Consider the following 72,089-nt stretch of genomic DNA (forward strand, 5'->3'; position numbering starts at 1 on the left):
ACTTTGGTTTAGGAATCGTTTGACCAACCAATGCCTTTCAATGACATGAATGCAGCAGCAGTTGAGGTAGTTGGTTCCTATTAATTGCTATTGAGTTGTATATAAAACTAAAACCTGTGCATTGAAACTTCATCCGTAAAAGAAAGAAACTCAAACTAAAATGGGCTTGGAGAGCTTCCTTAGGCATCATAGTAGTAGGGGGTGACTTTCGCAGTGCTTCATTGATCTGAGGTAAGCATTGCCATGGTTTTTATTTTCATATAATCGATTATGACTGAAAATAGAGGGTCTGAATAATCGATTATGGTGTAAAACATAACAGATAATCAATTATTTTCGTTACATAATCAATTATGTGGTATTGTTTTTGGAGCATAATCGATTATGCCATATGTGTTAAAATGAGGCTAATTGATTATGTAATACATAGTAGTCAATTATGTGGTTTTTTAAGGTGTATACATAATCGATTATGTTTCTTTGAAATTGGTTGGATAATTGATTATCCTCTTTTTATAAGTTACTGCTTAATTGGTTAAGCTTTTTCAGAATTTGATTTTTTTTTGGTTACTTGAATAAGTTTAGGGTTTAGGGTTTAGGGTTTAGGGTTTAGGGTTTGCAGCTTTGCAGTTCTTCTTGTGGTGGTGTTCTTCCTTAGCTGAATTTGATCTTCGTCTCCTCTGCTAGTGTTCAGGTTTTTCTTTTATTTTTTATTTGTATTTTTTGTTTGTGGTTTAATTATGTGGTAAACATTTATATTATTTTTTTATGGTTATGATTTTGTAATTAAATTTGTTTAGGGTTTATAGTAGTGATTTATGCTAATAAGTTAGTAAATTAATTTTGTCTGTTAAGTTGTTTATGTATTTATTATCGTATTTTTGAACATTTTATTTTATGGAGAATTTTTTAATTTGAAATAATATGTGTAGATAGTATTATTTTTATAAGATTTAATTGTTTAGGGTTTTAATTTTTTTAGATTTAACATTATTTATTATTGTTATAATTAAAAACATTATAAAAATTGTTGTAGTAATTAAAATAAGCTGTAAAAATTTAAAGAAGAAATATGATTTTTTAATAATAAATGTAGAAATCTATTATTTTATGAAAATTGAATTGTTTATAAAAAATAGAATTATTTATTGAAAAAAAAATTGTGACATAATGGAAATAAAAAATTATAATGTTTAGGGTTTTAATAATTTTAGAGAAGAAAGTTGATTTTTTAATAATAAATGTAGAAAGTTATTATTTTCTGAAAATTGAATTGTTTATAAAAATATAATTATTTATTTAAAAATTAAATTGTGACAGAATGGAAATAAAAAATTATAATGTTTAGGGTTTTAATTTTTTTAGATTTAACATTATTTATTAATGTTATAATTAAAAACATTATAAAAAATGTTGTAGTAATTAAAATAAGCTGTAAAAATTTAGAGAAGAAAGTTGATTTTTTAATAATAAATGTAGAAAGTTATTATTTTCTGAAAATTGAATTTTTTATAAAAATAGAATTATTTATTTAAAAATTAAATTGTGACAGAATGGAAATAAAAAATTATAATGTTTAGGGTTTTAATTTTTTTAGATTTAACATTATTTATTAGTATTATAATTAAAAACATTATAAAAAAATGTTGTAGTAATTAAAATAAGCTGTAAAAATTTAGAGAAGAAAATTGATTTTTTAATAATAAATGTAGAAAGTTATTATTTTCTGAAAATTGAATTTTTTATAAAAATAGAATTATTTATTTAAAAATTAAATTGTGACAGAATGGAAATAAAAAATTATAATGTTTAGGGTTTTAATCATAAATGTAGATAGTGATTATTTTTTTTTATATTTATATGTTGTTTGATTAAATTATAATATTGAAAAATAAAATTTTTGTATATATTTATATAATTCATGTTATATTACAGAAATGAAATGATAAGTAATTTATAATAAAATTTTGATTAAAATTAATTAAAAATATGGTCACTGTATTGGTGTAGATTTACACCGAAACGGTAACCGCGTTCGATATGAATTCGGAAAGAAATTATGACGAGGCAGAGATGGTACATTTTGAGGAAACGGTTACAATTTATGACGATCTTGTTGTGGCGAACATGAATTTAATTTCACAAATCCAATAACAAATAAAAAAATAATACTGAAGGTGCATCAGTGATCATCCTTTGTATGATTGCTTTTGGATTGAGTTTGTTATGCACGGTGCCTAGTAGAAGCAACTCTATGAGAGAGTTTACACCACAAAAAGAGCGCCACAGACAAGAATTAATGGAATACTTGGTTCACACTGAACAATCTCGAGATATTATTCGCATGGGACCGGAAGCTTTCATTCAATTATGTCAACGAATACGTGCAACTGGACTTGTTAAAGATGCATATCGATCAACCGTGGAAGAACAAGTAGCGAAATTTCTGCACATTATTGGACATAATGTGAAGAATCGAAGTGTGTCATTCTTTTTCCATCGGTCTGGAGAAACATTTCCCGTCACTTTCATAATGTTTTGACTGCAATTTTAAGGTTGGAGGGGGAATTCTTAATTCAACCAAATGGAATGCTTGTAGAACCACACATCCTTAACAACAATCGATTTGTCCCCTACTTTAAGGTTTGTTGATGATAACATTACTTGAAATTATGTGTAATGTGTTATTTATTTTTTGTTTAATTAAAGTTATGAAATTTGGTTTACATTAGGATTGTTTAGGGGCCATAGATGAGACTCATGTACGTGTTAAGGTTGCACGTGCTGATCCACCTCGTTTTCGAGGGAGAAAAGATTGGCCAACCCAAAACATATTTGCAGGTTGTGACTTTGACATGAAGTTCACATATGTCCTGGCCGGTTGGGAAGGAACTACCTCCGATTCAAGGATATTGAAAGATGCTTTGGTACGAGACGATCCTTTGGTTATTCCAGAAGGTTAGTTTTAGGGGATTGGGTGTGCAGAAGAATTAAAAGGTTGTAGTAGTATATACTAACCCAGCTTTCGACAATCTTTATAGGAAAATACTATCTTGGTGATGCAGGTTTTATGTTAAAACGAAATATAATAACACCTTATCGTGGAGTGAGATACCATTTGAAAGAATATTCGCGAAGAGAGCCACAAAATGCAAAAGAGCTGTTTAATCATCGATATATTCATCACTTAGAAATGTAATTGAGAGAACTTTTGGGGTGCTAAAAAAACGTTTTCCAATTATAGCCAGTGGGACTGATCCACATTATGATGTGGATACTATGACAAAAAATGTTTTAGCTTGTTGTATTCTGCATAACTTTCTACGCGGGGTCGACAATGATGAGTCTCTGCTTGAAGAAGTAAATAATGAATTGTTACAAGAAGATGTCCAACCAAGCACTACCCATGCTCGTGAACATGATTATAGGCTAGAGTGTGATATTAGGGACACTATAACAAACGAAATGTGGCAAGATTATGTAAACAATTAATTTCATGAAATAATATTTTTTCTCCTATTTTTCAATGTTTGTCTTCGTACCTTTCAACAATCCCTGCTTGGGAAGAATTTGCAAGGATTTCTCTCTAGCATGTCCGAACCTCATATGCTACAACTTCGTTGCCTCGACATCCTTTTTAGAGCTAGAAGTTGTTGTCGCTACTGTCCCCACCACTGTACTACCTTGATAGTAATACAAATTGTTCTTCCTCACGCCTTTCAACCTCACCAGTGCTCCTGAAGTTGCTTTAAGAATTCCATCTCGCATCGTCACAACTAGGCCTTTAGATTCTAAAGCCCCTAATGAGATGAGATTCTTCTTCAACTTTGGCACGTACCGTCCATCCCGCAAAATTCTGGTGGATCCATCATGATTTCGCAACTTGATTGAACCTATCCTAGTTGTCTTACATGGATTATCATTACCCATGTAAACAACCCCACCATCAAGTTCTTGAAATTCAAAGAACCATTCCCGAATGGGACACATATGATTGGTACAACCTGAATCCAATATCCACTCATATGGATACAATGATGCTGAAAGCGAGACAATTAAAGAGATATCTGATTCCACATCACTTTTGCATTCTGCAACATTAGCATCTTGCGAAGCCTTCCCTTTCTTCTACAGTTTTGGACAGTCTTTCTTCCAGTGTCCTTTCTCATGATAGAAAGCACACTCATCTTTGGCAACGACTCAACCTTTAGACTTAGACCTCCCTCTTCTCCCCTTTGTTTGGCTTTGCTGACAACCTCTTGCCACCAATGTTTCTTCTGATGTTGTTGATCTGGTTTTCATCTTATTCTGCTTTCTCAATTCATGACTATATAAAGCAGAACAAACAGCATCTAACAACACATTCTCCTTCCCGTGAAGGAGCGTAGTCTCCAGATGTTCAAATTCATCAGGAAGAGATGATAACAACATCAAAGCCAAATCCTCATCCTCAAACTTCACATCTAAATTCAACAAGTCTGCTACTAATTGATTAAACATAGTGATGTGTGCATTCATAGTAGTACCTTGTTGTAGTCAAATCAAAACAACCTTTTCTTCATCATGAGCTTATTCTGACCACTCTTCTTCAAAAACTTGTCCTCCAATGCCTTCTACAGTTTATGTGCAGAAGTCTCATTTTTTACAGCATACTTCTTCTCTCTGGACAGGTAGGATCGAATAGTTTCGCATGCTAACTGGTTGATGATGCTCCAGTCTTTCTCCTCTACCTCCTCTGGTTTCTCTCCTTCAATAGCAATATCAAGACCCTGCTGAAAAAGAGAGTCCAAGACCTCTCCTTGCCACATGCCGAAATGTCCAATTCCATCAAATATTTCCACTGCCAATTTCAAAGTGGACACCGGGAACCTCGACCATGATGATGAGAAGCCTGACACTCTGGATACATCCTGCGCTTCTTCTTCTTGATTTGCCATTACAAACTTGATGTGAATGTAACTACAAGAACACATGATTCTTGACATTCTTAGGAGCAACTTGAGCTGGATTTGCAAGGCACTTTACTTTAGAATTGGATCAATGTTCTAATTCAAGAACTCACCAAAACTTAGCACCAACCAAGACTCATATGGAAGCCCATGTATTGTCAAATGGAATCAAAACACAAGGAATGAAGAACAAGAATTAAAAACTGGACAGAATTGAAAAGCTAGCTACTGAACCGAAAAGAAACAAAGAACAAAGCTGGAAAAGTAAAAGTAAACGGTAGAAAATGAAGGAAAACACTAGGAATTAAAACTACCGAAAGGAAAATTGAAGAAAAGGAAGAAGAACACTTATAGGAAGATGCTTGCTGGATTTTGAGAATTGGAAGAAGCCATTCACGCCACTTGGAACCTTGAACCAAGATAAGTGATGGAGTGCCACCACTTGAAGCTCACCATAGCTCACAAGATAAGGCAAAGAAGAAGAAGACTCAAAACTCACAATTTCTCTCCAAATTTGAGTATAGTCTCTCTACTATAAAATTCCAATCTCAATTGTACAAGCTAAGCACCTTTATTTATAGCCTAGAGGTGCTGAAAAATAGGTGGGAATTTTCAAATAAAACTCATTTGAAATTCCCACCAAAAACAAGTCACATGGGAGGTGTGACCTTTTTCTACTATGACACCTCCTAAAAACTACACCTACACCCCCTACTAAGTCACATGGACAAAGTGACTCTCTCTAATACATTCACACCTATTTATTTAATATCCACACCTCCTACAAGAGTCATTCAAATGATGCTCTTTTATTTAATGCTTGGCCTTGCCCCTCATGGTTTGGACTTGGGCTTGGGTCTTCTTAGGCTTGGGCTTTGGGCTTGAGCCTCATCTTTTGCAAAGACTAATAAGAAGAACTTTAAATGCTTTGGCCCTTGTCCATTTCTTCTATTGATAACATCTTTTTTATTCTCATCAAAACTCAAAATATAGTATTCAATATTACAAACAATTTCAAACAACCCAAGGGCGAATCTTCGGCTCTTGATACCACTTGTTGGGAAAAACGGGTAATTTCCCCACTAAAACAGAACACTAACAGAGCTACCCGAAAAATAATATTTAATACTATAACAAAAGAGAAAACAACCTAATACTAATAAATAGAGCGAAATAATAAAAGAGATAAAGAGAAAAATAACACACCCGAAACTTGTTAACGAAGTTCAACCAATTTAGCCTAATCTCCGAGCACAGCTGAAACAACTCGCTTTTATTATTATGGGAAAAGATATTACAAATTGGGATATATAACAGTGAAGGAGGGGAGGCTAATTTATAACCCTCAAATCTCCTCCCAAACAATGAACCCACCGATGTGAAACTTGGGATTAAGCCAAAATCAACACCTTTTGTGGGGCAGAATCTACTGAGGTGGTCAAAGGACAATTGTGTCAAGGAATATTATTGAATGGCTGATGAGGGATCCAATGACACTTTTTAAAAACAATAACAAAATTTAATTGAATTAATGTAGGGAGTGGAAGAGAGCAAAAGAGGCAAAAGAAGAAAAAAAAGGAAGGAGTTTGGCTGCAAGAGAATGAAACAACGACTACACAGGGAAAGAAAAAAAAATCAAAGAGACTGAAACCGGAGACAAAGGTAGTTAGACTGGAAAATGAAGACGAGGATAATAAAACCACTGTGTTGTTCGTAAGGTTTATAGTAGACAATGATGGATTTTTTTCACGTGCCATAGTTTTTATGCATATTGATTTGTGATTTTTTTTTGTTTATGGTGGTGAACATGGTTGGTGCGATTATTTTTTGTTTTTTTTTAGTTTTTGTTGTGTGTGGTCGTGGGCGTGGTTGATGGAGTTTATATTTTGTTTACTAATTTTGGTTGTGATTTTAGGATGATTTGTTAGCTATTTTGGTTTTTATTGTTTAGAGTTGAAAAGATTAGTGAATTTGTTATTGCTGTTATATTTAATTTACATGGGTTGAGTGGTTAATATATTTTTGTTTCGGACAATTTTGAAATGATTTTTTCTAGTTCTATGAAAAAGTATGATGGTCAAAACTTTGAACTTTGATCATTAAGGAAGGAGTGTTGGTTTTGAAATATATTGAGATAGTTTTGGTTCAAGTATTGGAGAAGGAATATCGTCCAAAATAGATTTTGTTCTTACACTTAACAATTCCTGTAACTCCTTCACCTCTTTGTCCAGTGGTAATGACAACTTCTTTCTCCTTCACTTGGTGAATCAAATCAACGATTTTGGCCTTCATTCTACCAAACTTCTTTTTTTACATGTCCTTTGTAAATCCACGTTTAACTCCGTCAAATGCTTCTTTAAAGAATTTATTGTTTAACTCTTCATTCAACACATATAACTCAACAATAACCTATTCATGCACACAACAAATACCAACATAAATGAACAAATAAATAATTTAATTATTCTACATTCAATACAAATTTCAACGTATAGTACAAACCACATCCTACTGTAGCTTAGAAGCAATTTCGATGTCATCAAATCTAACATCCGTCCAATGTATAATACTAGGATATCTATTTTCACTCCTCGACACCTGACACTTGTAAGAGAACAAATGTTCAAAAGTCCATATCTATACAATTCATGTCATAAATTCATGTTAGTATCCAAAAAATGGATGAGATATCATTACACATACTAACTAAACATTTCAAATTACCTGCACTAAGTATACACAACTACCAACATGGACATATGATGCATTACTTTTCCTCCTCATAGACATCAAAGCAAAACACAAACTATCAAGTACTCATAAACTAAACCCCCCAATTAAACCTACCAAATTGGTTGAGATCATCCACAACACTAAATAACCCACCATGGAAATAAAAACTTCGACATTCCTAACAAAATGTACAACCTATAAAATTCCTCTATGGAAACTTGGTTGTTTGACAATTTCATAATAAATCATTTTTGCAGATACATTAGTTGTTTGGAAAAAAATCCTACTCTGACATTTATTTTTTATTTTAGCTAATTCAATTTTCTCTCCTACAACTTTAAGACCTATACCTAAACAAACATCTAACACAGTGAAAGGTCTATTCTTGTCCCTTTTAGTGCGTTAGATGTTTGTTTAGGTATAGGTCTTAGAGTTGTGGGAGGAAAAATTGAGTTAGCAAAAACATAAAATAAATGTAAGAGTAGGAGATTTTTCCAAACAACTAATCTATTTGTTAAAATGATTTATGAAGAAATTGTCAAACGTCGCAACCAAAGTTCCACAGAGGACTTTTCTAGGTTGTATTTTGTTAGGAATGTCAAAGTTTCTATCTCCAAATAGAATGGTGGGTTGTTTAGTGTTGTGGATGATCTCGACCAATTGGGTAGGTTTAATTGGGGGTTTTAGTTTATGAGTTTCTGCTTGATAGTTTGTGTTCTGCTTTGATGTCTATAAGGAGGAAAAATAATGTGTCATATATCCATGTTGGTGGTTGTATATACTTAATACAAGTAATTTGAAATGTTTAGTTAGTATGTGTAATGCTTTCTCATCCATTTTTTGGATACTAGCATGAATTTATGACATGAACGGTGTAGATATGGCTTTTGAACATTTATTCTTTTACAAATGTCAGGTGTCGAGGAGTGAAAATAGACATCCTTGTATTATACATTGGATGAATGTTAGGCTTGGTGACATTAAAATTGCTTTTAGACTACAGTAGAATGTGGTTTGTACTATACATTGAAGTTTGTATTCAATGTATAATAGTTAATTTATTTATTTGTTCATTTAAGTTGACATTTGTTGTGTGCATGAACAAGTTATTGTTGAGTTATCTGTGTCAAAGGAAGAATTGCACAATAAATTTGTTAAAGAAGCATTTGACGGAGTTGGACGTGGATTTACGAAGCACATGTTAAAAAAAGAGGAGCTTGGTAGAATGAAGGCCAAAGTTGTTGATTTACTTCACCAAGTGAAGGAGCAGGAGGTTGTCATTACCACTTTGGAGATGGAGGTGAAGGAGTTACATGAATTTTTATGTGTAAGGGTAAAGTTTGTTCTCCATGATATTCCTTCTTTAGTACTTGAACCTCTATTAGTGGATGACAAACATCTGCAGAGGCCTAACATTAATGATAAAGACGTACTTGAAGAGCAAGATGGGGGAAAACAAAAAAGTAACATGTTATCTCGAGTGAAGCACGAAGCGAGGAAACGTGTGAAGATGGTTGTGATGAAAACACCATGGACTACATATTCATGAGAAGAAAGTAAAGACACTACACCATTTTTTACCTTAGACAACGCCTAAAAAGCATTGCCTAAAGTAGTAAAGCGTTGCCTTAACTTTAGGTAATGCTTTGACAATGCTTTTTCAGGCGTGGAATATGCAGCCGTGGGCTTAGGTTTAGACAACACTTTTTTGCAGTCATTGCCTTATACTGGTAGAACAAACAACGCTTTTCAGAAAAAAAGTTTAGGCAACGCTTTTTCTCATAATGTTTAGGCAACGTATTTTTAGTGTTGCCTATTGTTTAGGCAACGTTCTTTTAAATGTTGTCAATTGTAAAGGCAACGCTTATTTACATGTTGTCAGTCTTTTTAGGCAACACTTATTTACATGTTGTTTATGCTTTAGGCAACACATTTTCAATGTTGCATATTGATAGAATAGGCCACACATTTTCAATGTTGCATGTTAATAAAATGGGCAACGGTTTTGGGCAACGCTTATTTACTTGTTTGTCTTTTTAGACAATAGTTGTGTAAATGTTGTAAGTATTTTTTGACAACACTTTTTTAACGTGAAAAATTATGAAATACATCTTAATTTATAAAATTACGCAATATGCAACATTTTCAAACTGCTTTAAAATGTAATTCCATTGTATACCAAAATATTTCAAATGTGGAAGTTGCATTTTCCATTGTATACCAAAATAGTAGAAGTTGTAATCATTACAACTAATTATAGTTAGGAAATCTCTCAAAATTTCTACATTTCTTCAATCGATAAAAAATCTTTCTCATGTCTAGTATCAGTATTATCTTGACGTCCATCCTAAAACAATTAAACAAAATGTACAAACTTTTTAAAATATTATAAAGTTTATAAATAAAATAAGATAAATACAAATTGAATGCAAATTATATGTCTATACCTGGTCCAAATAAGGATCATGAGTGGAAGTAGATGAACCTGGAGCAACTACACTATTTTCACTATGCGTTTTGCATAAAACCTTTAAGCATAGACTGGAATATATGTACATATATTGTAGTTAATGATTAAAAAAGAGCATATAGACACGTTTTGTAAATTAAAATAAACTTACAATGACATCTAGTGTTTCTTCACCCACTACCTTTTTTTCTGAGTAGGACGACCTTGACGTGTTTTTATAAACATTTCTGCTCTAGTGACTTCTTCACCATCTTTTTTTGCAGCACTCTTTAAAAATTGAAAGTTAATAGTGAGCATTTGCAATTTTAAGTTGCAAGAAATAATGATATAACTAGAGTCATACGATGAGAGAGAAACAATTAAAATAATACCAATTGAGCTCGAACTCTAACAAAGTTTATTGGTCTCATTCAGTGCATATACTTTTTTGTTTGCCTATTACTTGCATTTTTTTTCACTAATGCTCTATATTTTGGGACAAGAAAAATTATCAGTATACTAAACAAGAGTTCTAAACAGAAACAAAAACAAAATTGAAAAACGAAAATAGAAACAGAAATAGAAACAACAACAACAACAACAAAAAAAGCAACAACAACAACCACAACTACAACAACAACAACAAAGACAACAATAACAACAACAACAAACAACAAATAACAACAAAAACAGAAACAAAAATAGAAATAGCAACAAAAACAAAAATAGAAGCAAACAGAAACAGAAACAAAAAAAACAAAAAATAGAAAACAAAAAACAGTACCAAAAACAGAAACAAAAATTGAATAAAGAAAACAAAAAAGAAAATATTTATGCGATAACAACATTATTAAACCTGAATAACAACATTTTTCCAATATGCAATCAAATTCTTGAAATGATGTTCAGAAAGGGATGGTGGTTGATGTTTCAGTTGTTCCTTCATGGTGGGATATTTTAGAAAATATTGTCTCTTGATATGACATTTGTACCGTCTCAATGCATCATTTATGCGACAAAATATTGCTTTCTCTCCATTCTTAGAAATAATAAATATTGTTATACCCAATTTAGTTTACCATCATTGTTTGCAACATTTAGTTCAACACCATTTGATTGGTCACCCATGTTAAATAAATCTCTTGGAACCTTTTTCAAAGCATAATGCCTATTTGCATCTAAAGGATCTTCAATATAAAAGCATTGATGGACCTGAGAAGCTAACACAAGAATCATTTTGGTAAAGCTTTTTGTTGAAATATACACAAGTAAGTCCATATTTATCTTCTTCGACCTCAAACCAATCACATTTGAACATCACAAACTTGAAATTACCATAATAATCTAACTCAAATATATCTTTGATTGCACCATAATATGTTACGGGTTCAATTTTTGAATTGTCATCCTTTGAGCTTGCAAAACTTGAAGTAAATGAAACCAATGTTACACTAGAATTTTGAGTTTTGTGTTTGGCATCCCGCTTCATAGTATGGAATCTATATCCATTAATGAGGTAACCTGAAAAACACTTTGCGACATTATTTGACCCTCTAGAAAACTCTTTAATTTGAGAAGACATGTCATCTTTCAAGGCTCGAATTTTGAACCATTCACTAAATTCTTGACTTTGGGTTTTGGCCTTCACCCACTTTCCTCTTTTAGTGCTCCTATTAACACTCTCATCAAACACTTTACAAAGGCATCAATATATTATTGGTTAAAAATACATAACAAATTTATATGACAAGATATTAAGGATAGGAAATTATTATCATACCTAATGTATAAGTCAATTGCATCACAATTGAATAAGAGGTATCGACGAGCTTGAGCTTTCGAGGTGAAATCTATAGAAAATGGTTTACCATTACTTTTCCCTCATATAGGGCGACCAAGACTTGAGAAATAATCAATTGCATCTATTTCACATACATCATTGTGATTATAATTGCGACGTTCTTTGTTTAACCTTGTTTCTACACCTCCATGCAAATATCTTCAGCAAAAAGTCAAAGCCTCTTCTGCCAAATACCCTTCAACAATAGAACCTTCTGGGTAAGCTTTATTTCAAACATAACTCTTTAGTCTGCATAAATATCTTTCAATGGGGTACATCCATCGAAATTGAACGGGGCCACCTAATTTGACTTCATTCGGCAAATGAATAGGTAAGTGAACCATTATGCTAAAAAAATTAGGTGGAAAAATCATCTCTAATTGAAAAATTATTTGTTCTACTTTTACTTCCAAGTAATCCATATCTTGCACTTGTATATCCTTTTGACATATAAAGTGAAAGAATGACCCAAATCGAATTAGAGGATCAGCCACTGTATCAGGCATAGTGCTTCTTATTCCCACTGGTAGTAAATAATGCAACATGAAATGTGCATCGTGACTCTTATAACCAGATATTTTATTGTTATTAACATGCACACACTTTAAAATATTTGATGCACTTTCATCTGGTAATTTGACAGCCTTAAAAACACCACAAAAGGTAGATTCCTAATTAGCATTCATTGAAAAACAGGCTACTGAAAATTGTACTCCGCCTTTATCAATCTCCCTTGGATGAAGATCCTTTCTTATTCCCATATTTTGCAAATCATAACGAGCATTAACATGATCTTTCGTCTTCCCTTGAATATCCAAAAATGTTCCCACAATACTATCACATATGTTTTTCTCAATATGCATGACGTCCAAATTGTGACATAATTTATTTGTTGCCCAATAAGGCAACTAAAAAAGATTGATCTCTTTTTCCATGGACCATCACTTGTCTTTTTTGCATTCTTTTCGAATTCATTGATAAAATCTTTTAACATATCTAACATGTGTGGTGTAGATCCAATTTTTTTTTTCCATTAAAAGACGTCTTATTAGATCTCCAAGGATGGCTCATTAGTAAAAAGACACGATGGTTCATATAGCACATTTTATGGCTATGTTTCAAGTAGGACAAATTAGTGTCATAATTACATTACGCACAAGCTAATCTTCCTTTGGTGCACTCGGGGTAGTCACTGATAGTCCATAGAAGAGCGACACGCATTAAAAACGTTTCATTTTCTAAAGCATCATATGTTTCTACTCCAAACTCCCATAAATCTTTTAGCTTCTAAATCAACGGCTGAAGGTACACATCAATATCATTTCCTGATGATTGTGGTCCAGGAATCAACAATGATAACATTGTATATTCAAGTTTCATGCACAACCAAGGTGGAAAGTTGTACACCACCATCATCACATGCCACGTGCTATGTGATATGCTCATGGTCCTTGTTATTGCTGGTTGACCTGGTCGCCAGTTGACTTCAAAGGCAAGCGGTGGCTCCTCCTATTTCTGGTGGACTCTGTGTCTCTTCTTGGATGCTGAAAAGCGGCTCTGTTGAAACAGAGGGGGCCCTACCTGTTGATTGCACTCCGACGATCAAGTAAGTTCAGGGCTTATAGAAACAATAAGAAAGTAAGCAGTTTCAGTCTTAGAAACAATGCACCTTTACCAGGGATCTCAACTCCCTTTCATAGACTTCTTTTAGGTTACCTCATTTTAACAACCCCTCTCACTAGACCCTTATCTCTAGTAAAATTAGGTTTGCTGAAGGACATTCTGCTACGTTGCCACACAATCTTAGCGCAAAAACCGCACAAAATCTTCCTCTTTGGAGTCAAATCTTAACAGCATGGTCGGTAAGGTACCAACTCATGCATCACAGGGCCCATCTGTCCCTGTAGGCACCTTAGTCCTTACATATCATGCATGCAGCTTTCCCCTGAAAACCCTAGCGCTCTTAGGTCTTGGCGTCCTTAGGAGATATTTGCTTGTGCTAGACCCGAATGTACTATACACACCATATGGACGCACTTTCTCACTGACTAGGCCTTTCATATATACGAGTTTCATCACACGCATTTCTGGGGGCCCACTATCGCGACCAGACCACCGAGTCGACCTGCTCGACAGGTGCCGATGTCCGATGCTGATGCTGATGTCCGAAGTCTGATCCGGTACACAAGCCCACTAAGCTCGAGCTGGAACTTGTTCTAGTGAAGAGGCTAACTGCTCGCCCATGGCGACCTACGTGTCCAGAGGGTGACGAGACGTGCACAGTGCATCGAGGTGACATTTTACCATACTCTCTCCCCAGCATACACGTAGCCATATCAACGGTTGAAGCGCGTTGCCGCTTGCACTTCCCCTTACATGTTAACCCTTCGACTTTTACGCTCCCTTCACTGTTTCATTCCCTCTCTGCGTATCTTTTCAAACATCTTTGCTTCGAACGCTCTACTCTTTTCTCCCAAATACCTTGTTTCTTCTCAACAATCATTCAAGGTACGTTCTTTTCCCTGTAACTGCCTTTGCCCTATTATTTCGATGCTCATAATCTGCTCATAACTGCGTTGGGACTGTTTATATTTCTCGCACTTATGATCGTTGCTCTCTATTTTTTTGCTTGTTTGCTTCATATTTTCCAAAACCTGTGCGTTTCTTCTTCTGAGTAGTGCATTTGTTTTCCTTCTCTGTTTTAGCTTTCCTATGTAAGATGGATCAACTAACCCCAAATTACAAAACCCTTTACCCTTGGGCTTCTAGTGACCTGTTAGGAGAAACTTCAGAGTTCACTACCTCCGTGAGCATAATGACGTATAGGAAGAGTGAACACCCCAAAAAGAACTGCCTTTTTGGCAAAGAGCATGACAAGTTTGTCAAAGTCGTGCCTTGCAGGGTGGGTGAGCCAGTTTGATGTGATTCCAATAGCCACATAGAACAAGATTCTTGACACTTTGAGGAATCACCTTGAGCTGGAAAATTTAGAGGCACTTTCTTAGAAGTTGGATCATGGTTCTAAAATCAAGAACTCACCAATAACAAGCACCGAATCCCAAACTCATTTGGATGAACCAAATATTGTCAAATTGAATCAACAAAGGAAGATAAAAAGAAGAGGCCGAACAGAATTGAAACAAACAGAAAAGAGGTGCTGGAAAATTAAAGGAACCGAAACAACAACAACTCAAAAATCAAGGCAACATGAACAAATTGAAGAAGAAGAAAGGAAGGAGAAGAGAATGCTCATGAAGATGGAAGATAGGTTGGATGATCACGCCACTAGAAGTATGGATGCTCCTAGATGAGTGTGGAAGCCGCCACTTGAGGAAACCATGGTCCTTCAAGATAAGACTAGAGTAGAAGCTCAAAAGCTCTCCAAATGCTCACTCCAATTTTGAGTATAGTTTCTTTAGATGAATTCAAATCTGAATTTTACAAGGAAGGCACCTCTATTTATAGCCTAAGGTGCTGAAAAATGAAAGCTAAACATTTCAAAATTCCCTCCCAAAACCATTTAGAACCGGCGCTAAAAATGCCAAGCAAGGAAGGTGTGATCCTTTCCTTCACTTTGGCACCCCCTATTCTACTCCTACACCTATCTACTAATACACCCCCCTAAAGCTCCTAACTAAAAACCTAAAAGATGCTATAACAAAAGAGGTTTCTAAGGTTTCCCTCTAAGCACCTTCAACTAAAGACACTACAAAAAGAGAAAATAAATGTCCTCTAGCTCCCAAGGCTTTGAACATGCTTCTTGTAATCCTTTGAGGTGGACTTTGACCTCCATGGGCGTCCTCCATTTGTGCCTCCACCTCTTCTTGAGCTTGATGAGTGGCCTCCATGTTCTCTTGGGCTTGATCTCCATCATACTCCCCGAGTTGGAGAGAATTCGACCACGAATTCTGGAGACCTACAGAAAAAGGAGTTAGATCGCTGACATTAAAAGTATGACTACCTAAGAATGTATCAGGCATATCTAACTCATAAGCATTGTCATTAATCCTCTTGAGGACTTGGAAAGGTCCATCCCCTCGAGGCATTAGTTTGGACTTCCTTTGAGTAGGAAAACGATCCTTCCTCAAGTGAAGCCAAACCCAATCGCCCTCATCAAACAACAATGCTTTTCTCCTTTTATTGGCAAGTTCAGCATACTTGCCAACCTTCTTCTCAATTCTCTTCTTGATGTCTTTATGCAAAGTTTTCACAAAAGAAGCCTTTTCATCCCCATCTTTGCACAAGACATCTTCAAGAAGGGGAATATGAAGAAGATCAAGAGGTGTTAGGGGATTAAACCCATAGACCACCTCAAAAGGAGAATGGGAGGTGGTAGAATTTACTACTCGGTTATATGCAAACTCAACATGGGGTAGTAAATTCTCCCACACTCTAGGATTCCCCGAAATAAAGCATCTCAATAGTTGTCCTAAAGTTCTATTCACCACCTCGGTTTGACCATCAGTTTGTGGGTGGCAAGTGGTAGAAAATAAAAGCTTAGTTCCAAGCTTGCCCCACAAGGTCTTCCAAAAGTGACTCAAGAATTTAGGATCTCTATCGGACACTATAGACCTAGGAATCCCATGCAAGCGAACCACTTCTTGAAAGAAGAGGTTTGCAATGTGGCATGCATCATCCACTTTGTGGCAAGGAATAAAGTGAGCCATCTTTGAAAAACGATCCACTACCACAAAAATGGAGTCCTTTCCCTTTGATGTCTTGGGTAAGCCTAAGATGAAATCCATAGATATATCTACCCAAGGCATTGAAGGGATAGGAAGAGGAGTATAAAGACCATGGGGATGCATTTTAGATTTAGCTTTGCGGCAAGCTATGCATTTATCACACAAACTATGAACATGCTTATGCATATGAGGCCAAAAGAAATGTTCATGCAACACATCCAAAGTTTTAGCAACCCCAAAATGACCCATTAAGCCCCCCTCATGAGCTTCCCTAACAAGAGATAATCTAATAGAGCATTGGGGAACACAAAGACGTTTTCCCTTAAAAAGAAAGCCATCTTGAATAAAAAAATCTTTGTGTCCTCCCTTAAGACACTCTTGATAGAGGAGAGAAAAATCAAGGTCATCATGATAAAGTTCCTTAATGTGATCAAAACCAAGATATTGAGAGGTTAAAAGATTTAGCAAGGTGTATCTTCTAGAAAGAGCATCCGCCACAATATTTATTTTGCCTTGCTTGTGTTTGATCACATAAGGAAATTGCTCAATGAATTCCACCCACTTAGCATGCCTCTTGTTAAGTTTGTTTTGGCTTTTCAAATATTTAAGAGATTCATGATCACTATGTATCACAAACTCTTTGGGAAAAAGATAGTGTTGCCAAGTTAACAAAGCCCTAACAAGTGCATATAATTCCTTATCATAGGTGGAATAGTTGAGATGACTTCCCTTCAATTTCTCACTAAAATAGGCGATGGGGTGGCCCTCTTGAAGGAGAACAGCCCCAATACCTATGCTTGAAGCATCACACTCAATCTCAAATGTCTTAGTGAAATTAGGAAGGGCCAAGATGGGAGCATTAGTCAATTTTTCTTTCAAAGTATCAAAAGCATTTTGTTGTGCTTCTCCCCAATGAAAGACCACATCCTTTTTCACTATGTCATTGAGTGGTGCGGCAATGGTACCAAAGTTTGGGACAAATCTTCTATAGAAAGAAGCAAGCCCATGAAAACTTCGGACCTCATTCAAAGATTTCGGTGTAGGCCAATTTTGAATGGCCACCACCTTTGTTTTGTCCACATGGACCCCTTTACAACTCACAACAAACCCTAGGAATTCTATATGATCAAGAGCAAACATACATTTAGCAAGGTTAGCATACAAATGTTCCTTCCTAAGGGTTTCCAAAACTTGCCTAACATGCAACCTATGATCATTCAAAGATAAGCTATAAATGAGAATGTCATCAAAGTAAACCACAACAAACTTACCAATGAAAGGTCTAAGAACATGATGCATGAGGCGCATGAAGGTACTTGGTGCATTAGTTAAACCAAAAGGCATAACTAACCACTCATATAAACCAAAGTTGGTCTTAAAAGCCGTCTTCCATTCATCACCCGGTTTGATACGGATTTGATTGTAGCCGCTTTTAAGATCAATCTTTGAAAAGATTTTAGAACCATGTAATTCATCCAACAAATCATCTAGTCTAGGTATGGGATGCCTATACTTAATGGTTATGTTATTTATGGCCCTACAATCCGAACACATTCGCCATGTGCCATCCTTTTTTGGCACTAAGATGATAGGCATAGCACAAGGACTCATGCTATCTTGCACCCACCCTTTCTCAATCAAAGCCTCAACTTGTTGGCGAATTTCCTTGGTTTCACTTGGATTGGTCCTATATGCGGGACGATTTGGTAAAGAAGAGCCCGGTATCAAATCAATTTGGTGCTCAATCCCTCTCAAAGGTGGAAGTCCATTTGGAGGATCTTGAAACACATCTTTGAACTCTTCTACCAAATTTCCCAAGCAATGAGGACTATCAACAAGTGATTCTATGCTAAGAGTTCTAGGGATGGCTAAAAAAAGAGGATGATGAGCCACTATTTCCCTTTCAATGTCACGCCTAGACACAAGGAGTGTAGGCTTAGAACTCTTATCTTTTTTATCTTTTTTATCTTTTTCACTCTCCCTCTTTTTCTTCATGATAACTTGGTCCTCATGGACTTCTCTTGGAGAGAGAGATTTTAAAGTAACCTTGTGACCATGGAATTCAAAAGATAATTTGTTGGTAAAGCCATCATGTAAAACTTTTCTATCAAATTGCCAAGGCCTTCCCAAAAGAACATGAGTGGCTTCCATGGGCACAACATCACATAATACCTCATCTTTGTATTTTCCAATGGAGAAATGGATGAGGACTTGTTTATTAACAATTATTTCTCCTACTTCACTAAGCCATTGTAACTTGTAGGGCTTTGTATGAGAGATAGTAGGCAATCCAAGTTTATCTACTACTCTTGTACTAGCCACATTTGCACAACTACCCCCATCCACTATCAAGGAACAAATGTTGTTTTGAATAAGACATCTTGTATGGAAAATATTTTCCCTTTGACTTTCATCAAAAGGTTGTGAAACTTGTCCAAGAAGTCTTCTCACAACTAACAAGTCCCCTTCAAGTGGACATTCGCTCTCTTCCTCACTAGATGCATGAGAATGCAATGAATGCTTTGAAGAATCCGAATCATGCTCACTAACTACAATGCCCTCATGCATGTACATACTTCGTTTGGAAGGACAATTTGCAGCAATATGACCATAACCCATACATTTAAAGCATTTAGTGTTAGATGTTCTAGTGGGAGACTTAGGTCTAGATGTTGATGGCTTAGATTCCTTGGGTTTGAAAGAAGAATCTTTGGAAGGATGTTTAGAAAAAGAAGTTTTGTTTCTCCAAGACTTGGAGTAGTATCCATTATTGGAAGCATTTTTAAAAGAGTTTTTCTTAGCAAGTTGGGCTTCCACCTTCATTGCAAGATGAACTAAAGAGCCCAATGATGAATACTCTTGTAACTCAACAATGTCTTGGATATCCTTCCTAAGACCACTCACAAACCTAGCAACCATGGCTTCTTCACTTTCTTCTAATTCAATTTTAAGCACAAGCGTCTCAAGCTCCTTATAATATTCATCCACATTTAGCGTGCCTTGTTGAAACCGTTGGAGTCTCAACATGAGGTCTTTCCTAAAATGTGGGGGCACAAACCTAGCGCGCATATGATCCTTTAAAGAGTTCCAAGAGTCCACGGGAGGACCCTTGTGATAGATAATGTCCTTTACAATCCCATGCCACCATTTCATGGCATAATCACTAAACTCTAGGGTGGCTAGCTTGAGCTTATGCTCATCTTGGATCTCATGGATCTCAAAAATTTGTTCACACTTAGCCTCCCAATCTAAATACACATTTGGATCACTAGAACCATTAAAACAAGGTAGTTTGACCGAAGGAAGCTTGGACTTTGCATCATGGTAGAAGCCATTGCCGTAGTGAATTCTTTCCCCTTGGTGATGATGTCTTTGTCCATGGACTTGGGGTGGAGGTCTCCTTCTCCTATGCTCATCTTCACGGCCAACATCATTTGAAGAAGCTCTTGAAGATGGTCTATGAGAATGATGTCCATCATGGATAGAAGGAGATGGTCTAGTTTGTTGGACCTCCATCTTTTGCATTTTCTCTTCCAACCTTCTAATTGTTCTTTGAGCTTCATGTAATTCACCAAGAATTGAAGCTTTGGAAGGAGAATTCTGCTTGTAGGATGCATCACTTGAAAATCCAGCCATTTGTAATTAAAAACAGCAAACACACAAAACAGCAAACAAGTTAAAAAAAATTAGCAAAAACAGTGAGCTATAATGAAACTGCCGAAGTGAACTTAAGGCTGAAAAATATATCACTCTCAAAGAAATAATGTTCTTGCTCCAATCTGATCTTGAGGCCTTGGAATCCTCAAATGAAATATGTCAAAGCAAGCACACCAATCTTAAGAGCAAACCACCACAAAACCAAAGAAACAATAAAGACAAACAAGAAAAGGTATAAGCAAGGAAAAGGTAATTGCAAAAGGAATACTATATGTAAGACAAACTCAAAGAATAAGAAGGAAAGACAATCAAGAAAATAAAGAACTCAATGAGAAAAGTAGGCACACAAAAGAATACCTAAGGAAAAGCACTAGAGTAGATGAAGAAAACAAAAATATTAGCTACTGGAAAATTTTTTTTTTATGCAAACAGTGCTTGATATTCACTGATTTAACTGGAACGTTGTAGAGCGAACTGGATTATGAAATTTAAACCACAGAAACTTCAAGATGTTAACTCAAAAATGACACTGGAATCAATTAAAAAAAGTAAGCCAATTGAGAGAAATAAATTTTTTAAAATCACTGCCAGATTACCGTATTTTTTTCGGCAGGAATGTACACTTTTTTTATTTTATTTATCATTTTTTGTGTACTTCATATTTTTGAATGATTCTTTTTTCTATTCTTTTCTAACACTTTGAATATCTCAAATCCAGAATTTCAGAATTTTACAGTACGTAAATCAGTTGCAATAAGGAAAAACAGTAAGCACTCTTTTCAGAAACAGAGGAATCCTAATAGAAATAAAAAACAGAATGATGAACTAGCAAAGACATAATAGAAAATGATGTATTGGAACTTGTATAGGTCTAGAATACAAGTATGAACTCAATTCTAAAAAGAAAATGCACAAAGGATCAACATCAACTCAGAATATTATATGACACCAAAGCAAGAAACAATCAAAACAATAAAAGTACTACTAGAAGTAATGACATATATGGAATAACATGACTAAGACAAAACTTGACATGATTCAAAAATTAAAAGACACAACACAAATTGTAACAAGTGAAAGGAAGCTTAAGGTAAACTCTAGGAAGGATAATGCCATTCCAAAAGAGCAACCATACTCATAAGAATTATGAGTGCCATAAACCTTTCAACAAACACTTGGAGCAAAAGAAAAACAGCAAGAATACTCAATTAAAATTCTAAAGCAGAAACTTAAATTGCAAGAAATTAAAAAGAGCTCTTGAAATAAAGTGCACACAACTCAACAATTAAACAAGAATGAACCTAAGACTCATGATACCACATGATGTGATTCCAATAGCCACATAGAACAAGATTCTTGACACTTTGAGGAATCACCTTGAGCTGGAAAATTTAGAGGCACTTTCTTAGAAGTTGGATCATGGTTCTAAAATCAAGAACTCACCAATAACAAGCACCGAATCCCAAACTCATTTGGATGAACCAAATATTGTCAAATTGAATCAACAAAGGAAGATAAAAAGAAGAGGCCGAACAGAACTGAAACAAACAGAAAAGAGGTGCTGGAAAATTAAAGGAACCGAAACAACAACAACTCAAAAATCAAGGCAACATGAACAAATTGAAGAAGAAGAAAGGAAGGAGAAGAGAATGCTCATGAAGATGGAAGATAGGTTGGATGATCACGCCACTAGAAGTATGGATGCTCCTAGATGAGTGTGGAAGCCGCCACTTGAGGAAACCATGGTCCTTCAAGATAAGACTAGAGTAGAAGCTCAAAAGCTCTCCAAATGCTCACTCCAATTTTGAGTAAAGTTTCTTTAGATGAATTCAAATCTGAATTTTACAAGGAAGGCACCTCTATTTATAGCCTAAGGTGCTGAAAAATGAAAGCTAAACATTTCAAAATTCCCTCCCAAAACCATCTAGAACCGGCGCTAAAAATGCCAAGCAAGGAAGGTGTGATCCTTTCCTTCACTTTGGCACCCCCTATTCTACTCCTACACCTATCTACTAATACACCCCCCTAAAGCTCCTAACTAAAAACCTAAAAGATGCTATAACAAAAGAGGTTTCTAAGGTTTCCCTCTAAGCACCTTCAACTAAAGACACTACAAAAAGAGAAAATAAATGTCCTCTAGCTCCCAAGGCTTTGAACATGCTTCTTGTAATCCTTTGAGGTGGACTTTGACCTCCATGGGCGTCCTCCATTTGTGCCTCCACCTCTTCTTGAGCTTGATGAGTGGCCTCCATGTTCTCTTGGGCTTGATCTCCATCACAGTTTGTTGTGACGAGTCGTCAGACCCAGAGGGATCGTTTTATTTCATCTATTCCACTATCTTTCAAAAGCTTCTCTTCCGCCTACCCTTTCCCAGTTTCGAGCGGGCTCTTCTCACCGAAATTAATATCGCCCCTGCCCAACTACATCCAAATAGTTGGGCGTTTGTTCGGGCGTTCTCCATCCTGTGTCACCATATTGGCCATTTGCCATCAGTGGATGTATTCCTCTATTTCTTTGAAGCCAAAAGCCCGAACGAAAGCTGTGGGTGAGCTTCAATGGGGTTGCTAGGAGAGTTCTGTTAACCCTCTTCCATCAATCGTACAAGGGCTTCAAGGGTAAGTTCTTCAAAATTCGTTGCAACAAAGATGATCTGACCTTTTTGGATGGGTTTCCCCTATACTAGACACAAAAACCTGAGCTTAAGAAACTCAAATGCCTTGAAGACTTACCCACACAGGAACGAGAGGTGTGCGACTTCCTCTCTAACCTCCAAGTAGTATTTAGATCCACCGAGCTGATTAAACACGAGTACAACCCTAGAACCTTTAAGACTTACATTGTTATCCCCTTCCTCTTACACCTGTTAGCGTTACTTTGCTTGTGTGTGTTTACTTGAATTCCTATATGTTTCTTTTTTCATGCAGGCATGGTGTTGGATGCTCGGAAGAGGAAACACCTGGCTGCTGCGGCCATACAGAAGAAAATTGCTCTAGGCTCTTTTGCTAAGGATAAAAAGATGAAAGCGGTGGTTGAGGTCGCCCCTTTTGAGGACGAGGAGACCTGCTCAGGTCTTGTCTTCCGACTGGGATGGTCGGGCTCCCTCCTACCGGGAATTTCCCCTCCCTGTGACATCGTGGTGCAAGAGGGCAGAGATTTAAGCGCTTCGGAGGGAGATAAATGGGACTCCTCTGCTGACCTGTCTTCTTTCCTCCAGAAGATGCTGAACTCTACAAGGGTCAAAGAGAGGTTGGAGAACTTGGAAGAGGATTCCTTGACGGAGCATATGTTAAGGCAACTAGGGGAGTCCCTAGTTGCGCACAACCTTCTCCTTTCTAGGGTGCGGAGGGCAAAGGAACTGCTTAACCAAGAAGTCCTCCAATCCACTGAGCTCAAACGCCGAGTAACCGGACTTACCCAGAGGTGGAGGAGCTTCAAAAGATTGACCGAGAGACCAAGACCCCTGTTGTTTGAGAAATCCCAAGAGGATTTGAGGTTTTACGCCAGGAACGACGACCTTCATACTAAGGTGGAAGGGCCGAAGAAGGAGCTAGCCAGCAAAGACGAGGAGATGGCTTAGCAGAAGGAGGAGTTGGCTCGCATGGATGAACTCCTCTAACAAACTAAGGACGAGCTCATCACCGATTCCTATGCAGTGGGTTTTGAGGATGTCATGGCTCAGGTTTCCTGCGTGCATCTTGGGGTGGACCTTTCTCAAACAGGATTGAACAAGACTATCTCAAATGGGCACTTGGTGGATGCAGAATAGCGGTGGTGAATCTCCCTACCATTGTCCTCATTTTGTAACTTAATGAACATCTGATTATTTTGTATATACCTATATGTATGAAAGTCTTCCTTTTCCAATCTGACCCCTCTATGTATGAGCGCCTTACTTTCTTTCAAACTTAACATTGTGTCTGACTTCGTCTAACTCGTAAGTTTTGAAACGATTTTGCCAACTAATAGTGCGCCAATGATCGCCCTTCCCTAAGTAGCACGATCCTCTATGACCTTGCTTTTGCACTTGGTGTCCCTTGTCTTTCTCGATCGTGGCATTTTCATCCAAAGGGGGAGGTTTACTAGGCAATTTACTTTTCTCGACCTTGACACATAAAGGAAAGGGAGATTTTTACTCGAAACCTTACTGTTCTCGGCCTTGGTGTATGAAGGCAAGGGAGATGTTTACTTGGAACCCTACTGTTCTCGACCTTGGCGTATAAAGGCAAGGGAGAGGTTCGCTTAAATTTACTGTTCTCGACCTTGGCATATAAAGGCGAGGGAGATGTTTACTTGGAACCCTACTGTTCTCAACCTTGGCGTATAAAGGCAAGGGAGAGGTTCGCTTAAATTTTACTGTTCTCGACCTTGGCGTATAAAGGCAAGGGAGATGTTTACTTAGAACCCTATTGGTCTCGACCTTGGTGTATAAAGGCAAGGGAGAGGTTCGCTTAAATTTTACTATACAATATATCGCAAACATATTTTTCAACTAACTTTTTTTTATTGGGTGACCTCATTAAAAACTCTGATAAGGGAAAAAGAGTGTCCCTCTAACTGAGTACAATGATATGATTAACTGAAATAAAACTTGAGATTGGCCTCATTCCATGTTCGGGAATTGTCCCGCCCTCCAAGGTCTCGAGTTTGTAGGTTCCGTTCCCGAGCACCTCTATTACACGGAATGGACCAGTCCACTTGGGAGACAACATGTTCTCCGACTGGTAGGGATGAGTTTTTTGCATTACCAAGTTGGCGACCTGGAACTGTCGGGGTTTCAACTTGGACTTGTGCTTATACTCCACCCTCCTCTTTGATGGAGATCAAGCTCAAGTGGACATGGAGGCCAATCAACAAGATCAAGAAAAGGTAGAGGCGCAAATGGAGGACGCCCATGGAGGTTAAAGCCCACCTCAAAGGCTTACAAGAAGCATGTTCAAAGCTTTAGGAGCTAGGGGACAATTATTTTCTCTTTTTGTAATTTCTTTGGTTGAAGGTGCTTAGAGGGAAACATTAGAAACCTCTATTGTTATAACATCTTTTAGTCTTTAGTTAGGAGCTTTAGGAGGGTGTGTGTGTTAGTAGTTAGGTGTAGAAGTAAATAAGGAGGTGCCAAAGTGAGAGAAGGGATCACACCTTCCTCATGTCTTGTTTAGGCGCCGGTTGTAGCTTCTTTTAGGAGGGAATTTTGAATTCTCTTAGTTTGTTTTTCAGCACCTTTAAGCTATAAATATAGGTGCTCTCCTTGTACATTTCAGATTTGAATTTTAATGAGAGAAACTACACTCAAATTTTGAGAGAGCATTGGAGAGCTTTGAGCCTTCTTCTCTAGTCTTATCTTGATGGTTCCATGGTTACCTCAAGTGGCGGCTTGCACACTCATCTAGGAGCATCCATCCTTCTAGTGGCGTGATCATCCAACCATACATCCATCTTCATGAGCTTTCTCCTCTCCTTCCTTCCTTCTCTTTCAATTGTTCATGTTTAAGTTTGTTTCCTTGAAATTCTGTTCGGTGTTCTTGTGTTCTTGAGTTTTTGGTTCAACTGTTGTTATTTTCCAGCACTCCTTTTCAGTTTTCTTGCCTTTTAATTCATTTTGTTCGGTTCATAGTTGTTCTTTTTCAATTCTATTCGGTGCTTTTGATTTTTACCTCTTTTTGTTGGTTCAATTTGACAATATGAGGAACTTCCATATGAGTTTGGATTTGGTGCTAGTTTTGGTGAGTTCTTGACTTAGAACATTGATCCAATTCTAAGAAAAAGTGCCTAACTATTGTCCAACTCAAGTTGATTCCTAAGAATGTCAAGAATCATTCTCTTCTTTGCTATTGGAATCACATCACTCTTCAAGGCTTCGGCCTTGATTTGCGCTTCCTGACCTTGTCCAACAGGTCTAAGTTTACCCTTCTTTCCTCGTTAGACTCCTCGACCACGAAGTTCTGGAAACGAGGTGAACTTTCCTGAATCTCAACGGGAATCATGACATCAGAACCATACACCAGGCTAAAAGTGTCTCCTTGGTGGTGGACTGGGGAGTGGTATGGTAAGCCCACACAATTCTGGGGACCTCGTCCGCCCAAGTTCCCTTGGCTTTCTCCAGTGTTCTCGTTAGGCCCCTGAGCAAGACCCGGTTGGCGGATTCGACCTGCCCATTCGTCTGGGGGTGCTCGACCGATGCGAACACCTGCTTGATACCGAGCTCTGTGAATAGTTTGCCTAGCTGCTGACTTGCGAACTGGGTGCCATTGTTAGACACTAAAGGTTTTGGGATTCCAAAACGACAAACTATGTTCTTCCACACGAAGTGTTGGACCTTGTGAGTCGTGATTTGTGCAACAGGCTTGGCCTCTACCCACTTGGTGAAGTACTCGATGGCGACCACAAGGTAATTCATCTGACGAAAACGGTCATAGGATGTCAATCCCCTAGGTGTGAAAATGCCATGGACTATGGATCGACCGCAATTCCTCTAGGGGCGCATGATGCCAATCGGCATGCTGCTGGCATTGCTTGCACACTGTACATACCTCGTGGAATCCTCCCTCATGGTTGGCCAGTAGTACCATACTCGAACAACCTTTGACGAGAGAGCTCATCCGCTGATGTGACTCCCAAAAATACCTTTGTGGAGTTCAGTCATGATACGTGTGCACTACACCCCACTCACACAGGACAAGATAGGGTGAGTGTAGCCATCCCTGAATAAGTTTCCATCAACCAGAGTATGCCGACATGCGTTCTTCCGGACGACACTGGCTTCCGCTGGATCCAGTGGGAGTAGACCATCAGACAGGTAGCGCCTATAGGGTGTCATCCAGGTTTTACCTCCGTCTACCAAGAAAATGTTCAATGGCTCTCCTATTGACGAGCCGTATGTGCTTACCCTGGGTACCTTCAACGTTTCTTGAGTCAACAGCCGGTGACCTCTTCTTCCGCCTTCCAAGCCATTTACCTGCTAGACTTCTTCCACACAGCTTGTGGTAGTTCTGGGCGTCTTTAAGGTTTCTTGAATGACTGTCCTCTGCCTGCCCCCCTGCCTGAGTTGGCGAGCTTTTGCAGTATGTCGGCTCAGGCATTTTGCTCTCTGGGGACATGTACTAACTCGAACGTATCGAAAGCCTCTCTCAAGATTCTAACATACTCTAGGTATGCGGCCATCTGGGGGTCTTTGGCCTGGTATTCGCCCGTAACCTGCCCAATTTGATGGAAACCAAGTAGAGGATGCTCAAGCCCATGAAGCCCAAGCCCAACAAGGGGCCCAAGCCCAATGAATTACTAGGAGCATGGCAAGAGCTTTGGGACAAGAGTATCAAAAGATGGCTCTTCTTATTTCTTTTATAGAGTAGGGGTGCGGATGTAATAAATAGGTGTGTAAGTAGTAAAGGATGCTAGGGGGAGTGTAGATAGGAGTTAGGAGGTGGCAAACTAGGAAGGAAAGTCACACTTCCTTCATGCACTAGTTGGCACCGAATTTGAGTGTCATTAGGGGCACATTTGGCTTTGCATTTCAGCACCTTATAGGCTATAAATAAAGGTACTGCCCTTGTACAAATCAGAATTGGAAATTAGAAGTAGAGAGACTATACTTGTTGGAAATCAGAATTGGAAATTAGTCTTGTTGTCTTCTTCTTCCTTTGTCTTATCTTGTGTGCCAATGGTGAGCTTCAAGTAGCGGCAACCTTTCACTTATCTTGGAACAAGGCTCCAAGTGGCGTGACTGCATTTTCCAAGTCTCAAATCCAGCAAGCTTCACTCCATAAGTGTTCTTTCTTTCATTTCTTTCAAATTCATTCGGTAGTTTCCATTGTTTAGTGTTCTTCCTCCTTTTGCACCGTTTAAGTTTGTGTTTCCTAGCTTTGTTTTCAATTTCTGTTTGGTACAGTAGCTTTATCTTTCAATTCTGTTCGGTTCTCATTTGTTATTCTTCATTCCTTGTTGTTTGATTCCATTTGACAATATATGGACTTCCATATGAGCTTTGGTTTGGTGCAAAGTCTTTGTGAGTTCTTGAATTAGAACATTGATCCAATTCTAAGTAAAGTGCCATTTCATGACCAACTCAAGTTGCTCCTAAGAATGTCAAAGAATCATGTATTCTTGTTATTGCATTCATATCACAGTTATCAGTAGTGAGTCGCTCTTTACCAGCAAGCTTTGAGCACCCATCTCCTTGGCTAGCAACATCCCTGCCACTAAGGCCTCATACTCACCTTGGTTGTTACTAGCTTTGAAGGCGAACCGCAGGGCCTGCTCTATCAATAACCCATTTGGTCCTTCTAAGATGACACCAGCCCCGCTTCCCTGTTGGTTGGAGGATCCATCTACGGAGAGGACCTACTGGAAGTCTCCCTCCGCTCGATGTATGGCCATCGAGGAGAGTTCTGCCATGAAGTCAGCATAAACCTGCCCCTTGATAGGGCCTCTCGGCTCATACTGTACATCAAAATCGGACAGCTCGACCGTCTAGCGCACCATACGCCCTGCCACGTTGGGCTTCTGTAAAACCTTACAAATGGGAAGGTCGGTCATTACCATTACAGCGAAACTTTGGAAATAGTGGCGGAGCCTTCGTGCTGCAAATAATACTACTAAAGCCGCCCTTTCAATGGCCTGGTTACGCACTTCGGGTCCCTGCAATACTTTGTTGACGAAGTAGATAGGTCTATGGACACGTTCTTGCTCCTGGACGATGACTGAGCTGATTGTTCGTTCTGTGACGGTGAAATACAGGTGGAGGAGAGGTACTTGGAAGCGGCTTACATAGGACAGGAGGGCTGGCCAGATACTCTTTTAATTTGAAGAACGATTCCTCAGACTTGTTTGTCCATACAAACCTGTTGTTCCTCTTCAAACACTGGAAATAGGAATGCCCTCTATACTTCCCTGCCGATACAAACTAGGACAAGGTCGTCATTCTTCATGTCAACTGCTGCACCTACTTTATCGATGTCGGGCTCCTCATAGCTATAATCGCTGCACACTTCTTAGGGTTTGCCTCTATTCCCCGCTCTGTGATGAGGAAACCCAAGAACTTCCATGCCTCTACCCCAAATACACACTTTTCGGGGTTTAACTTCAACTTGTGTTTGCTATTGTAGTAAATAACTCCTCTAGGTCGGTGATGTGTTGGTCCTTCTCATGGGAGGTGACGACCATGTCGTCCACATATACCTGCACATTTCGCCCTATCATAGGGGCAAGCACCCTGTCCATCAATCTCTAGTATGTCGCACCAACGTTCATGAGCCCAAAGGACATCACCTTATAACAGTAACTGGAAATCTCTGTCATGAATTTCGTCTTGCATTCGTCTCAGGGATGCATCCGGATCTGATTATACTCGGAGAAGGCATCCAGAAAACTAGAGTCTACAGTCTGACGTGTTATCTACCAAGGCGTCGATGCTCCACAATGGATACGAGTCTTTTGGACAAGCCTTGTTTAAATATGTGAAATTGAAACACATCCTCCAGTTTCCATTGTCCTTCTTAACCAACACCACATTCGCTAACCACTCAGGGTACTGTCTCTCACTTATGAGGCCAACACTCAGCAGTTTCTGGGTCTCCTGCCTGTGACCAGGCGTCTCTCGTCATTAAACTTCCTCCGCCTCTGGCGCACGGGCTGAGCCTTTGGATCCATGGTGAGACAATGGCACAAGAAATCAGGGTCGATGCCAGGCATGTCTAAGGAAGTCCACGCGAAGGCATCCAAATGTTGTGCTTTCACCTCGACGATCTGGTCTTGTGCTTCCTGGCCTAGGGACTTGCCGAGCTTGAACTTCTTGCCCCCGATCTCCCTTTCCAGTACCTCCCCTGCAGGCTCGGGTCTTCTTTCCCGGGCCATCTCAGCTCGAGCGACCCCTTCTCCCTTTTGAGGTTGGCTGGTGACGGAGCACACCCCTTTCTTCATCTTTAGGCTATTCTCATAGCACTTTTTCGCCGCCTTCTGGTCAGATTTGATGGTAATTAATGCTCCCTCAAGGGAGGGCAACTTCATCTTCATATGCCTTGTAGAGGCCACGACTCTTATCCTATTTAGGGCAGGTTTGCCTAAAAGGATGTTGTAAGCTGAAATAGTGTAGACAATGAGGTACCTTATATTAACGGTGCGTGATAACGTGCCGGTTGTGAAAGTCGTCCTTAGTTCTACGTGCCCTCCCACTTCCACCTGGTCCCCCGCAAATTCGTATAGGCAGCCATCATAAGGTCTCAGCTGGTCGGGCGGCAACTGCAATTTGTTGAAGGTCGACTAGAACATTACGTCCGCCGAGCTCCCCTGGTCAACGAATACCCGGTGCACCTTTCTCCCTACTGTCACCACTGAGATTACGACTGGGTCATTATCACCTGGGACCACATCCTGTAGGTCGGCCTTCGTGAAGTAGAGATCGAGCTTAAGGGACTGGTGAGGCTCCCGTGCTTCCACTGCCATTACCCCTCCGGCATACTTCTTTCATTGGGAGATGGTAGATCCTCGTCCCGAAAATCCCCCAGAGATTGTGTTGACCTCCCCGTGGACTGGTAACTCATGTCCCTGATCTTCTGTTGGGGCTACCGACGTCGGGGTTTCTTGATTTTCTTCCAAGTATTCCTTTAGAAAACCATCCCTCACCAACTCATTCAACTGGTGTCCGAGTGCTAGGAAGTTGCGCAGGTTGTGACCAAAGGCTTGGTGGAATTCACACCAAGTGTCCTTGCTTGGCCCCAATCTTCTATTGGTCGTTGGAGGCAACTTCAGCTTGTTGGCCACGTTGGGGATGATGATAAACTCCTTGAGTTCTATTATGAACTTGTGCCTGGTGGGCACACCTTCCCTCGTTCGTGCCTTGGTCTGATGCTTTCTCGGCTGGTATGGCGTCTGCCTAGCTGAGGGTTTCTTCTCTGTGGTGGCTTTATGCACCCCAATGGATTGAGGTCGACCAGTTCCTCGAGGTCTTGTTGGTTCGACGCTTCCACGTTTTTCCGTCACCTCCTCCTCTGTGTCGATGTGGGCCACAACTCGACGGTGGATCTCGCTAACCGTCTTTGGACGACACCTTATTAGAGAATCGCTGAAAGGTCTTGATAGCATTCCCCGCCTGAAGGCGTGCACCATCATGGCTTGGTCCTTGGTATGCAGTTTTACCACCAATGCCCTGAACCGACTTAGGAAGTCTTTCAAGGGCTCTCCCTGATACTGTTTCACATCAAAGAGGTCGAAAGAGATAGAGGGTGGAGCCCGATTGACAATGAACTATTCCCTGAATAATATTGAGAAATGATCAAATGAAGTGATGTGTCCGTTGGGGAGACTGATGAACCAGTCCAATGTTGTGCCCGAGAGTGTTCCCATAAACAGCTTGCAGTGCATAACATCAGTTCCTCCCGAGATCATCATTTGGGTGTGAAAGGTCGTCATGAGGGCCTTCGGGTCTTCGATACCTGTAAAGGTGATTTTTGGAGTCATGAAATTGGTGGGTATCACAGCATTCATGATCGCTTGGGAAAAAGGCATGGGGCGAGCCCTAACTGGAATGGGCGGACTTTGCTCGCCTGTTGTGCGCTCCCCCATGCGTTGCAGTTCCTCATTGGCCATGCATAGTTCTTTGTTGTCTGTTTGTGACGCATCAAAATCGACCTGGAATCGATTTTGACTGGCTGTCTGCTCGGTCTGAACCTCAGCCAGAATCCTGTCCTGATCAGCCTGGAACATCGCCACCGTCTGCTGAAAGGCGCGAATGGTCTCCATGAGTTGTTGCATGGTGACGTTGTCTCCTCCCTTAAGTGCAGATGAGCCTTGTCTTGTGTGTTCTCATGTTGCTAGATGGCTCTAAACACGATTGTGGATGAGACCTAGTTTTATCAGGCCCCACGGTGGGCGCCAAATGTTCTTGCTGATTGACCTTGTCGCCGGTTGACTTCAAAGGCAAGAGGTGGCTTCTCCTATTTCTGGTGGACTCTGTGTCTCTTCTTGGATGCTGGAAAGTGGCTCCGTTGAAACAGAGGGGGCCCTACCTGTTGATTGCACTCCGATGATCAAGTCAGTTCAGGGCTTATAGAAACAATAAGTAAGTAAGCACTTTCAGTCTTAGAAACATTGTACCTTTACCAGGGATCTCAACTTTCTTTTATAGATTGCTTTTAGGTTACCTCCTTGTAACAACCCCTCTCTTCAGAGCCTTATCTCTAGTAAAATTAGGTTTGCTGGAGGACATTCTGTTACGTTGCTACACAATCTTAGTGCAACAACCGCACAAAATCTTCCTCTTTAGAATGCAAATCTTAACAGCATAGACGCTAGGGTACCAACTCATGTACCAGCATCACGTGGCCCATCTGTCCCTGTAGGCGCCTTAGTCCTTACGTATCATGCATGCATCTTTCCCTTGAAAACCCTAGCGTTCTAGACCCGAATGTACTATAAACACCACATGCACACACTTTCTCGTTGACTAGGCCTTTCATATATATGGGTTTCATTACACGCATTTCTGGGACCCATTTATGTGGCCCACTATCGCGACCAGACTACCGAGCCGACCTACTCCACAGATGCCAATGTTCGATGCCGATGCGATGTATGAAGTCTGGTCCGGTACAATCCTAAATGGATTAAAGCCATCACTAGCCAGAACAAGTCTTACATTGCGCGAATCAGTAGAAATATCTTCATGAAGACTATCAAAGTTCTTCCAAGCTTCACTAATGGAAGAGGCCCAAGCACCACCTCAATTAAAAGCCCACAAACATGTCAAATTGGGCCAATCACTAGGGTCATGGCTAAGAAGCTTCAAGAGGATTGGAACACTGCCACTGGTGGCAGAGAGACCTACCTATACATGCTCAAAGACGCCATAGCCTTTAGTGTAGAATAACATTTAAAATTCTTGTCAAAATTAGCATAGAATGTTTCTTTTGTAATTTTGTTAAAAATGACAATTGGTACCTAAAATACCAACCTTAGTTTAATTAGAGTTTCCTAAACTCTTAATTAAACTTAGGCCGGTCCAAGCTAGCTAATTTGAGCGTAAGTTCTAGAACCAATTGCACATGCTAGATTCTAGAACATGCCTCCCATGTGCTCAATTCTAGAAGCCAATTTTTATTTAGAATAGCTTTGAATTTCCCTCTCTTTTTACCTTGTGTAAACCGGCCTCCATTGCTATTTAAGGAGATCCAATTTCACTTCTTGCCCAAAACCTCTTAGGTTAGGCTATTGATCTTCAATTCTCAACTTACAAAAGAGAGATGGCCTCACCACTCTCATCCCCTACCTAACATGCACCTCCAAGGTCACCACACCTCTTAGGAGGACCTTGTTCGCTTCCAATCCATTGTGCTTCCGCCGATCATCAACTAAATTTCCAAATCATGAAGAAACTTCTCCGTCATTCACCATCAGCGGATGTCTCATTTTCCCATCCTTCGATCATTCTTCTTCATGCCATCTCATTGACTCAACAGTCTTTGAAGTCTAGGAATCAATGGAAAGTGTCGCAATACTTAGGCAGGAACTTTATGCTCATATTTTGGCTGCTCAACCTCAATTGACATTTGGAAATTCCTTCCATCGCGAAGATTTACATATACTGCAAACATCTAAACCCTCATTCTCTTGCCAAAATAACATGCAATCTTTTGGACAAGCATGAATTTTTATAATCAAGGCCTAAATCACTAATCATAGTCTTTGTTTTGTTAAAAGAATCAGGAATAACCTCTTTTAGTAATTGTATCAGTGAATGAGGAATTGCTCCAACCATGAAGAAATTTCAATAAATACAGTCGAATGAAGAAAGATAAAGTGGAGAAGTTTTTACACCCATGGTAGAGTTCTTGATTTGCATCATTAATCAAATTGTAGAACTTTCTAGCTTCATCGTTAGGACCCTCTTTGCATCCTTTTCCTTCTGCCACATTTCTATGTGTGTAATACAATAAGCCATAAATATCATCTTGTGAATCTTCATTATCTATCATGTCATCATCACTTTTGGTAGTCAAAGGTATTTCTTCTCAATGGTGAATTCAAACATTATATCCTTTTAGAAAGTCTGTGGCTATTAAATGATCATAGACCACATGTCTTCTTGCCCAAACACAGTTTCTACAATCAGTGCATGGACATAAAATCTCACGTTCTTGAGGTCTTCCTCTAGTGTAAGTAAAATCTAAAAATGACTCAAGACCATCTATATACTCTTTGCTAAACCTTGAAAATTTTGCCCATTCTTTCATCATCACCTTTAATGTAAAATATAAACAAAATTATTTATATCACATCACAATTTATAATGTTAAAAATAATATAAGAAATTGAAACGGTAAAAAAATATAAGAAATATATATATATATATATATATGATAGAATCTTGTAAATATTTTTGTATTTTTTAAACAACTAACTAATTAGAAATAATAATAAATTTGAAATCATGAGAAGAGAGGATTAAATATTTTTTTTTTCAGTGTAAAATTTCAAACTTTAACTAGATTTTGTATCCGCAACAATATAAATATATGTAAAAATTTAAGCAAACCAGGAAATAAATGCAAATATATGTAAAAATTTAAGGAAGATCATAATAATTTTCTTATAAGAAATCAAATTAGAAATAGTAAATAAAGAAAAGAGATATCCTATGACAACGGGTTTTTTACAATATGGAGTAAGAATTTCTTCATCTGTGACCGTGTCATCAGCAGCAAGAAAAAAGCATAAGAAGTGAACTGTAATAATAAATCTGTACTCTCCATGCAATTATAGTCCCATGCAATTATATTTATTTTGTCCCTGTTAATTTTTTTCAAAAGTATCATTTTATTTTATAATAGTTTAATGGTGGGACCTTAAATGCCGTTGTCACATATTATATAATCTCATAAGGCTGGTCTTATTTTTATTGTATTAAAATAAAGTTATTTTTCTAAAGCTGATTTAAAAGAATTATATGATAAAAAAATAAATTTAAGACTGTGAGAGAACAAATCTCTGTATTTATTATAACAATACTCATTGTTTTTATTATTATTAATGGATATCAATTTTTGTGTTGTTTCTACATAATAAACACCATTTCTCACTTTTCTATAATAAAACAAGAGGTGAAAATAGAATGCACTAAACATATTTTTCAAAATAAAAAAAATTACTAAAGTGTATAATCTTTATTAGTTGTTATTTTATGGATGATAGATAACTATAAAAAAAACCTTAGAATTTTTATCTCTCCCGGATGTATTTATTTAATTTTAAAAAAAAATATTAATTACATGTATACCCTCTCAAACTTTAAATACATTATATGCATAAACCCCTCTTATATTAAGCATTTCCCTAAGAAATGTTATTATAATGACGAAAAAAAAACTCGAGTATTATTTTTAATCAATATTAAATTTTTACATCAATGATGTGAATAAGAAGTTTAAAGTAAAGGACTGTCTAAGTTATTCGAATTGATTTTGTAGTAATAAGAGAAATGTTTTATATAAAAATTAATTCCATTACATATATACCCTGTATTATTAAAATTAAACTTTAAATATAATTAAAAATGATGCCAACAACTTTTTTACAAGTAAAATTTGAGTGTACAGGTTTACCTAAACGACAAAATCTTTCAACTTTTTTTCCCACTTTTAAGAGCAACAATGATAGCAATATATTTTCACTAAGATTTTATTAAATAATAAAAGTTTTAAAAAAAGTCTCCAGGAAAGTTATTCTAAAAATACCACCCATGAGACAGTAAGAGGAAATCTAACTAAGAGCACTATCAATACTAAATTTAATATAATAGTTAGAAGGGAAATCAATTCACTTTAATAATCTTAGGAGTAGAAGAGATCAAGAGGGATTGAAAAGAATACCATTAACAATCACTACACAACAATAATAAGAATATACCATTAACATAATGTGGCACTGCTTTTCAATGAAATATTTAGTGTCAAATGTTAGATGATTAAGTAAACCTCCAAAAAGACTAGTCAATAAAATTTAGATAAACTCCAATATGGTTATTGAACTGTTAGTTGTGCAAATTAGTTTTGAATTTGGAGCACATGTCATGTTCAAGAAATTATACAGAAAATCACTGATTAATACTGATGAGAATCAGAAAGATGTTATCAATAGAAGAAATGGACAAGGGCCAAAGCATTTAAAGTTCTTCTTATTAGTCTTTGCAAAAGATGAGGCCCAAGCCCAAAGCCCAAGTCCAAACCATGACGGGCAAGGCCAAGCATTAAATAAAAGAGCATCATTTGAATGACTCTTGTAGGAGGTGTGGATATTAAATAAATAGGTGTGAATGTATTAGAGAGAGTCACATTGTCCATGTGACTTAGTAGGGGGTGTAGGTGTAGTCTTTTAGGAGGTGTCATAGTAGAAAAAGGTCACACCTCCCATGTGACTTGTTTTTGGTGATAATTTCAAATGAGTTTTATTTGAAATTTCCCACCTATTTTTCAGCACCTCTAGGCTATAAATAAGGTGCTTTCCTTTGTAATTTTGAGATTGGAATTTTATGGTAGAGAGACTATACTCAAATTTGGAGAGAAATTGTGAGTCTTGAGTCTTCTTCTTCCTTTGCCTTATCTTGTGAGCTGTGGTGAGCTTCAAGTGGTGGCACTCCATCACTTATCTTGGTTCAAGGTTCCAAGTGGCGTGAATGGCTTCTTCCAATTCTCAAAATCCAGCAAGCATCTTATTGTATAAGTGTTCTTCTTCCCTTTTCTTCAATTTTCCATTCGGTAGTTTTGATTCCTAGAGTTTACTTCTTTTTCTACCGTTTATTTTGTGTTTCCAGCATTGTGTTCTTAATTCTGTTTTGGTTCAGTAGCTATCATTTAAATTTTGTCCAGTTTTAATTCTTGTTCTTCTTTCCTTTTGTTTTGATTCAATTTGACAATACATGGACTTCAATATGAGTCTTGGTTGGTGCTTAGTTTTGGTGAGTTCTTGAATTTAGAACATTGATCCAATTCTAAAGTAGAGTGCCTTTCAAATCCAGCTCAAGTTGTTCCTAAGAATGTCAAGAATCATGTGTTCTTGTAGTTACATTCACATCAAATACTATGTTTTTTAATTAATGAATTGAATTAGAAGACGCTAAAAGAGCCTGTAAGGTATCACTTCTAACTTGGATTTCTGGTGATTTTTATTTACTAGTTGGGAATGAAACATACTTGTATTGTTAGAGTCATGTTGGTGCTTAAAGAATGAGAACAGATAAAGTTTGTAGATCCAAGGCATGTTTTGCGAAATATAGAGTATAAGCATTAGTGCTTTGAAATTCTTGCAAGCATATTTAAATAGAAATTTGAAGGGTAGACACTATGAGTTAAACACTCCAATTATAATAATAGACACCTTGAAAGTAAAATAAAAAAAAATAAACATGATAAATTGTATAAAATATTATAGGAAGAGAGGAATTGAGGAATAGAAATGAAGTAAAAAATGTTCATGAACATTTTTTTTAAGGAGAATGGTGATTGTTTGGTTTAATGAACTGCTCAGTTGTTATTGCAACTACCCGTATAAAGATGACAACAATGGTGATGAGAAAACCAAAATAAAAAAGTGTTTGAATCCAAAAGGCAAACGCACATAAAGTTGAACTTCTATCACCGTATAGTCAAGAAGCTTAAACTTCTGAAAGGTGCCATTGCCCATACTTTGCTTTATGCTTTTCATGAAAACAGTATACGAGAACTTTTCAAGTAGTCTTATGACTAAAGAAGAAATGAACTCAAATGCTGTCAAAACAATCTAACAGATAAATTGGATAAATTGGAATACGGATTCTTTATGCTTCAGGGCAGTAAACTTGGTGCTCAAGTACAGGGCGCTAAATTTTTATTTGATCATCCCATCCAGTTTTTTATTCCCCAATCCAAATCTTGGAACTCTTGCTTTAATAATATTTTATGCATTATAAGGGATATGAGCTCCACCTCTCTTACACCTCTACCTGTATTACGCTCCTCATCAAATTTCTATTTCTCTACTTATTCCTCCACATTGTCAACATTCCAAACTTTTATATTTCCCTACTTACCACCCAACACAGTTCCATAAAACCAAATCAGTTATATACACATGTACTCAAATTAGGCACAATTCATTGAAATTTCAAAAGACACAATTCAATTTACACACAATTAAAAACTGATAAAAATGCTTATAGAATAAAACACTATCTGCTACAGACATAAATAGATTACTTACCTCGAGCCATTGTCACTGAGGCCATGACAGCAATACAAAATGTGGAATCACAGACCATAACTCATTGAGAAGCAGAGTGCAGGAAGATGGAATAGAAATTACAAGAGAACCCTACCTTGTTTTTTAGAAGAACCGTAGAAGAAAAAAATCAAAGTAAAAACAAATTGTAGATGAAGGAGCCACAACTACCGAGCATGGGTACACGTAAATTGGAAGAAGAACCGCGAGGAAGAAGAACCACAAGCAAGAGTAAGCATTTTCAGATCTCAAAGGTTTGAGGTATTTTCAGATTTCAAAAGTTTTGAGGTATTTGAACATAGGGTTGGGAACGTAGGGTTTATAAAACATTTGAGAAAGTTAGGAATGTGGAGTGGGGTTTCTGAAATTAAGCTGGGAGCATTTAGATAAAAAAAATGTTGCTAATAATTTTTATTTTTTTAAAATTGTTTAAAAGTTTTGGAAGTAAGGGTATGGAAATTAGTGATAAATTTTTTTTTGGAATCTATTTAAAATTTTTGGAATCAGTGTGTGGAAATTAGTGAGAAATTAATGTTATATGAAATATTAAAATTAACACTTAATAAATATAGTTTAAATATGATTTAAAGCAAGTTAAAAAACATGTTTTAAAATATTAGTTAAAACACCTACATTTTATAATTGTTGCTTAAAATGAATAGGCAACATTTTCCCAACTATTTTGAGTACGTGATAAAATATTACTACGTGGACAACAATAAAAAAACCGTTGTCTATAACTACTTTAGGCAACACTTTTTTAGCCTTTGACATGTTAGTGTGGTCTAAAGTGAAAAATGGTGTAGTGAGATTTCTTAGTCATAAGTGAAAGAGGTCGTAGATGACTTGTTTAACAGTTTATAAATATGATTATTACCACGTAGTTGTTAGGAATGGTACATGTTTATTTTATTGGGTGTGATGTCATTACAAAATTTAAAATGTGTATTTGACAATTGTTTTACTATTTGGGAACTGTAAATTGCTTCAACGGTTTTAAGTGTTTTCGATTTATGGGCTGAATTATCTTTCATTTACGTGATTGAATTGAACATATTTTTGGAAATTTGAAGTTGGTGTGGTTGAACATGAAAACAATTTTTTGTATTTTGGAGAAAGTCAGTTAATTTAGTTCCTTGGAGGTCATGACGCTATATCAGTGACAAATTAGAAAGTGTCAGCATGCAGTGATCCCTGTTACAATAAGTGGTGACCTTAAGAGAACTTCTTGCACGCACACATACACATTAATGATATTTTTAAAACTTTGAAGTTAGTTAGTGTTGTTGTTGGTATGTATGGAGAAAGTCAATTAATTCAGTTGTTTGGAGGTCATGAAGGTATATTAGTGTCAATGTACAAAGTTATAATGGATAAAGTCAGTTAACTCAATTCTTTGTGGGTGATGAAGGTAGTCAGTGTTAATGTACAAAGTTTCATTATGTGGTGACCCTTGTTACAATAAATGGTGACCCTTTTTGAAGTTCTTGCATAGACCCAATGTTTTTTTTTTTTGAAAATTTGAAGTTAGTGTTGTTGGTTAGGGTGGGCCATAAGGTGGGGAGAAAATTAGTTAATTCATGTGTTTAGAGGTTATAAAGGTATGGCAATGTCAATGTACAAAGTGTCAATATGTGGTGATCCTTGTAAGAATATGTGGTGACCCTCATTGAAGTTCTTGGACAAACCCAATGAAGATTTTTTTTGGAAATTTAAAGTTAGTGTTGTTGTTGGTCGAGGTGGAACATGAGGTGGAGAGAAAGTTAGTTAATTCAGGTGTTTAAAGGTGATGAAGGTATGAAAATGTCAGTGTACAAAGTGTCAGTATGTGGTGACCCTTGTAAAAATACATAGTGACCCTCATTGAAGTTCTTGCATAGACCCAATAAAGATTTTTTTTAGAAATTTGAAGTTAGTGTTGTTGTTGGTTGAAGTGGGCCATTAGGTGGAGAGAAAGTTAGTCAATTCATGTGTTTGGAGGTCATGATGGTATGACAATGTCAATGTACAAAGTGCCAATATGTGAGGACCCTTATAATGTGGTGACTCTCATTGAAGTTCTTGCACACACTCAGTGATATGTTTTTTGGTAATTTGAAATCAGTGTTGTTGTTGGTTGAAGTGGCCATGAGGTGGAGAGAAAGTAAGTTAATTCAGGTGTTTGGTCGTCATGAAGGTATGGTAGTGTCAATGTACAAAGTGACAGTATGTGGTGACTCTTGTTACAATAAATAGTGATCCTCATTGAAGTTCCTGCACAAACCCAATGAAGATTTTTTGAAAATTTGGAGATAGTTGGTATGTGTGGAGAATGTTAGTTAATCTAGTACTTTGGAGTCCATGAAGATATGTCAAAGTCCAGTATGAGGTGACCGTTGTTACAATAAATGGTGATCCTTACTAAACTTCTTGCACACATTTAGTGAAGATATTTTTAAAAATTTGAAGTCAGTTAATTGAGTTGTTTAGAGGTTTTGAAGATATGTCAGTGACAAGTTACAAAGTGACAGAATGTGGTGACCCTTGTTACAATAAATGGTGACCCTCATTGAACTTCTTGCATATACTCAGTCAAGATATTTTTGAAAATTTGAAGTCAGTGTTGTTGTTGATTGGGGTGGGCATGAGGTGTGGAGAAAGTCGGTTTATTCTCGTTGCCACTAAAAGTTTTCGCTCAAGCTAAATTCATCCAGTAGTGATGTGTACGCACTGATGCATTTTCACTGAACCTATACAAATTTTCGCTCGAGCAGAAGTTGTCCAGTATTGTTGTTTGACCAATTGTGTATTTTCGGTCACACTACATGTTTTTGCTCACTCAGTGTGCATAAACTTATTCATAGGTCACCATTTATTCCTTAAGAGGTCACCACTAACTATTACATAGTGCATGAAAACTGTAATTGGACATCTTTACATGTATATTGGTGACCTTCGTTGAACTCAATTAACACAAACATAATGCTCATGCATTGCCCTTGCTAAGCACTTTAGTGTAGTTAAAATTAACAAAATATACTCAGTGTGCATAAACTTCGTCGCATATCACTATATATGCTGATGAGAGTTAAGTAAAGGAGGTTTTTATTAATGAAGGAAGAGGCAATTCACCATCACACTTGAAGTTCTTCCTTCTAGTCTTCTCAAAATTAAAAGAAGACATAAAATAAAGAGAGGCCCAAGCCCAAAGCCCAAAGCCCAAGCCCAAACCCAAGTCCATCCTATGAAGGGCAAGGCCAAGTATTAAATAATAAAGAATATTGTTGAAGGTGCTTAGAGGGAAACATTAGAAACCTCTATTGTTAAAGCATCTTTTAGTCTTTAGTTAAGAGTCTTAGGGGGGGTGTGTTAGTAGATAGGTGTAGGAGTAAATAAGGAGGTGCCAAAGTGAGAGAAAGGATCACACCTTCCTCATGCTTTGTTTTAGGCGCAAATTCTAGAAGCTTTTTAGGAGGGAGTTTTTGAATTTCTGTAGCTTACATTTCAGCACCTTAGGCTATAAATAGAGGTGCTCTCTTTGTATTTTTCAGATTGGAATTAATCTAAGAAAACTCTACTCAAATTTTGAGTGAACTTTGGAGAGCTTTTGGAGCCTTCTTCTCTAGTCTTATCTTGATGGATCATTGGAGTCCTCAAGTGGCGGCATCACTCTCATCTAGGAGCATTCCACACTTCTAGTGGCGAGATCATCCAACATTCTTCCATCTTCATGAGCACTCTCTTCTCCTTCCTTCCTTCTCTTTCAATTGTTCATGTTGTCTTGTGTTCTTGAGTTGTTTGGTTCGGCTTTTCTATTTTTTTCCAGCACCTATGTTCTGTTCTTGACTTTTAATTACACTTTTGTTCAGTTCATATGTTTGCTAATTCAATTCTGTTCGGTCCTTTCAATTTTACCTCTCTTTGTTGATTCAATTTGACAATATGTGGAGCATCCAAATGAGTTTGGGATTTGGTACTAGTTTTTGGTGAGTTCTTGTCTTAGAACAATGATCCAACTCTAAGAAAAGTGCCTCTATAATGTCCAGCTCAAGGTGATTCCTAAGAATGTCAAGAATCATTCTCTATATGGCTAGTGGAATCACATCATATGCCTTCACGAGTCACCATTTATTTTATCACAACCCCTACCAATTACTTCAAAATGGATACAATTTCAGTGCATAACCTTTTTCTCAGGCCATCACTTATTCATTCAAACCTCACCACTTAATCTTACATGAACTAAGTGCATGGAAGAAATAAACTAACAAACAAATTTACTGCATATGAAATTGGTTATAGGTTACCAGTTACATTTACTAATTGCATGGACACTTCTATTACACATGTAGACATTCATATTGTTGTCTTCCACACACACAGACCTCACGCACATGCATTGTCCCCTCTAACAACAGTGATTAAAATTTCACAATATTTATTAAGTCACAGTTTAACCGTTATTGAACTATAGGTAACCATTGAATGTTATTGTTACACCACAATTAATTTCAATTTAGTATTGACGACAAAGTTTGCCAACTTAATTCATGTCATCGTTGGACAATAGCTTCATATCACAACCTTTTCAAAACCTTGAAAATGTGCATACATAGTTCAAAAATTAACTTATAAAAAACCATTCAACAACTGCTGTACCGTCCCGTCCCCGGGCCTTGACCAAAGGTCAAAGTCAACGTGTGGAAGGGCCCCTCGTGGGACCCAAGGAAGAAAGTCAACAGATTGACCACCTGAGGCATCGCCGGGTTAATGCGTCGCCAATAAGGAGCGTCGCCTTGCTAAGGCGTCGCCTAAGAAAAGCGTCACCAAGTTAAAGCATCGCCAAGTAAAGGCGTCGCCAAGACAAAGCACCAAGCTAAGACATCGCAAGGAGGCTTCGGGCCTCGATATGTCAGAACAGTAACAAAGAAAAGAGGAAAGTGGCCTCAGGGCCATAAGTTCTAGTACCAGTAGGGGTAACCTGACTCGTGAAGTATCCACACCACTGCTGGGAGATCCTGGGACAGATACGACCCATGAGAGGGCCACAACCAGGGGAGAACCACGTGCGTGGTACGAGAGAAAGGTAGATACACCCCCAGGGCAAGTGACTCGAGCTTAGAGCGCATGAGTTGGCACCCAAAAAGTCACCCCACGCGCCAGATGCACTTCAAGGAAGGAGGACTCACACAATGGATTAACCCTAAGCTGGGTTACGGCGCTGTGAGGCCCTACGCACAGAGTAACGATCAAGTCAGAAGGACACGTGGCAATTAGCACGTGCTCATTAAATGTTTCAGTGAAAGTTTGCTAAGGTACGCGCTAATTCAGTTAATATTCGAACGTTCCAAGGAATATTTTTATACGCTTTCAATGCGTTTTAACGCGTTTTAAATGCGAGAGGTGTATAAAAGGAGACCTTGGGACGTTTGAAAAGGGGACCGAGTTTTGACCTAATTCTCGGAGTCTACACAGAACACAAACCCTATTTGCTTTTGCTGCGCACCCACTGTGAACACAAAGCAATTAGGGCAACCCAGTTTTAGTATTCCAGCACAGTTACTTTCGACCACCTTCAGAGGGTGTGTCACCTTTGATGTTTCTCGCTAGCAGACTTGATCGTCGGAGTGCAAACGGCCGCGAGGGCGCCCCTTTGTTCACTTCTTTTCAGGTATCACGGACGGAGCATAACGAAGGTGCCCTAGCTCGCAAGGACAAGCCACGTGCAAAGACGATCCTAGTCAACCGGTGGGAACATTTGGCGCCCACCGTGGGGCCGATATAAAACATCAGTCCCACTACACAAGTTTTTCAGTTCCAGTTCTCAAAGTCAGATAAGTTAAGAAGGCTTCCAGAAAGTCACGAAGATGAGACCTACGCGCTCCAGGAGTGAAGAGATGTCCATGCAACAACTTGTGGGCATGATGCAAGGGCTGCAGGAAGCAATGGCAGCATCGAAAGCGGAGCAAGAGCACTTGTAGGCGGATCTCGCAACTTCTCAGGCAAGAAACGATGAGCTCCACCGTGCCAACGAGGAGTGACGCCGTGGATGGCACGATGTAGATGAGCCTTAGACTGCCTCCCCAACTAGAGAGTTCACAACACCATTCTCATAGGCGATCCTGGAGACAACGATCCTCAACACGTTCACGGGGCCCAAGGTAACCTTCACAGGGATGGAGGATCCTGAGGTGCACCGCACTGTGTTCCACACGCAGATGATGTTGGTTGGCGGTTCTGATGCCGTAAGGTGCAAGCTCTTTATGAGAACTTTGACTGGGATGGCTATGGATTGGTTCATCAGCCTCCCAAAGGGTCACATCATGTCTTTCGCACAGCTCTCACGGCTATTTAGATAACAGTATTTAGCCAACAGGGCCCCAGCCCCAGTTTCGTATGACCTTTTCAACATAAAGCAATACCAAGGGGAAACTCTGAAAGAGTACATAAGCCGCTTTGGGGCACAGGTGGTGAAGGTGGGTACCACAGACGAGCCCATGATCGTGTACGCATTTAGGAAGGGGGTGTGTCCTGGATCTTTTAGTAAATCGCTTAACCGCAGTTGCCCCAAGACCTTTGCTGAAGTAAGGCGTCGAGTGGTAGAACACATTGCCTCAGAAGGCGAGGTGTACGAAAAGTGCACGACTGCTGCACCTGCACGACCAAGAGCGCAGATACGCACACAACCTGCTAGGGTCCACGAAGCTGCCACAGAGAGAAGGAACCCAGACAGAAAACGCACCGACGAGACAAGGAGGACTCAGCCTAGGGGTCGGGCAGAAGGAAGGAGAGAGGGGAATAGACTACTAAGGCACAACTTTGTGGTAGAACTCAAAGACCTCATCATTGTGCCCAACATAGCTGACAAGTTGAGGCCCTCAGTGAAGTCCGACAAGATACTGAGACCTCACAAGGAATCATGGTCCGAATGTCACGACCCGGCAACGCCAGAGGAAGGTCAAGCGCACGAAGTCCCAACTCATCAAGAAGTGCACACCATCTCTAGCGGTTTTTCCGGGGGAGGACCCACTGCCTCTCAACGAAAGAAATACGTAAGGTCAGTAAATTTGGTTGCAGAAGAATTTTCGGACGACCCGTGGGAGTCAGACCTCATTTTCACAAGAACTGACCTGCGGGATGTCGTCCCACATGACAATGACCCGATGGTCATTTCGGTAGTCACCGCGGGAAGAAAGGTACATAAGGTCCTCGTCGACCAAGGCAGTTCTGCAGACGTCATGTTTTGGTCGACCCTTAACAAGCTACAATTGTCCCCTGATCTTTTGAGACCCTATACGGGGTGCTTATATGGATTTGCAGATAACCCAGTAGAGGTGCGTGGCTACTTGGAGCTGAGGACAATGTTCACTGATGGGGTGGCATCACGCACCGAGGGCATTCGATACTTGGTGGTTAACGCCAACTCACCTTACAACATTCTGTTAGGCAGACCCGCCTTGAACAGACTAAGGGCGGTGTCCTCCACACGCCACATGAAGATGAAGTTACCAGACCTTAGCGGCAACGTGATAGTCATCAAGTCAGACCAAGAAGAAGCCCGAAAATGCTATGAGAATAGTTTAAAAACAAAGAGAGGCATAGTCATGGTGATTGAGCGACCACCTGTCTCATATTCACCTACAGAATCAAAGTCGTAGGGAGAGGCGACGCTCGCGGAGTCCACGCCAGTCAAAGCCGCTTTAGGAGCGACGCCTATAGAAGACGCACATACGGAAGGAAAGAATGGCGAGGCCTCGCCAATGGAAGGAGTACACGGAAAGGCCCCGACTGCAGATGAAGAACCAAGGATTTTATGGGCTTACCACACCACGCCTCAATCCTCCACCACGGAGACGCCCTTCGGCTTAGTAAATGGATCGGACGCCACGACCCCAGTGGAGATCTGCGAGAGCTCGCCCCGTTTCCTGGGGTTCATGGAGTCCAACAACTAAAGGAGGGTGAACCTGGACCTAACAGATGGAGCTAGAGAAGAAGCGCAAAATCAAGGTTGAAGCTGCGAAAAGAAGAGTGGAACGCCAGCACAAGCTTTAAGGTGAAGCCGCGACAATTCTAGGTTGGTAAGTCGGTCATAAGAAAGGCTCACCCTTACGAGTTGGAAAACAAGTTGTCTCCAAAGGGAACGGTTCATATAAGTTAGAGACTCTAGAAGGAGGCCCCATCTCACGTAGCTGGAATGCGGCGAATTTAAAGTTTTATTTCAGTTGATGTTATTTCAGTTGATGTTATTCCAGTTGAAGTTTGTAAAGGGGACACTCTTTTTCCCTCCTGGGGTTTTTTTAATGAGGTCACCCGAATAAAGAAAAGAGAAGTTTAAAATGTTTTTGCTCTAGTTTTTCCCTTATTCGAATGTAAGATCAAAGGTTAAAGAAACAAAGACGAAAACTTGAAGCGCCACCAAGATGAGGCGTCGCCAAGATAAGTCGTCGCCTAGAGGAGGCATCGCCAAAACAAGTTGTCGCCAAGATAGGGTGTTGTTCCCGCCGGTTGACTGGGATCGTCTTTGCGCGTGGCTTGTCCTTGCGAGCTAGGGCACCTTCGTTTTGCTCCGTCTCTGAGTACCTGAAAAGAAGTGAACAAAGGGGCGCCCTCGCGGCCGTTTGCAGTCCAACGATCAAGTCAGCTAGCGAGAAACATCAATGGTGACACACCCTTTGGAGGTGGTCGAAAATAACTGTACTGAATCACTAAAACTGGGTGTCCCTAATTGCCTTGTGCACACAGTGGGTGCGCAGCGAAAACAACTAGGGTTTGTGCTCTGTGTAACTATGAGAATTAGGTCAAAAACTCTCCCTTTTCAAACGAGCCAAAGCCCCTTTTTATATACCTTCTGCATTTAAAGCACGTTGAAGCGCATTGAAGGCGTATAAAAATGTGTCTTGAAACATTTGATACGTAAACTAAATTAACGCGTACCTTGGAAAACTTTCACTGAAACCTTTAATGAGCACGTGTGCATTGTCACGTGCCCTTCTGACTTGATCGTTATTCTGCGCAAAGGGTCCCATAGCGCCGCAACCCAACTTAGGGTTAATCCATTGTGTGGGCCCTCCTTCCTTTGAAGTGTTTTTGGTGCGTGGGTTGACTTTCTGGGTGCCAACTCATGCGTCCCAATCACTAGTCACTTGCCCTGGGGGTGTCTCTACCTTTCTCTCGTACCACGCACGTGGTTCTCCCCTGGTCATGACCCTCTCATGGGTCGTATCTGTACCAGGGTCTCCCAGCAGTGGCGTGGATACTTCACGAGTCAGGATATCCCCTACTGGTGCTAGAACTTATGGCCTTGAAGCCACCTTTCTCTTCTCCTTGCTACTGTTCTAGACTGTTGAGGCCCGAAGCCTCCTTGCGACGTCTTAACTTGGCGACGCCCCTCTTTGGACGATGCCTCTCTTGGGTGATGTCTTGGCTTGGCGATGCCTATCTTGGGCGATGCCTCTCTTGGGCGATGCCAGACCACCTGATCTTCCATTATCTAACACGTTGGTGACACACAAAGCGGCGACAACCGATTATGTATGCTGCAGAACGCCACTTCCATAAATGGCGACTATGTACACCGTAGAACGTCACTTCTATAAACGGCGACTATGTACACCGCAGAACGCCACTTTTATAAACGACGACTGTGTTGACTTCTTGACCACCCACCTTTCTCTTGTCCACGTCATCACACCCGATGACCTGATCGGTATAGGTGTCGCCAAGATGAGGCGCTGGCAAGATAACGCGTCGCCAATATAAGGCGTCGTCAAGATAAGGTGTGGCCAAGAGGAGGCGTCGCTAAGATAGCGATGCCGGGATAAGGTGTTACTAGAACAAGGCGTTGCCAGTACAGGGCGTCACCGCCAGGTACTCAAGCAAAAGTCAAGTTCAGAGCAAGATAATATGTTTGTCTAGTATAAGTTAAAATCCGGGAGCCTAGTCCTTGATCAGGGGTAAAGGGATTCCTTCGGGACGCCCCCTCCTCAAGTATGAACAACTAGCCCCGGTGCCGGATATTAGTATAAGCTAAAATCCGGGAGCCTAGTCCTTGATCAGGGGTTAAGGGATTCCTTCGGGACGTCCCTTCCTCAAGTATGAACAACTAGCCCCGGTGCCGGATATCAGTATAAGCTAAAATCCGGGAGCCTAGTCCTTGATCAGAGGTTAAGGGATTCCTTCGGGACGCCCCCTCCTCATGTATGAACAACTAGCCCCGGTGCCGTATATCAGTATAAGTTGAAATCCGGGAGCCTAGTCCTTGATCAGGGGTTAAGGGATTCCTTCGGGACGCCCTCTCCTGGAGTATGAACAACTAGCCCCGGTGCCAGATATCAATATAAGTCAGAAACCCGGGCGCTTAGTCCTTGAGCAGGGGTTAAGGGATTCCTTCGATACGCCCCCTCCTCAGGTATGAATAGATGGCCCCGGTATCAGATGATAAATGCAAGCTAAAATCTGGCACAGGTGAGATGAGTCCTCCTCGCCTTTGAGCGACACTGAGGCACCAGAGAGGAACAAATATAGTCCTCCCTCGCCTTTGAGCAATGTTGAGGCCTTAGTAGAGACCGAATCCCTCCTTGCCTTTGGGCAATGACGAGGCAAGCGACGCCTTCATAAGAAAGATTCCTCGCAGATGGAAGGGCCAAGCAGAATTCTGAGTGAAAGGATCAGGAGAAGGGTATACATCGCGACTCAGAGGCGGAAGGTAAGAGAAGAGATTACGCGCTACCTACAAGGTTAGAAGACAAGGCGATGAAGCATGCATTGAAAGTGAGTACCAGCTACGCCTTTGGTATGGTAAAGAAAGCAGGAACAGATGAAAGAGCAAGAGAAGTTAAAAGTATACAAGCGTCTGTAAAGATAAATTTCGAATGGCATGTAAATACACATAGTTAAACGTCAGAATTACAAGTAAGTTCAAATATAGATGCAAATTTACAAGAAGAAGGATGGAGATCTGTCAAACGGCCGTTCACTCCCCAAGGTGGAGGCGACGACGGCTCAATTCCGACGCCCCTTTCTTGGACTGTTGGCGGTGGCGATGGGGATGTGGCACAAGGTGGACTATCCCTAAAAGACCCACCACCATGGGGAGAAGTGGTTGGTGGGGTGAAGGCCCTAACAACCCTCCTCCTCTTGAAGACTAGCCCTTCATCGGAGTCTTCATCATCGGACGGTATCTCCAACACCCTTTTTCCTTTGTCTCGGGGGGCTGGAGCAGGGGATGAAACCACGGCTAGGGGAACTGTGGCGATGGGCGGAGGCGAGTTTGGTGTTAGCAACGTATGGGGACTTTGTGGTGGTGAAGATGGACCTAGTGGGGTTTCGGAAGAGGTCGGTGTTTGAAAGGTCGATGGAGGAGGAAGGTTTGGTTCGGAGGTGGGAGTATTGGAGACACCAGCCTTTGTGGGCGTTGCAGCGGGACGTGCTCTCAAGGACCTGGCCAGCTCCGTCCTTGTTGCTGAATCCATCACTGGCGCTACACCAGATAAATCAGAGAACAGAGGTTAGAGCTAATGCCAAGTCAAGCAGGAAGCATCAGACACACAGCTAAACACAGAAATTTGGAGTTAGGACTTGAGCTCAAGATCAATTACAGAGTGTCAACTCCGCCACTGGCGCAGATTTGCAGATCAACAATACATGCAGATAAATGAAAATTAAAGTAGATAAACAGGACACTCAGCAATAAAGGAAGCATGTTGAGAAGACAAGCATCATAGACTGGCGAAAGCACAGTTAAAAGGGGAAAGAGCAAAGAGGAGCAAGGAGCGAGTCTCCCTACCAAAGTATGAGGAGAGGGTGTGCACGTTGAACTCGCAAGCTATGAGTTTCAGCGTGATGAGAATCAACTAAAGGTGGCTTTTTATAATGAAGAACAAGATCATTCGCCTTTACATTTAAAGTTTTTCTTGTTAATCTTTGCAAAAGATAAAGCCCAAGCCCAAGCCCAAGAAGGCCAAAGCCCAAAAGCCCAAAGTTCATCCCATGAAGGGCAAGGCCAAGTATTAAATAAATATTGTGTAGAAAGGTGCTTAGAGGGAAACATTAGAAACCTCTATTGTTAAAGCATCTTTTAGTCTTTAGTTAGGAGTCTTAGGGGGGGGGGGGTGTTAGTAGATAGGTGTAGGAGTAAATAAGGAGGTGCCAAAGTGAGAGAAGGGATCACACCTTCCTCATGTCTTGGTTTAGGCGCCACTTGCTTTTGAATTTAGGGGGGAATTTTGAATTGTTTTAGCTTGCATTTTCAGCACCTTAGGCTATAAATAGAGGTGCTCTCTTTGTAAAATTCAGATTGGAATTAATCTAAGAAAACTCTACTCAAATTTTGAGTGAACTTTGGAGAGCTTTGAGCCTTCTTCTCTAGTCTTATCTTGATGGATCAATGGAGTCCTCAAGTGGCGGCATCACTCTCATCTAGGAGCATTCCACACTTCTAGTGGCGAGATCATCCATCCTCCTTCCATCTTCATGAGCATTTCTTCTCTCCTTCCTTTCTCCTCTTTCTATTGTTTGTGTTAACTTGTGTTCTTGAGTTTTGGTTAGATGTTCTTGCTGTTTTTATGAGTTTTTTTGGTTCGGCAGTTTTATAATTCTGTCCATTCATCTTGTTCCTTTGCTTTTCTTGCTCATTTGTTCGGTTCAATTTGACTACAATTGGTTCATCCAAATGAGTTTGGGATTTGGTACTAGTTTTTGGTGAGTTCTTGTCTTGGAACAATGATCCAACTCTAAGAAAAGTGCCTCTATAATGTCCAACTCAAGGTGATTCCTAAGAAGGTCAAGAACCTTTCTCTATATGGCTATTGGAATCACATCATGTGGTATCATGAGTCTTAGGTTCTTCTTGCTTAATTGTTGAGTTGTGTGCACTTTAATTTCAAGAGCTCTTTAATTTCTTGCAATTTAAGTTTCTGTTTTAGAATTTTAATTGAGTATTCTTGCTGTTTTTCTTTTACACCAAGTGCTTGTGAAAAGGTTTATGGCACTCATAATTCTTATGAGTATGGTTGCTCTTTTGGAATGGCATTATCCTTCCTAGAGTTTACCTTAAGCTTCCTTTCACTTGTTGTTAAAATTTGTGATGTGTCTTTTAATTTTGTAATCATGTCAAGTTTTGTCTTAGTCATGTTATTCCATAATTGTCATTACTTCTAGTAGTACTTTTATTGCTTTGATTGTTTCTTGCTTTGGTGTCATATAATTTTCTGAATTGATGTTGATCCTTTGTGCATTTTCTTTTTAGAATTGAGTTCATACTTGTATTCTAGACCTATACAAGTTCCAATACATCATTTTCTATTATGTCTTTGCTAGTTCATCATCCTGTTTTTTATTCCTATTAGGATTCCTCTGTTTCTGAAAAAAGTGCTTACTGTTTTTCCTTATTGCAATTGATTTACTTACTGCAAAATTCTGAAATTCTGGATTTGAGATAATCAAAGTGTTAGAAAAGAATAGAAAAAAGAATCATTCAAAAATACGAAGTACACAAAAAATGATAAATAAAATAAAAAAGTGTACATTTCTGCCGAAAAAAACACGGTAATCTGGCAGCGATTTTGAAAACTTTATTTCTCTAAATTGGCTTACTGTTTTTAATTAATTCCAGTGCCATTATTGAGTTAACATCTTGAAGTTTCTGTGGTTTAAATTTCATAATCCAGTTCGCTCTACATCATTCCAGTTAAATCAGTGAATATCAAGCACAGTTTGCATTTTTTAAAAAAAATAAAATTTCCAATAGCTAATTTTTTGTTTTCTTCATCTACTCTAGAGCTTTTCCTTAAGCACAGTTCGCCCAGGTGCCCACATAGTATTTGGAAAGCCCGGACGAATGCCCAGCTATTGGGGTGTAACTGGGTGGGGGCTGTATTGATCTCAGTAAGTAACTCCCTCTCAAAGGGCGTAAAGGGAAGGCGCACACCAACGCGCTTGAAGACTATTTGGTACATAAAAAAGAAAGGCTTCCCCCTTGGACCTATCGTCCACACAAACAGGTTCCCCGGGGGTGCCTTGATGGATGGAGATGTGAGCATCGTGGGTACGGCAGAAGGCATTGAAGTTGTATAGGAGCAGATCACCCCGGTGGTCCTCCACGTCTCTGATGGTGGTTAAAGTAGTGCACTCGTTCAGGAGTTCATCAGAAGCCCATGAATAGAGGGCCTTATAATCGACCCTTGGAGGAGGATTGGGCGTTACCTTTGTGCGTGCCATAGATGGATGAAAAAGCTGAAGAAGAAGGAAAAAAGAAAAGGCTTAGTGAAGGAGGTTTTGAAGAAGTCAATGAGACGAAACCCTAGGAAATCCCACCCATGAGAAAGGTCCAGAAAAGGGAAAGGAACGAAGAAATTAGGAAGAAAAGCAAAGAAAACAAACAAAACACCGAAATGTAGAAAACATAAACAGTCCCAGGCAGTTACAAAGGCAACACAGTAGAGGGAAGGAGTCATCGAGTAAGAAAAACCATACCTTTGTGGCTGGAAGTAGGAAAAACGCGAGCTTTCGTAGGGAGAAAGAGCGCAAAGGATGCAGAAGTTGCAGAGAAGATGAACAGTAAAAGGGGATGCGAAAGGGTGAATAGAACAGTAAGATGAGGCGCGGGATTTCGAAGACTTAAACGTTACGACTGAAACGCGAGAGGCGCTAAATGGGCACCGTGTGATTAAGCCACGTGTCAAGAGATTAAGCGCTAACTTGAAGCGCAACAGGCACCAAGCGCTGGTCGTGCGATTGAGCCACGTGTCAAGCGATTGGAGGGCGACCCAAGGCGTCACCTTTCTCGCTCAGAGAGTGTCACATCATCAGAGCACTCGAAGGTACGTCACATCAGCGGTATGAAGAATGTCACGTCAGTAGTACAGAGAATGCCACATAAAATAATAGGGCAAAGCCTTACTCTTTTCGCTGAAACAAGTGTCAACTCAAGACTGGGGGGCTTGTGTACCGTCTAGTCCCCGGGCGTTGACCAAAGGTCAAAGTCAACGTGTGGAAGGGCCCCTCGTGGGACCCAAGGAAAAAAGTCAACAGATTGACTACCTGAGGCATCGTCGGGTTAATGTGTCGCCAATAAGGAGCGTCACCTTGCTAAGGCGTCGCCTTAGAAAGGCGTCACTAGGTTAAAGCATCGCCAAGTAAAGGCATCGACGGGTTAAGGCGTCGCCAAGACAAAGCACCAAGCTAAGACATCACAAGGAGGCTTCGGGCCTCGATAGTTCAGAACAGTAACAAAGAAAAGAGAAAGGTGGCCTCAGGGCCATAAGTTCTAGTACCAGTAGGGGTAACCTGACTTGTGAAGTATCCACGCCACTGCTGGGAGACCATGGGACAGATACGACCCACGAGAGGGCCACGACCAGGGGAGAAACACGTGCGTGGTACGAGAGAAAGGTAGATACACCCCCAGGGCAAGTGACTCGAGCTTAGAGTGCATGAGTTGGCACCCAGAAAGTCACCCCACGCGCCAGATGCATTTCAAGGAAGGAGGACTCACACAATGGATTAACCCTAAGCTGGGTTACGGCGCTGTGAGGCCCTCCACACAGAGTAACGATCAAGTCAGAAGGACACGTGGTAATTAGCACGTGCTCATTAAATGTTTCAGTGACAGTTTGCCAAAGTACGCGCTAATTCAGTTAAGATTCGAACGTTCTAAGGAATATTTTTATACGCTTTCAATGCGCTTTAACGCGTTTTAAATGCGAGAGGTGTATAAAAGGAGACCTTGGGACGTTTGAAAAGGGGACCGAGTTTTGACCTAATTCTCGGAGTCTACACAGAACACAAACCCTATTTGCTTTTGCTGTGCACCCACTGTGAACACAAGGCAATTAGGGCAACCCAGTTTTAGTATTCCAGCACAGTTACTTTCGACCACCTTCAGAGGGTGTGTCACCTTTGATGTTTCTCGCTAGCTGACTTGATCGTCGGTGTGCAAACAGCCGCGAGGGCGCCCCTTTGTTCACTTCTTTTCAGGTATCACGGACGGAGCATAACAAAGGTGCCCTAGCTCGCAAGGACAAGCCACGCGCAAAGACGATCCCGATCAACCGGCGGGAACAACTGCATAAGTATTTCATTTCAAAACCTCATCTAAGAAATTGTTTAGGTCCTCTAACACATGTAATAAATAACTATACAATTGCAGAACATCAAAGTTCAATTATCAATGATTGTGAACCACAACGAAAGTTGAAATCCCTCAACATACTATCTTGTTGTGCATTACGTGATCTAGCACCCCCTTGCAAATAATTCCCTGACATAATACTTGAAGTTCCTCCTGAAAAAATTGTGTAAATGAATTTTGAAATAACAATAAAATTGAAACCTTTAGTCTAAAGTCAATGAAACAAATATGTACCGTGGGGTATTCATACATCGTCTTCCCATCATAATCACCCAAACCATCCCAAAGCTCATTTAATTCAAGACCAAGAACCCTTCCTTGATGATCAAACTTTTGACCATAATACTTTCCCATGGAACTAGAAGAAGCCATTTCACAATTGTCCAAAACAAAATATATCAACCACTTCAACCTATGTAAATTAGATACAATAACAATAACAAATTCACTAACCATTTTTCAATTCTAAACGATAAAAACTAAAACAACGAACAAATCACCCCTGAATCACAACCAAAATAAATAAGCAAAAATCACCCCATCAACCACGCCCACCACTACACATAACAAGAAATACATAAAACAAAAAAAATTATCCCTAAACAAACAATGAACTGCACCAACCACGCCCACCACCACACACAACAAAAATACAGAAAAATCACAAATCAATATGGATAAAAGCAGTCAATAAACCCATTGCTCGAAAAAAAGTCCACCACTTTCAACTGTAAACCTTACCAACAACAGTGGTTTTGTTATCCTTGTCTTCTTTTTCCCCTCTCGGTTCCTTTTCGCCTCCGGTTTCAATCTCTCCCTGTTGTCTCCGTTTCAGTCTCTCATAACCAAGCTTCTTCCTTTTCTGTTTCTTTTGTCTCTTTTTCTCTCTCCCACTCACTATCCTAATTCAATTCAATTTTGTTATTGTTTTTGGAAACTTCCCTTGAACCCTACATCAACCACTCAACAATGTTCCTCGACAAAATTGTCCTTTAGCCACCTTAACAGATCCTCTGCCAAGTAGGGTTGTATAGAGGCGCAATTTAAAATCAGGTTTTTCATGAAACATTTTTCTTTTTGTTATTGTAGAAAATAAATATTCTCATATTGGACACTGAGGTATTACTTTGTCCAAAGTTTCAAGAAATCAATGCTACTAAGAAGCCATTATGGCTCAATGCATCTCGACTACGAAACCTCTCATCCATATTCTTTTTCTTTTATTGGTTCAATGGCCAAAGGGACAATATCACTTGAGACCTACAAAGCCAATCGGTCTCCCTGAAATAAGAAAATAATCCATCTTGTTTGATGAATAACCGTTGAAAAGAATGAGTAGTTTTTAAATATTTTTCTAAAAATTCAAAGTCATCTTATCCTTTAGTATTTATGATGAAATATAAGAAGCAAAATAACATTAATATATTAACATAACACATAATAGGAAAATGATGCGTGAAAGAAAAAAAAATGTCTTCGAAACGCAAAAAAGTAAAGCATAAAAGTTGAGCCTGTTCATTGCAAGGACAAATGTGTAAATGAAATATTTTTTTTATCGACAAAAAAAGAATGAATAAAAAGAGATATTTCAGGGATATCTCAACCCGTATACAGAAACCGACTTTACACACACACAAGATAAAGGGGCACTTTTTTCCCTAAGGAGGGTTTTTAACGAGGCCACCCAATGAAAGGATTATCAGCATATCAAATGTGCGAAAGTTTTCAAGTTAAAATCCTCCTCGCCCCAGGTGCGAATGCAGGTGATCGGTTAGGCCTTATTCGCCCTAGGAGCGAGTATGGGCTCTAATCTAAATCCTCCTCACCCCAGGTGTGAGTGCAGGCGATTAGGGTTTGAAAAGCCAGGGGTACTAGTAAGACCAAGAGAAGGAAAGGAAGGATTTTGACAAACGTCCTTACCCACTTGGCATATACCAATATTGGCCCAGTAAAGCCCTTAGTTTAAACCCTTCTCACCCCAGGAGTGAGGAAGGGAAAGAACGACCCGATCCGCTCAAGGTTGATGACCTTGGGGAAGATAAAAGGGGTTATCGAGAAACACTCTCCTTCCCCCAAACAAGGCATCACTTCTGACGATCGATGCCAAAGTCCTTTATGCACTTAGCGCTAGAGCCACAAAGAAGCAAATTGAAGACCGAAGAACGATGACTGATGAGTTGTCGGTGGATGCTAGTGCGTAGTACCTTGTCGGAGGAAGACAGACTATGCTCTTACACAACAAGCTGAGGCAGACAGACTATGCCTAGTCAGTCATCCAGTACGAAGCTGTGCATGAGAACTGTTAAAAGACAAGCTAAGGGAGTTGTTGGTCATGATCAAGGTAGATCAAAGAGTACAGATCGCGCTGAACCTAAGCTAGTTAACAGTTAGTTGCGCGCAAGAAGTAAGACGAAGCTTAAGAAAATGCGAGAGAAAAGACATATAGCTGAAGCAAATATATATATATTCACACCAAGTTTTACAAGTTCAAAGTACAGGAATGATGCAGAAATATAAAATTACAAGAAAAGAATTCAAGGAGGAGGAACGAGCTTGCCATCTACCACTTCATGGTAAATGCTGAATTGTGTAAGGTCCAAATCCGGGAGAACGCATCGAATCTGCTCAAGTGCCAGCTCAAACCCATCAGCAAGGGCATCAACACCCACGCTCATAAGCTCGGCATTCTCAGCTTCGAGCTCTTGCTTTGAAGTCTCCGCAGCGTTCTTCTTGGTGGTAAGGGAAGCAATGGAAGAGGCAGCCTCTTCCAATTGGCCCTTTGCCTCAGACAATTCAATCTTCACTCCAGAAAGCTCACTCACCGCCTCCTCAAGTTTCTTCTCCCCGTTAGCGGCCTCCTCCTTGGTGGACTTGAGATCCTCCGCTAGTTGTGAGTTCAGTTGGCGTAGTGAGGAAGTCTCAGCCTCTAAGTTGATTACCTTGCTCCGCAGCTCCACCACTTTGTTGTCCAGAGCGTTGACAGTTTGCCCCATCAAGATCTCAGTCTTGATGGTCTCTTGGACCTGAGATAGGTACTCTTTCCTGGACTTTTCCACCATGTCCCTCATCAGATCCACGAACCCTTGGGCAGCCTCAAAGTCACTCTGCAGTGACTCCTTGTCGTGCTCAAGCTCCTTGATCCTCTTCTCCAGGACTAGTTGCTTGCGGTGTTGGGTGGAAAACTCTAGGGAAAGCACTATCTGCTTGGCCAAGTGCGCATCCACCTCCTGCCCACTCCACTCGAGAAGCTCACGGCTGTGTATGAAGTGTCGAACCAGGGCAATGACCCGACTGAAATTCTCATTGCTGGCGCCAGAGCCGCTTGGCTGCGAGCTGGCCTCACCACCTTTAGCAATAGCAGCAGAGGTTGGCGGTGGTGGTGATGCAGGAAGTCTTGAGAGACCCCCTGAATGGGCAGAATCACCCCCAGCAGGTGGAGTGAGTTGACCAATAGCTTGGCCCGCTGGGGGTGGAGGTGGAAGTGACGCTGGAGACAGAGGTTGAGGCGTCGGAGATGGTAGGCGCTGAAGGGAGAGAGAGAGAGTTGGTGCTGAGGCAGGTTGAGCAGGAGGAGGTGAGGGTGGACCCTCCTCGATCTGTACCACCTCAATTTCCTCAGGCCTGAGAGAAGAAGCCCCCCCAACCTCTTGATGCTTCCTCTTGCGATGTATGAAGGGAGAGCCAGAACTCTCCTCCTCAGTTGAGGGGGTAGGCTCAGCAGTGACCGCCACAGTGGTGGGAAAGGCCTTTACTAGCCTTCTTCTTTTCCTCTCTGGCTCGGGGCCTTCAACTGGCGCGACCGAGAGAGGGGGAGCTGCGATGGGCTCGGTGGTGGAGGAGGAAGAACCAGTCCCCTTGGCTCCCCTGGTCCGGGCAAGCTCCAGCAAGGCCCTCTTCCTATCTTTCCCTGAAGTCATATCTACATCGAGGGTAAAAAGAAGAGTTAGATGGCATAATTATGCAAGTGGATAAAATGTTATGCAAGTATGCATGAGAGTGTGCAAGCATTCTAAGGGGTGCAAGAAGAAGAGCCTACCTATGTATTTCTTCAGAGACACCACATCAAACTCGTGTTTGGTGAGAAGAGTCGAGTTATACTTTGCCCCTAGGAGCAACCTACACAGCTCGCGCTCGTAGGGGGCCATGGCCTCAAAACCCCGGGGTTTCTTGAACTCTACTCCAGGAACCCAGTAAAGGGGAAACCCCTCGAGCAGCGTTGGACTTTGCTGGGTAGCAGATATCATGCAGAACCTGCCCTTCCAATCTTTGAAAGATTGCTGGTACAAGCCCAAGATCACCCGTCTAGCAACCCCATTCAGATTGACCCAGGACCTATCCCCAGGGTTCTTCGCCTCGAAAAAGTGTAGGAATACATCTACGGAGGCGTTATGCCCGAAATAGTTGCAGAGGATCTCGAATGCCCGTATGAAAGCCCAGGCATTCGGATGGAGTTGGCAGGGGGCGACGTTTAGCTCCATCATCAGCTCCTTCTCAAAGAAGGTGAAGGGCAGGCGCAGCTTCAACCTCTTGAAGATGGCGGAGTAGATGAAGGTGAAGGGCACCCCATTGATAGCCCTATCATCCGCACAGATGGGCATCCCTCGAGGAGGAATGCGTATACGGATGTTAAAATCGTTCTCCCTGTCGATGGCGCAAGAAGGCTCATCTGGGTCGTTGCTCAGAAGGGATTTGAGGTGGCCTTGCGGTAGTAGAGTGGAGGTTTCGGCCAACAACGCCAGGGGAGCCCAGTCGTAGACCCTGGCGTTGTCGTGGTAGGAGGTTGCATCGGGTGGAGGTGGCGCCGGTGCACTTGCTGAAGGCTGTGCACCAGAAGATGAGGCAACGAGGCGAGCAGTTTGCTTCAAACGAGCCATTGCAAGGTAACTGCAATGGAGGAAAGCAAAGGTCAGATGAATGGAAGAAGAGGGAATGATGAATGGTTCGGTGAAAAACAGAGGAAGGGAAGAAGAAAGAAGGTCCAGGCGAAGTAGAAAGCGAAGTGAGAAACGCAAAAACCCTAGCGCGGGTTGAGAAGAAGAAAAACAGAGAAAGATGAATGCATGGTAGTGAAAAGGGTGAATGCAATCGGTGAAAAGAACCTAAATGGATCAAGGAAGAAGAAAAGCCATACCTTTAGGTGATCGCAGAAGGTCTTGAGGTAGGAAGCTCGAAGAAAGTTGGGCGCGCAGAGAGGAGATTCGACGAGAGTCTGAGAGTTGGAGTATTGAAGAAGATGATGAAACAGTGAAAACGCGCGCCTATTTGAATGAGGGAAGCGCTAGCGACACTCCACGCTGGCCGTTGATGCGGCCACGTGTCGCGAGATTAAGGGAGGAAGTTGTAACGTCAAAAGGCAACACGTGAGGTGACACGTGATGCGGCCCCACTTGCCACGTGGACCGAGAGCGCGACCACTTAGTCTCTTCGCTGAGAACGAGTTCACAGCTCGAGACTAGGGGGCTTGTGATCCGGTCGGTCATCGGTAGTCGATGACGTCAGCAACAGATAACCACGTGGACCACTCGCAGGGTGACACGTGGATCAGGTGGCAGAGAAATCAGGGAGGAGATCACCCGGTATGGTGATCGGTGGTCAGTAACCGAGTGGCCACCGATAGATCAGTTCCAAGATAAACACCCGGGGGAGAACGCGAGAAGCAATAGAGCACCGATCAGTCATCGGGTGCATGGTCATCGGGGTCTCGTGTTACACGCAGTTAAACTAGGACTGAGATTCCCAGCGAGAGCGTTACGCATGGACCTCGCATGATCATACCTCAGAGAAAGAAGAGCTCCTTGCCGGTATAATCGTGCACGAGAGTGGCCTGAGGGAGTTAGTAAATCAGTCAGTGATTGGTGACTCCCTCAACCCATTACATGCATGACATCGTGGAGGGGAAATCGTGTATGCAGAGAGCAGTGCTTGGTGAGTGTGCCTAGTCCAGCCACACCTGGCGTTCTCCTGGGAATGTGCGATTCACCCAGATGGAAGAAACGTGCCAAGTTACTCCGCAAAGGAATAACTTAGGCGCGCAAAGAGATGCGTTAGAGCCCTTCAGGTAGTGGCACATGTACGGTTAGGTGTGAGTTGCATGCCTCCTCGTGTCACTGTCTGAGAGGGGCGCGACCCAGATAAAGGTGCACTCCGTGTCGTGAAAGGTACAGACAGAAAACCCAGACACCCACGACCCTGACTGTGGTACGTTTTCGTACAAAAGCATAACAGAATTCTGACACACGCAGAGAACAACGTAACAGAATTTTGTTAGGCACAGACACAGAGGGAGATAAAAAGAGAATCAGAGAGAAATACACACACACATTATCTTTGTTGGTGATTCTGTGACCTAACTTGAGCGTCAGAGTGCAAACAGCCGCTAGAGGCGCCGTCTGTGTGTTTTGCAGGTTGCATTCGAGGTTCCCGGAGAAGGTTCTAAGAGCACACACTTGCAGATAGCACAGTTGCATAGGCGGGGTAAGGAAGCGACAAAGCAGTTCCTCCACGCTAGAGTTGGCGGCAGGATCACAAACTAACTGCTCCTCTCAAAAGGAGGAGTTCCTAGGAAATTTAACAGACCTCATACAGATCATTGGCTCAAGACACCAATCGGAGAAAGAAAAACCAGCGCCTCGCACTTTACACACTACCCATGACCACGCCTTTACCTGCGACATTGCAAAAATTTCAATATGGTCTACCCTGCCACTTCTAAACACCTTCCTGTTCCTATGATTCCACAGTTCCCCTACCACTGCTATCCACACACCCCCCAGACCTGATTCACACTTTCCGTGACCTCACTTATCCTAAAGCTTAGAAAGTGGTTCTTCAGGTCCCTATGACTCACAGAGGCCATCCCCACCCACTCATGGCACTTTGCCCACACAAGCCAAGCCACCCTGCATGTACAGAACAAGTGGGACGTAGTTTCCTCCTCCTCCCCGCACAGACTGCAAATATTGGTGAATAGCTTTACCCCCCTCCTTGCCAGGTTGGCTTTGGTTGCTATTTTGTCTTCCAATACCCTCCACGCCAAGAGATGAGCGGAAGATTGCGCCTTTAGCCTCCAGAAACCTAGATGCACCTCTCTCTCCTCCCCCTGATATACGTCCCTGAGAATACTGAATGCTGATTTAACCGTGTACGTCGCTGTCCTTCTATCATTCCAAGCCCACATGTCCTCCTTGTTTGCCCTCCCCATCTGTTCTCCCAGAATATGCATCAGCTGACGCTCCAGACTCAGTTCCCACTCAAACAAGTTTCTTCTCCATTCAATCTTCCATACCCACCCTAAGCTTTCAGACCACTCCCTAACTTGCCATAGCAAAGAATCCTTGTTCGTACATGTGGAATGAAGCCTCGGGAATAACTCTTTTAAGGCTACACTGCCTGCCCAACTATCTTCCCAGAACCTGATCTCCCTCCCATTCCCTACCTCCCACAAGATGTTGGCCTCAAAGTTAACTTTCCAAATGTCGAGAGCCCAAATATCCTTCAAATCCCTCCACCAAAGAGAATCCAAACAGTTCTTTCTTTGACTTTGTAAGTCCCTCCAACCTCCATATTTTGAATCCACCACCTCTTTCCACAAGCCCTGCTTCTCTGAACCTAGGCGCCAAATCCATTTTCCTAGCAATGCAATATTGAAGCACCTTATGTCGATCATGCCGAGCCCCCCTCTTCTTTTGGCGCACACACCTTATCCCACGAGGCCCACAGAATTCTCCTACCTTCTAACCCCAGCCCCACAAGAAATTCCTCTGCAATCTGACAATTTCATTCGCCACCATTACCGGCATTTTATAGAGAGACATATAGAATAAAGGCAAATAGAGTCTCCCAGCCATCGAGATAAACTTGCCCTTCCATCTGCCTAGTCTCCTCCTCACTCTTTCCACCACTTCTTCCCAAAACTTACTTCTTTTGTGATTTCCTCCTACAAGCATGCCCAGATATTTAAACAGAGTCTTCATCGTGACGCAATTCAAGACCGTCGCAAAACGCTGTAACAAGAGGTTATTGCACCCTATCCCTCCAACACTACTCTTCTGGAAATTAACCTTCAACCCGGACGCTAACTCAAAGCATATAAGAATGGCCTTGATAACAAACACACTTTGAGCACTCGCTTTACAGAGAAAAAACGTGTCATCCGCAAACTGAAGCATATTAACCTTGGTGAGCCTGTCTCCGATCTCCACACTTTCTAACAAATCCTTATCGATCACCATCCTTACCACTCCAGCTAGACCTTCTGCCACAACGAGAAACAGAAAAGGTGCCAGCGGGTCTCTTTGCCTCACCCCCTTCTTGGGCTTAAACTCCTGAGTCGGGCTCCCATTCACAAGCACAGACACTGATGAGGACTCAAGGCACGCTCTAATCCAGCCGACCCATCTCCCACAGAAGCCTAATCTCTCCAGCATATAGAACAAGAAACTCCAATCAATGGAGTCGTATGCCTTCTCATAGTCAACCTTAAAGAAGATACAACTGCTCTTTCTCCTCTTGATATCCTCCAACACTTCATTTGCTACTAAGACACTATCCACAATCCCCCTACCTTCCAAGAACGTCGACTGCCTCACATCGATGACCTTGTGCAAAACTTTCTTGATCCTACTTGACAGAATCTTTGCCACAATTTTGTACAAGCACTCGACCAGAGATATCGGCCTAAACTCGTTCAAGCATTGGGGATTTTCAGCTTTAGGGATTAAAGATATAAAAGAGGCATTTGTCCCCCTTTGCCATCTCCCTTCTTCCTCAAAATTATGCATTGCCCTAATGATGTCTGCCTTCATCTCCTCCCAACATAACTTGATAAAGCCAAAGTTGAAACCGTCAGGCCTCGGGCTTTTATCACTGCCACAGCTCCACACTGCCTCCTTTACCTCCTCCTCAGAAATCCTTCCTACCAACCGGATATTGTCTTCTTCAGCAATCCTGTTAAAACATGCATTATCTAGCTTGACGCTCAAACGATCATCGTCCGAGAATCTCTCTTTGAAATACATTTTGACCTTGTCCTTCACCACATCCTGATCTTCATACCACACACCATTGTCTCTCACCCCATTGAACCCATTCCTTGCTCTTCTCCATTTTATGGTCGAGTGAAAGTACTTTGTGTTCAAATCCCCCTGCTTCAACAATTTGATGCGAGCCTTCTACTGATAAATGGCCTCCTAACTAAGATTATTGCTTCTCAGCTCTGCTAACAACCACTTCCTCTCTTCCCTACCCACCTCATCCAACTCACTCTCGTCATCTTTTGCATCCAACTCATGTATCCTTTTTTTGGATTTCATCCCCCTGCTGAAAGACATTGCCAAAAACCTCCCTATTCCACTCTTTTAAGTAAGCCTTCAACAATTTCAACTTTTCTTTAAACACAAATAAACCTCCACCTTGGATTTCATAATTTGCTATCTGTTGCGAACAAACTCCCTGAACCTGCAATCTTTGTGCCAAACATCTAAATAGTGAAACGGTTTCGGTCCCCAATCCACGGTGACCGTATCTAATACCAGCGCGCAATGATCCAACATCGCCCTGTCTAACACCCGGTATTTGCTGTCCGGCCACCTATCCAACCACTCCCTCGACACTAAGAACCGGTCAATTCTACTCTTTATCAATCCGTTGGGTTTGTACCATGTAAACTTTCTACCCAACATTGGTAAGTCTACCAATTCAGAGCTTTCAATGAACGCATTAAACCTTCTCATCTCGCTACTGTGATCGACGTCGCAACCCACATTCCTCCTCTCGCTTGGGCACCTGATGGAATTAAAATCCCCTACCACGCACCACACCTTCGTATTAATCATTAATCTCTTCACCCGAATCTCCTCTCATATAGCCTTTTTCTCTAGCACTGAACCGGTGTTGTAGATGTTGACCTCCACAGTTTGTATCGGGCCTTCTAACCTCCATTCCCCTTCGATGATGCTATAGTTACTCCCATTAAAGACATTACTAAGATGAAAGCAACTTTTCCTCCACATCGTAATTACTCCTCCAATATTATTCACATTCCCATTCACAACCCACTCAATCTCATTTGAACCCCACATCTTGAAAATCTCATGCGACCCTAAATCCTTGCATTTAATCTCCTGTAGACACACCATACCCGCCTGTTCTTTATGGATCAACTCCCTCAGATACTTCCTTTTGTGAGCGCCCCTCACTCCTCTTATGTTCATACTAATTATCTTCATCATCAGATACACTTTTCTCCACTCTGCTTATACTTTCCTTCCTGACTCCTGCCTTATCCCGAATCTCCATAGCTTGAATACGGCCTACCACCACTTCTTCCTCACCCGAGAAGGAGAAACCCAATTCCTTTCTGATGGTCCAGATTCTCACCGCTTCCGAGTACTCATTGTTGATCCAATACAACCTGTTGCAATTCCTAACAGCACCGTCTGACAAGTTACTAAGGCTCTGAGAAACTACCCTTGTATCCTACCTCCTGGACATAGCATCCACCTAAAATTTATCCTCCATACTGAGACGCCTTCTCCCTTCGTTAATGGTATCATATTTGCGACCCCCGCTCTCTTTCGCCATCTCCGTTTCGTCATCAACCTTCTTTGCCATCCTTGTCGCGTCTCCACTCCTTGTGCATGTTGAAATCGCCTTCGCTCTAGCCTTGGTGCAGATGTGGTACGCCTGAATGGTTGGACTGATCGGAGATGGCTCGCTTTGTCGTTCAGGGAGCCTCATCTCCGGCGTACACGACCCCCTGCCGTCATCTTCCTCCGTTATCGTCACTCCGCCAACGACATCTTCCCCACTTGCCTCTACCCTGGACACAGACCTATTATTACAATCCCTAGGGTTGTTGTCACACTTCTCGTCGTAGGCGTGGCTAACCCAGGCCTCCACAGCGCCAACAATCGCAAGCTTTGTGCTCGTTGCTATCGGCACCCCTCCTGTCTGCTCATCTTCTAGTTGTTTCGAGCCCAATCCCACAAAGATACTAAACTCACTCCCTTCGTGTAGTTGGGCCTTGGCTGGCCCATTAACAATTAGGTCAAACGTGTTTCCACTCCTACTATCCGTTGGCAACCCCTTAGATGTCCCATCCTCCTTCTGCACTGGCGCATGCTTAGAATGAGCCCTGTCTGCACTCGCTTTCCACGAGCAGCCTACGTGCTCCTCCAAAAATGGCAACCTAGTCACAGCCCTAGACACCAAGGCCTTACTAAGGCTACCTGTACTGGCTCCACCCCCTTCCCCCACCGCGCCCTCCGCTGGGAATCTCACTGAGCATCCTTCGTCGCCTTTCCCCTCCTCATATTGCTGCACATCAGCATCGGAACCCTCCGATTCTATCAACTCCTCGCCGAACTTCTCCTCCGACCCCTCGTCTGAATCGCCTCCTCGTGCCTCTCCCCTCTGCCATGCGAGCAACACCTACATGTGTTGAACGAAGGAGTTTCTTCTTCCAAAACAATCTGGCAAAGAATGTTGTTGATCTTCATAACCATCACCATGCGCATGTCTCGTCCCACCGGTGCCCTTACTCTTAGCCTTGCAAACTCCAAATCTTCGAATTCAGACGTAGCTCCATCTACCTCCACCAGGGATCCTACATGAGCAGCAACACGTTCAAAGCATCCTCTGTTCCACATGCTAAGAGGTAATCCTCTGCATCTAACACACACCACCTTTTCATCCACTGCAAAAGTCTCCTCCCACGGAACAATCGACTCGAACAGAGCTCCCACCATCTCCTTGTTATCCTTGAGCGTCTTTTGGACTATCCCGTCCGATTCCCCTGACAAGAGCACATACTGGCCTCCTAGATATCTCACTCGGATGAAGTCGACACCTTCCATGAAGAAGCTCTCCTTTACCACCTGCACCATCCCTGCGTCAGACAGTTTTCCAATAAAACTGTTCCTCAACCATTCAACATCCTCATTCTCCATATTGATATTAGCCATGTTCAGTTCCATGTGCCCATTTGCCTTCACGTTACCCACCAACCCCGCCTGAAGGGTCGGTTGTCGACGATCCATGGTTACTGCCTGTGCATAAGTGTGGGTATTGTTGAACCCAACCTGTGGATGAGTGTGAGCATGGTGAGTTACCGTTCGTTCCTGCCTCTGCTGTGGTGCTTTCAAAACGTTCAGGTCTTCGGTCCACTCTTTTGTTGTCCCTGGTACCTTCCTATACTTTGATTTATTAACCCTCAGCTTCCAAGTCCCAATCCAAATGGCATTCAACCTTCTTTCCAGCTCATCTACCTCTACCACCTTGTGGAACCTCACAAATCCAAACCTTTGTCTCTTGATGTTTAACCTTCTTGAGATAAAGATATCATTTAACCTCCCCCATCTCTGAAAAATCTTCCACATGTCCCTCTCATCGTGGTCATGAGGAAAGTTGGAGAAGAAGAAGCTTACCTCCATTCGGGATATATGTTTGGGACTAAAACTCAGCACATATCTTTTCTATATGTGTAAATGAAATATAAGATGTCATGGAAATTGAAAGCAAAAAAATTTATAGAATCAGAATAAATAGAAATATGATTCGAGAGCAAGAAAAAAAATAAAAAATAAGTTTTTTCAAATTTACTCAAATTCAATCAATGTCATGGCTTGGCAGGAGTTGATGGATCTTTCTTTGATTAGACATGCATCATAAACACATATCGACAAATTAGACCTAATATGTGAACAATACTGGGAGTTTTGTTATGAAGTGAGGAGAGAAATGGACAATGAGTCTACGTAGTTGGTATTCAATCACGTTCTTGTTTACAATGTCACAAGCTGCAACAATAGAGAATTTCCGTCTCTGTTGTAATTGTTGGGTTTAATAGTGCCAAAGTTCAAGGGGGGGGGGGGGGTGAATTGACCTTTTAAAACTTTCTTGCAGAAACATTGTTTAACACAGTTTACAGAAAATAAATCGATTTATGTGAAAATGAACAGATTTATTTAGGCACTGTTTTTGTTTGAAAAGCGTTTATACAGCAAGGTTAATCACAAGATTATGCAGATAGATTTTCCAGATGCACATACACTGATATTAGATTGAAAAACAGTGAAACACAAAAACAGCAAACGTTAATTCCAAATAATGTGATTTAGGTTCAGTTAAGGGCTTGACAATTAGTGAGGCAATCTATCACACTCAACCTGTTTTATTAGCCTTTAACAGATTATCAGTGTTCTTATTGAAACCAGACAGTTTTCCAGAAATTAAGAACAGTATGCACAGCGCCCAGAAAGAACAGATTTATTTTCAATTTAACAGATTTATTTCTTTGCTGTTTTATCAATTATGCAGAAATGAAATTGCAGAGAGTGAGAGAGAATGAACACAAGCAGTTATACTGGTTCACTCAACTGAGCTACATCCAGTCTTCACCAATGCCAGGTGGAAATCACTAAAACACAGTACAACCAAGTACAATTCCCACTGTTCTTGAAACCTACAAGAACTTAGGTACTTTTGCTGAAAAAACCTATTTCAGCACACACCCACTCTTCAAGAAAACCTATCAAGAAGAGTGTTCAACCAAACTATTACAAGAAATGAGAAATGAAACGACTACACCTGATTGAGGATACAAAGATCTGCCTTAAACCAGTAGGCAAGATTGCTAGAACAGTAGCAGCACCTCACACCAAGCTTTTGGAACCAAACCAAGAACAAGCACTTTGTGATTTTTGAAATCTTTGAAGAACAAATGCTAATCCTTTGTAAACTCTTAATTCTTTGCTGTCAAAACTTGTTTTTGCAAATGTATGAATGATGTTTAAACTCAGAAACAAGTTTTCATTTTATAGAAAACCAACTTATAACAGATTTTTGAAAAACAGTTAAAGCTGTTATAAAATGAACAAATTGAAAATAAAATGAACAGATTTATTTTCAAAAAGCAGTTAGAGAATTTGTTAAGTGAGGAGACTCAGTCAACCATTCTGGTGCTGAGATAAAACTGAAAATCGTTTAAGCTTGACATGGCACCAGAGACAAAAAAAATCTATTCATTTACAGATGAACAGATTTAGTTTTCAAAACGAAAACAGAAAAGCTTAACTGTTTGAAACACAGTCGTTTTGAAAGATAAAAGACTTAGTCAAAATACATGATGCACAAAATCTAATTTTCACAAGACTTAGCCAAGGCACCAGTGTAAAAATGAATTTGTTTATTTAGAAAAGAACAGATTTATTTTTATGCAGTAAACGTGTTTTTTGTAAAACATGTGAAAAACAGTTTAAGAAAACTTATGCTTGTTCTTATCACATGGCCAGTGGTTATAAGGTGAGTTACTCAGCAAAAAGCCCACTTTTAAACAACCTCTAAGCACTATCTAAGACACACTTAAAGCAAAGCAAAATACACATGAAATGTACATAGAAGTCTTCATCAAACACAATCTTGAAGGGGCAGCAACCATCTTCAACAGTAATGTGATACCCACCACCTATCTTCTAACCTGGCAATTCATTCCAAACTATTGTGCAAGATACAAATGATGATGAATGAAGCATTGATAGTCCTCAATTAGAGTTCTAACCTGGTAATTCATTCCAAACTATTGTGCAGGATACAAATGATGATGAATGAAAGATTGATAGTCCTCAATTAGAGTGGGACCTGACTAATTTGCATGCAGTTGTATTTCTTAAAACTGAATAACATTTTTCTAAAAAAATTGAATAGTTTTTGTGAGATCATGGGCGATCCAGTTAAGCATGTCATAATGCTCCAACACCGAAGGAAAAATAATGTTACATAATCTTCACAAACCTTGGTTTAATAACCGAAGGAGGTTACAGGAATATTAAGCAATTAAGTCACTGTTACATGGGAATAAGGGTCAAAAAGTTCTATAGGAATGGAGGAAGACCGAAGAAGGAGCACACGACACTAAGATTGGAAACCACTGTTTTTGATTACTTTTGATGCTTTAGCTAAGGGTCATCTGTCTTGGCTAGAATATTTTGGCGCCCACCATGGGGCAGGTATAATATTCTTGTGCCACATTTAGTCCTGAAAAACAATGAGAGAAACTACGAGTAATTCGAGGGAAGAGAACAACATACTCAATGCAACTCAAATGTTGATGGAGATGATGGAAACCATGAGGAAATAGAATGAAGAACGAGCAAAGGAGTTCATAAAAGCCTAGAAGGAGATGAGAAGGGAAGGCGTTCGGGCAAGAGAGATGTTGAAGGAAACCTTGAGAGTTCAAGAACATTTGCAAAGGAGGAATGACAAACTCGAGCAACGTTTGGATCAGCAGTTGATGGCCCAATATGAGGAGGGAAATGATGTTGATAAGGATTTCCAGCCTTTTTCATAAGAAATCCTGAGAGAACCAATTCCAGCAGGGTATGTTTTTCCAATGATGGGAGCTTTCGTGGGGAAACAAGATGTAGGAGCTCATTTGAAGATTCTTAGAACACAAATGCTGATATGTGGAGGAACGGATGCTACAAGATGTAAGATGTGCGCAGGAACATTGGTAGGCCCGACTCTTAAAAGGTGAGAACCTTTAGGAGGGTTTGGAATAGCATCCCTAAACTTCTTAAACAAAAATGTCAAGTACTTAGAATGTTGAGGAAATGAAAAAGATAAGGAAGGAAAACACCTTGGAGGTGAAGGGATGAGACCCATTGTGTCAGGACCTTCTTTTGTTCTTTCATTTTCACTTTTGGTTTTTGTTTTAAGGTGGTCTTGTTTTACCTCATTTAACAATATGGATCTTTTAAGGGGACAATTGGCAGCGATGTGCCCAAAACTTAAACACTTAAAACATTTTGTTTTTTAAGTTTTGGTGGTTGACTTAGGGGTAGAAGGATTTTGGGTAGAAACTTTTTGGGAAGAAGTGGTTTCTTTGGAAAATTGTGAAGGAGAATGTTGAGTATAAATTTTGTATGCATCCTTCCTAGAAGAGTTATAGAAACCATCATCATGAGTATTTTTGAAAGTTGTTTCCAAAAGGTGTGATTCCACCTGGATGGCTAGGTGAAGCACTTTCTTTAAAGAAGAGTACTCATGTAATTTTACAAAATCTTTAATTTCTCTTCTTAAATTACTTACAAACCGTTTTATCTTTGACTCTTCATTATCATGCATATTCATTTTAGTCAAAGTTGTTTCAAAAGCTTTAAAGTATTCATCTACCGGCCTATGTCCTTGATGAAGCCTTTGGAACTTCAACAAGTGTTCCTTCCTAGAAGGAAGAACAAACCTCGCACACATGCATGCCTTTAAATCACACTAAGAGACCATGGGCGGCCTCTTATTTAGCCCAATGTCCAATACAAGATGGTGCCACCATTGGTTGGCATAGTCTAAGAAAACTAAGGAAGCTAACCTAACCTGTTGGTCTTCGGTGACCGTATACACATGAAAAATATGTTGAAATATGTTCAACCTTAGCTTCCCAATCTAAATACAAAGAAGGATCATTAGACCCATGAAAACTAGGTAACTTTACAAAATTAAAAGAATGTTGTTGTTGTGGTTGGTGATGATGGTGCTTTTTTGGAAAAATTGTGCAAACTCCTTTTGTCTTCATCTTGTTGATTTTGCCTTGCATGAACTTCTTCTAGTCTTTGCAATATTTTGGCAAGTTGGCTTATTTTCTCATTTTTATGGAAAATTTGCTTCTTGACCTCCACAAGTTCTTCCAAAAGGTGAGCTTTGTGATAGGATTTAGTTTTGGAAGATGCACCACTTGAAAATATTATCCATAACAACAAACAAACACAAAACACATAGAACAAACAATTAAAGAAAACTTGTTAGAATAAAAGAATGCTTGCTTCAAAGAGTAAAAGAGCACTCAAACCACTCTAAAATTTTTTTTTGTCCTTAACCAAGTCTCCTTGTGGATTGGATGAGCTTCAAGTGAAATATGCCAAAGCAAACTACACTTACTCAAAGAACAAATCACCACAAAACTTTAGGAAACAAGAAAAGATGATGTGATTCCACTAGCATAGAAGAGAATGATTCTTGACATTCTTGGGAATCAACTTGAGTTGGACAAATGTTAGGCACTTTTTCATAGAATTGGATCAAGGTTCTATGAACAAGAACTCACCAAAACTAGCACCAAATCCAAACTCACATGGAAGTTCCTCATATTGTCAAATTGAACCAACAAAAAGAGGTAAAACTAAAAAGCACCGAATAGAATTGAATAAGAACACATTTGAACCGAACAAAATGAAGTAAAAGGCAACCAAACTATAAAGGAAAGCTGGAAAATGAAAGGTACCGAACCAAAACATAAGAAAAATAAGAACAGCTGCTGGAAAAACCAAAGAACCGAACCAAAAACTCAAGAAAACAAGACAACATGAACAATTGAAAGAGAAGAAAGGAAGGAGAAGAGAGTGCTCATGAAGATGGAAGAATGGTTGGATGATCACGCCACTAG

General features: G+C 40.5%; 1 protein-coding gene and 3 pseudogenes across 1 annotated transcript; 2 read left to right on the forward strand and 2 right to left on the reverse strand.

The window, feature by feature from the left end:
- The first annotated feature begins 2,197 nt into the window (after positions 1–2,197).
- LOC137839445 (uncharacterized) lies at positions 2,198–2,973 on the forward strand (annotated as a pseudogene).
- Positions 2,974–9,963: 6,990 nt separating this feature from the next.
- Positions 9,964–32,974, reverse strand: LOC150028767 (uncharacterized; annotated as a pseudogene).
- A 686-nt stretch (positions 32,975–33,660) lies between these two features.
- Positions 33,661–34,532, reverse strand: LOC150028768 (uncharacterized; annotated as a pseudogene).
- An 11,157-nt stretch (positions 34,533–45,689) lies between these two features.
- Positions 45,690–46,184, forward strand: LOC137839446 (uncharacterized). The gene has a single exon (XM_068648561.2). The coding sequence runs from the start codon at positions 45,690–45,692 to the stop codon at positions 46,182–46,184; it is 495 nt and encodes a 164-aa protein (XP_068504662.2).
- Positions 46,185–72,089: the final 25,905 nt, after the last annotated feature.

Source organism: Phaseolus vulgaris, chromosome 3, assembly GCF_051622355.1.
Source record: "Phaseolus vulgaris cultivar YP4 chromosome 3, ASM5162235v1, whole genome shotgun sequence".
Lineage (NCBI taxonomy): Eukaryota > Viridiplantae > Streptophyta > Magnoliopsida > Fabales > Fabaceae > Phaseolus > Phaseolus vulgaris.

What these genes read in the sequence shown, in the direction of transcription:
- LOC137839446 (XM_068648561.2), top strand. Translation starts at nt 45,690, where the DNA reads ATGGTCATTTCGGTAGTCACCGCGGGAAGAAAGGTACATAAGGTCCTC.